The sequence below is a fragment of the Rhamphochromis longiceps genome, linkage group LG10, assembly GCF_057381845.1.
Source record: "Rhamphochromis longiceps isolate RC_006_pf linkage group LG10, R_longiceps_female_GT1.1, whole genome shotgun sequence".
Taxonomy (NCBI): domain Eukaryota; kingdom Metazoa; phylum Chordata; class Actinopteri; order Cichliformes; family Cichlidae; genus Rhamphochromis; species Rhamphochromis longiceps.
Window position 1 is genome coordinate 21,098,934 of NC_140566.1, and position 60,948 is coordinate 21,159,881.

General features: G+C 39.8%; 6 protein-coding genes and 2 non-coding genes across 8 annotated transcripts; 1 reads left to right on the forward strand and 7 right to left on the reverse strand.

Annotated features, from left to right (window-relative positions):
- Positions 1–7,926: 7,926 nt before the first annotated feature.
- On the forward strand, positions 7,927–15,720 carry abhd11 (abhydrolase domain containing 11). The gene is made up of 6 exons (XM_085420863.1): positions 7,927–8,168; positions 9,603–9,747; positions 10,106–10,279; positions 10,485–10,655; positions 12,089–12,270; positions 14,153–15,720. The coding sequence occupies exons 1-6, from the start codon at positions 7,960–7,962 to the stop codon at positions 14,286–14,288; spliced, it is 1,017 nt and encodes a 338-aa protein (XP_085276989.1). The 5' UTR covers positions 7,927–7,959; the 3' UTR covers positions 14,289–15,720.
- Positions 15,721–19,916: 4,196 nt separating this feature from the next.
- Positions 19,917–27,542, reverse strand: bicdl2l (bicaudal-D-related protein 2-like). The gene is made up of 7 exons (XM_085420865.1): positions 27,458–27,542; positions 26,778–27,313; positions 26,065–26,184; positions 25,814–25,972; positions 24,756–24,838; positions 24,502–24,622; positions 19,917–20,326 (listed from the first exon to the last, which is right to left on the reverse strand). Exons 2-7 carry the CDS (start codon positions 27,303–27,305, stop codon positions 19,973–19,975), a joined length of 1,365 nt encoding a protein of 454 aa, XP_085276991.1. The 5' UTR covers positions 27,306–27,313; positions 27,458–27,542; the 3' UTR covers positions 19,917–19,972.
- Positions 27,543–29,385: 1,843 nt separating this feature from the next.
- sumf2 (sulfatase modifying factor 2) lies at positions 29,386–35,751 on the reverse strand. The gene is made up of 9 exons (XM_085420873.1): positions 35,551–35,751; positions 35,315–35,462; positions 35,120–35,234; positions 34,817–34,861; positions 34,174–34,324; positions 33,857–33,912; positions 32,824–32,908; positions 32,494–32,635; positions 29,386–32,396 (listed from the first exon to the last, which is right to left on the reverse strand). The coding sequence occupies exons 1-9, from the start codon at positions 35,591–35,593 to the stop codon at positions 32,294–32,296; spliced, it is 888 nt and encodes a 295-aa protein (XP_085276999.1). The 5' UTR covers positions 35,594–35,751; the 3' UTR covers positions 29,386–32,293.
- A 957-nt stretch (positions 35,752–36,708) lies between these two features.
- cct6a (chaperonin containing TCP1, subunit 6A (zeta 1)) lies at positions 36,709–42,117 on the reverse strand. The gene is made up of 13 exons (XM_085420872.1): positions 41,902–42,117; positions 41,232–41,295; positions 40,479–40,613; positions 40,194–40,367; positions 39,872–39,975; positions 39,515–39,785; positions 39,039–39,121; positions 38,687–38,783; positions 38,428–38,575; positions 37,651–37,784; positions 37,406–37,508; positions 37,174–37,246; positions 36,709–37,098 (listed from the first exon to the last, which is right to left on the reverse strand). The coding sequence occupies exons 1-13, from the start codon at positions 42,036–42,038 to the stop codon at positions 37,026–37,028; spliced, it is 1,596 nt and encodes a 531-aa protein (XP_085276998.1). The 5' UTR covers positions 42,039–42,117; the 3' UTR covers positions 36,709–37,025.
- On the reverse strand, positions 37,889–38,023 carry LOC146660836 (small nucleolar RNA SNORA22). The gene has a single exon (XR_014913629.1). It is a non-coding gene; the product is annotated as a small nucleolar RNA SNORA22 (small nucleolar RNA).
- On the reverse strand, positions 39,205–39,340 carry LOC146660837 (small nucleolar RNA SNORA22). Its single transcript, XR_014913628.1, has one exon. It is a non-coding gene; the product is annotated as a small nucleolar RNA SNORA22 (small nucleolar RNA).
- Positions 42,118–46,193: 4,076 nt separating the features above from the next.
- Positions 46,194–57,594, reverse strand: LOC146660838 (protein NipSnap homolog 2-like). The gene is made up of 10 exons (XM_085420874.1): positions 57,364–57,594; positions 56,083–56,210; positions 55,919–55,964; positions 55,703–55,797; positions 53,897–53,967; positions 51,497–51,637; positions 51,324–51,355; positions 50,754–50,848; positions 49,830–49,913; positions 46,194–47,533 (listed from the first exon to the last, which is right to left on the reverse strand). The coding sequence occupies exons 1-10, from the start codon at positions 57,453–57,455 to the stop codon at positions 47,469–47,471; spliced, it is 849 nt and encodes a 282-aa protein (XP_085277000.1). The 5' UTR covers positions 57,456–57,594; the 3' UTR covers positions 46,194–47,468.
- Positions 57,595–58,517: 923 nt separating this feature from the next.
- Positions 58,518–60,540, reverse strand: mrps17 (mitochondrial ribosomal protein S17). Its single transcript, XM_085420875.1, has 3 exons — positions 60,447–60,540; positions 60,007–60,149; positions 58,518–59,048 (listed from the first exon to the last, which is right to left on the reverse strand). Exons 2-3 carry the CDS (start codon positions 60,127–60,129, stop codon positions 58,731–58,733), a joined length of 441 nt encoding a protein of 146 aa, XP_085277001.1. The 5' UTR covers positions 60,130–60,149; positions 60,447–60,540; the 3' UTR covers positions 58,518–58,730.
- Positions 60,541–60,948: the final 408 nt, after the last annotated feature.

Sequence of the window (60,948 nt, forward strand, 5' to 3'; positions counted from 1 at the left end):
GGATGCGGGGAGGAAGGGGAAGGGGAAGAGGGAGAAGAGGCAGATATAGGCGGATTCCTAATGAAATAAGGGCTACAATTGTGGACCATGTTGTCAATCACGGCCTCACCATGGAGGAGGCTAGTCGAAGGGTGCAACCCAATATTGGAAGAACTACTGTCAGTTCAATCATTCAAACATTCCGTAGGGAAAACAGGTATGCAAACAGTAATACACTGTACTGTACTGTGCCATCTCAGACACATCGCATGTTACTGTACTGTATTTGCAATTTCACAAAAAGTTCACTCTGCACCACATAGGATTGTAAGACAACCTCGCGGAGGCGGAAGAGGGCCCCTTTTTACCCCACAGCAAGAAGAAGCCATTTGTGCAATGGTCATTGCAAACAATGCAATAAAGCTGAGAGACATACAAAGCGCTGTCATAGAGAATTACACGGTATTTGGCAATATTGAATCTGTTTCAATTTCAACAATTGACAGAGTACTCAAGAAAAATGAAATCCACATGAGCAAATGGCCCTGCTAGCAGCCATGGATGCAGCATGTGACGACATCACAGCAGGGTCCTGCAGAGGATGGATTCGCCACTCCAGGAGATACTTTCCTCGCTGCATTGCGAGGGATAACATCTGTTGTGATGTAGATGAAAATATGTGGCCAGACAGACAGGAACGTCTGGATGTGCCAGAATGATTTACTGTACTGTTACATGTGCTGTTTATTGTTCACATTAGTGCACAGCTCTACCAAATGGGTGATTTTATGTTTACATGTATTCTACAGTGCACAAGTGACTGTAGCATATTTTTCTTTTGCACAATTCTGTAGGATTACAAACACTTCTACGCAATGGAAATGTGAAACGTACGTATTCAGTGTCTCAGTTACTCCCAAGACTCCCATAACATCTACAGTGACTTTACTGCACATTTCAGATGGCTGTACAGGTAGGCCATAGTGCTGTCATCAGCATTTTCAGGTGTCACCAATTGTTTTTGCAATGGGAAACACTGAAATTATAAACTGTCATAGTGGAAACATGACAATGCCATTTGACTATCTTGTTCATAAAGATGGTGTCAAGACTTTTCATTTTGATGGCACTGACAGTTTCATTGACATGGATACTTGCTTTTGAGGTATGGATAATCAATTCTGTGCATGTGACGTGCTTTTGCAGGCTATCCACTAGGTTTTGCAGTTTGCATTAATTGTTTTGGGAAATGCACTAACTGCTGTGCAAATGTTAATGGTGTTCTGAGAAACGCACCAAAGCGACTGAGAAAAACTGTAATTCTCCGATAAGCCAGGGCCAAGCCAGCTCCAATCAGCAAGAACCCTGTTATCATGGTTCCGAATAGTTCCGACAATATCTTCAGCGTCCTCGATCGACAGTCCCGCCAGGCACACGATCCTCCATTTCTGCCACCCATCCATCGTGTATCCGGCAGGGAAAGTACCTCCAGGACACTCAGGCTCACCCGAGCCCAGACGTCTCATTGAGAAGAGGGTGTCAATAGCATTCAGAGACCAGTTGATCAAATCCATAATTCTGTTTAGGTTTTAGAGAACAGACTGTGAGAGAGTGTTCCAGGGAAAGTAATACACACGAGACAAGACAAGGACACAAGAGGCTAAGCAGGGAAGATAAGGGGAAGGAGGAGAGGAGAAAAGTGTGACCGCCTTCACCGAGAGCCAAACGAGAAAATTTTTTTTAAAAACTCTCATGTATTGACCCATGTGCCTGTTTATCTTAGCCGCTATGCTGCCTGACAGGAGCTTCCACGTGGTGCTGAGGCAGGTTATTGGTCGGTAGTTGGAGGGGACCGGTCCCTTCTGCGGGTCCTTGAGGATCACAACTGTCCGGCCTTCGGTTAGCCATTCCGGGTGTCTCTGGTTCATTTGTGCTGCCAGGTGCTCGTGGATATATATATAGATATATCTATATATCTATAGATAGATAGATAGATAGATAGATAGATAGATAGATAGATAGATAGATAGATAGATAGATAGATAGATAGATAGATAGATAGATAGATAGATAGATAGATAGATAGATAGATAGATAGATAGATAGATAGATAGATAGATAGATATCACAAAGCATGTGTCCCCAAAGCAAATGATGGCTGAAGATCAGGTTTGGCTTCCATTCGGTTACTTTTTATTTAGCCAGCAGCTGTGTTGGATCTCTCTTTTGGTTTATTGGGAGACCTTTGTAACACTTGGGTGTGGCAGGGTGCAGAGAGGAACAGAAAGACAGAATAAAACACAGGCACCTGGCCTGTGATCTTTACACAGTAGGATATTGGCGCTAAGCCTGGTTTTAACTTTTATTTATTTAAAGTAGAACACTGTGATTAGCAGTGGCTGTTCACTCTGTGTAGCATGAAAGAATACACAAAATAAAGTGTCAGTGCAATCAGTGCAATTTCAGCGTTTCTTTGCATTTTAATTTCACATATTGTTTTTCTTTTGTTCAGCGTCAGTAAATGCTGGAGGGTCATTTTTGAGCATCACATCTTTGAATCACTAAGTCATGTTCCATAGTTTTTACACATTCTACATCTGAAATAAAAGGAACAAACGTACTTTAACAGTTAACAGTTATCAAGTTTTTACTCACAAGCCACACACATGTTCTTTATACTGGTCCATTAATCTTAAAGGATATGAGCTGGGTCAATGACTGGATTTTTCAGAAGAAAAAAGAAGAAGGAGAAAAGAGGAGAAAAAATATCTGCAACAATTCTGCTAATAAGTGGTAATCTTTTTTTTTTTTTGATAAAACAAGATAATAAATCAACATTCCAATTTCAGTATCAAAATCCAGGCTTAAAAAAGAAAACATCTGACTGTGATTAAAACCAGTTTACCTTATATTTTAAGCTCTTATGAATGAATGCTTATTCTTATTGACTGCTTTACACAGACTACAATCCCTTGTGCCAGAGAATTGTCGTTTTTTTTTTCCCCAAAGATGTTTCACTAATTATCTGATAACAATCAATGTAAGAATGTCATTTATTAGGCAAGTAGAAGCATCTCATCAGAATTAGTGCATGCTAATCATGTGAAATCTCTTTCATTTGCTCTATATTAGGGCTTAAAGTTCGGCAATATTTGTGGTCTGGATGTTTGCCCGCTTCATCTATCTACATAGCACAGAACCCCATGTTGGCGCTCAAAATTCAACAATGCAGAAGTGTTCTCAAACCACTCCTACCTCTGACACAACTTTGTAGGAACAGAGGTCTGCTGCGCTTCAATTTTGTTAGATCTAATCGCTAAATTGAATCTGACAGGTTGTCACTTTTTAGACCGTTTTAAATGCAATCTGTGGACTATAATTTTATTTCTATGTTAACTAGCACAAATTGGCAGGTGTTAGTGTCTGCGGAAAGCAGTCCACAGCTTCCACTTCTCATTCAGTCTTTTTTTCACTCAGAGATATCGTAGGGCGCTGTGCTGGCTGATGCCTTATGACCATCCTTGCATACACAAATGGTGACTTCAGGCATTAAAAAATCCCACATAGCCTATGATGCTAAATCCAGGCCTTTGCACTTTTTTCTATTCAAACTATTTATCTATTTATCCATCGATTTCCACACGTAAAGAAAGCTTTAAAAACAAGTGGATTGAAAGTTGTTGTTTTTCACATGTAGGTTTGTTTCTTTTTTAAGATAATACCTAAACCTATTTTATATACTCTAAAGGTTTAATGTATAAAAAAATGAGAAATAAGAAATAGAGAAGTATGACAGGGCAAAAAAAAAAAACAGAAGAGAGAGAAGATGGAGTCATTCAATATTGTGACAACAAATACAAAGAGGATGTGCCATTGTTTTTTCCGTCACCTAATATCACTGCTTACATAATTGAATGTCAGGTTCCCTTTACAGCAGAGACACATGAAACTGACAAGTAGTTAATTTCTTACAAACAGAACAATAATCACAAGGTCCAACTCAAACACACTCTAGGAAACACAGGCTCAGGTTATCGCTGATTTCTTTAACCTCTTATTAGATGGAATGTAAAGTTGCATGAAGCAGATAAAGTATAATCTGCATCTATAATTGTGTCCCAGAGATGAAGGCAAGATCTTGACCCAAGTCCCCACCCTTATCAAATGTTCTAGTTGAGCTTTTGCTGTCTATTGAATGTTTTGCTGCTCGAATGAGAGAGACTTTGATCCTAGATGTTGACAGCAATGAGTGATTGTGCGGATGTTATATATTACCATTCCTTTCCTCTCCAAAGCCATCAAGATAGTTCCCTTATCTGGATTTTAACGTTTATGACTTTGGGAGTTAATAAACCTTTTATATTTGTCATGCATCCTGTGAATCATTGTAGTAAAAGACTAAAATAGCAACTTATTTCATGTTTTTTTGTTAGTGTTGATTTTTTGTAACCTCTTGTCTTGTTTTCATACCCTTCCACCTTGTATCTTATCTATGTCAAGTTTACATGCATTTGTCTCTGCTTTTAGTCAATCGCTTCCTCTCTTATTTTTGTGCTCACTTGTCTTTTCATATTTCTTGTTTATAGTTTCTCCAGTTTCTCAATACAAACCTGTTCTCGATTCTTCGAAATAGCTCTTAGTATGTCCACCTATCCATTTTCTTACAGGCCAGATAGTTCACTGCCCTGCCCTCTTATGATCTCATCTTGTATGTGCTGTCGTCCACCTTGCCTCAGTTTTTGTAAACCTGCACTTTATGTTCTTTGTTTGCTCACGAGTCAGTTCGCCTTTTACTTTTTGGACTTTGAATTTCTTGGACTGCTTCAACAGCTTTTGAGTCAACTCCTATCTGTTTTGTGTCCTGCATTTGGGTTCCTGACAGGTTTGTTTGGCGTTAAGTGTAACATTAAGTTCCATAAAAGACATTATAGGTTGCTTCACATCAGCAATGTGTCACAGAATTTCTTAGCAGGTTTGTTTCCCTGCGCTAAAGCCCCATCCTGCAATTTTAAACATTTTAAAGGTTGCTCTGTGACCTAGACAGCACACCTCACTGATGCGTTTGATGAAATTCAGCTTATGGAAACCAGCTAAAAAGTCTGCCAGGAGCTAAATGTTCAACTATTTCTATTTTATTACCTTTTTGTCAATAAAACACTTGCCGAATGTAATATCACAATTTAAGCAGTAAGAGAACTATTGTTTCAACTAATAACTCTTTAGAATATTAGTTCTTTAGGTTTTCTGCTCCGGGATCGGAAAATAGAAAACACATTGTGCCATGTGGGAAGTGAAGTGACATGCTTGTCGAAGATTAAAATCATTCATTTGGTTATCAAAGTAGGGAAGTACTCTTACATTTACTTCCATCACAAGACTGAATGTTTCCATTTCATCGTTTCTGTGACAGCTGAAAAAGTAGAACAAAGAAATGTCACTAGTTATATAACCTTTATGTGTTTATGTGCAGGAACTATGAAGAAAGAAGTTGAGAATAAAGGAAAATGCTTTAACTATTCATTTAGTAATTATTACCCTAAGTTTTCTTGTTTTCAATTTTTTCTGTGTGAAAACACAGTGTCATGACAATAGTGAAAAGATGCACGTCTGCCACTTCCCTTTTCTTCTCTCCCTCAGGGTGCACCACATGCTCTCCCAGGGCCTCGCTCTCACACCATCACTACGGCGACAGCTGGCGGCATGCTTTATCCCACAAGACACAGCTCCCATAGCAATCAATGTTTATAGATGCGGCCAGGCTCTAAGAGCTCTTGTGGTTTGTTTTTGTGTTCCTGAACATGATGTAGACGCATAAAGACAAAACCTAACTTCACTAATGAAAAACTAAACCAGATTGAGAAAGAAGGACACGACAAAGACAATATGACACAAATCAAAGACTCAAACCAAAGATCCAATAACTTTCAGAACTAAAAAACCCACAAACTGCTTTTTTGGCTCTGGCGAAAACATCCTTACGATCCATTCCATTGACTATCACAACAATATAAAGTCACACATGATTTTGGAGCAGTCTGCTGAGAGACATGTCCAGAAACAAGAAAGTCACCTCTTTGATCTCTACAGATTTACTTGTCTTCAGTAAATGTTCCTCCTAAGACAATGTAACTCAACAATAAAGGATTTGCACTCACAGATTGGATTTTAAGCAATTCTTCAAGAAAATCATTAAGTTGGCGATAAGCCACTGTAGCCCAAAGTATGAACTCTGGCGTCACCTAGTGGCTTAACGACGCAATGTGTGTTTGCATTAGTGTTTTGCTTTTCTGTAATTTAATGTTTTTTCAATTTTATTTCTGGTCAACCTGTTGTGGTGAAGAGAGAGTTGAATGTAAAAGCGAAGCTCTCAATTTACCAGTCGATCTACGTCCTTACCCTCTCCTATGGTCATGAGCTGTGGAGAGTGACTGAAAGAACGAGACTGCGGATACAAGCGGCAGAAATGGGCTTCCTCCGAAGTGTGGCTTGCATCTCCCTTAGAGATAGGATAAGAAGCTTAGCCGTCCGGGAGGGGCTCAGAGTAGAGATGCTGCTCCTCTACATCGAAAGGAGCCAGGTGGTTCGGGCATCTGACAAGGATGCCCCCTGGCGCCTCGTGGGTGAGGTGTTCCGGGCATGTCCCACCAGTTGGAGGCCCCGGGGCAGACCCAGGACACACTAGAGGAGATGGCTGGGGAGAGGGAGGTCTGGGCTTTATTCCCTGGCTTTTAACTCTGTGAGTAACTGACATTTTTATTTTATTTTTTTATTTTTATTTTTATTTTTTTTTTTTTTATTGTTTTTTAACTTTATTGCTATGTCTATTACTGTGTGCATATTAGTATTGTACAGCACTTTGGTCTACCAGGTGTGTTTTTAAAGTGCTATATAAATAAATAAATGATGATGATGATGATGATGATGGGCTTCTCTGCTTAGGCTGCTGCCCCCGCGACCTGGCCCCAGACAGGCGGAAGAGGATGGATGGATGGATTTTCTGAAATATAATGTTTGTTCCAGAAACTTTCCAACGTTCTGTTTTACAAAAACAAATCTGGAAAAAAAAAAAAAAGTAAAGCCCATTATTCTTGTATTTAGATTATTTTATCGGATTCCACTGGACTTTCTGGACTTTGGTTTTGCACAACACTGGTCACTATATTCTTCATTTCCGGTTAATACTTGTACAGCTGCTGTTATTGTGTATATATTTATTTATATTTAGATTTCTTCATACATTCTTATATAGTTCTATATTGTGTATTGTGTATTTTGTTGTACAGTTATTTTATTTTCAACTTTAATTTATATATTTATCTTTATCTTATTCTTCCCAGTTAAATTTACCCTTCATTCTAATTTGTGTTGTACAGTTATTTCATTTTTAACCTTAATTTATATTCTATTCCTTCCTAGTTAAATTTACCCTTTTTAATTTTTCATATTTATTTCCTATCTTATTCATAGCCTTTCCTTTTTTGTTTTCTTTAGGTCACGAGCAGTCCAAGCATTTCACTACATATCGTACTGTGTATGACTGTGTACGTGACAAATAAAAATTGAATTTGAATTTGAATTTTTCCTGAACGTGAAAAAATATTTTAGGACACTTGATTATTTTCTGACTTCTCAGAAGTCAGAAGTTCAATGGGCTGAAATTTGTGTAAAAAAAGTGAAATCGGTTTATTTGCCTGATAAATAACAATATAATTTTTGATTTTCAGATGGTTTAGTAAATTTGTTAAGCATTGTATATACATACAGTCACCTGTAGGTATATATGTACCTACTTTTCGACCTGGGTCGAAACAAACCCCCCGAAAATACTGTACATGGTAGAATGTGAAAAGTAACTAAATAGCGCTTCTCATGCTGGTAGCCTGATAGTCTAATTTCAGGGGAAAGAACCGCCTCCTGCGTCATTACGCACAGCACAGCCAGGCCCTCTCCCTGTAGTTTCAACCTCCGGCCGCTCTGTGCATGCCCGCTCATCAGCTGTCACTGTGGCCGTGTGGAGACGCACATGCTGTTTTTCTACTACCTGGTAACGGAGCATATGCTGCCATGAGTGCTTTGTGTCGCCTGCTTCAGAGAGGACTGCTGAGCGGCCGGCCTCTGTGTCGTTTATTCCCCGGACAGCAGGATGTTAGCGGGGTGGCTCCCGCGGTCCGGTCAGCCAGCTCATCCAGGTATCCGTGCTAGCTTTCCCGGCTAACAGATGCCCTCTGCCTGTCACGTCTGTGACATGGTTCTGGGTAGATATGACAGCCCGGTGTTTCTGCTATAAAATAAAAACTGTTTAAAACCGTTATATAACCAAAGGAATCTCTGGCCATGTCATATAATTTTTGTCTTTAAACGTTACTTTCACAGTTTTACGTAAATGACATTCAGATGTTAGCTGCATGGATAACGGGCAGCTCAACTATCATCACAACCACAAACAGGATTTTAGATCTGAGCTTTTATTATTTTATATTTATATTGTCGGGATAAATAAAACAGTCTTTGCTGTGATCTAGTTCGATTATTATATGCTACATACCTTCTGAATTGCCAGCAGTTTAGCAGTCATGCTAAGCCTGATTAAAATAAATGCTAACGTTGTTGTAATAAGCCCTTAATCTTACCTTTGTTTTGTTACTTATTTACATACATACAAATGATTTTACCTTAATTACTTTAATATTATATGAATATTGAGAGGTACTAAGAGGTTTATTATTATTTAAGCAAGGTGTGCCCGGTAAACAGGCAGCTGCCTGCAGATATGGTAAATTTCCATTTCAGATATATTTTCAATATAAAAATAAATAAAAACACATTGAAAACCTCAGCTTAATTAGCTTTAACTGTGTGATATTTTCCTAGCAAGCATGACAAATATTTGCTGTTTCCAGCTCGTCAACTTAAAATGTTTAGTGCCTATCTTTGATTTATGTCTTTGTGAATGGATTATCTCTGGACGATGACTTCCTGTTTAACAAAATAAATGTATTAAAGCTGTCGCCTGGCACTGAGGGGCTTTAAAGTGTGTCGTTTTCATGTTTTATAGACTGAATAAATGAATAATCAAGCAAACAATCACAGGATGAGTCAGTGATGGAATAACTCACAAACACCTTGTCTCATTGTCCAATTAAAACCTGAATGTATTATTTTTCTCACAGTTTTCTGTCAGTGTTTTAATCTATTAACTCTTTGTACATGTTGTCATGTAATTAGTCATCTTCCCCTTGTTAACATTGTAATGACAACAATTTAAAGTCACGGTGAAATAAATAAGAACACGTTTAACATTGATATCCTATGTTTGCACGTAAGAGTAAATGTATTAAATTTATTTGTACATGTGTGTGGTTGCCTGTGTTGTACCAGTAGGTGACAGGAAAATAATTCCCATCAAAAAAATTATTTTAACAGGGCAGTTTGAATGGGATTTAATATTAGAGAAGAAAAATGCCCTGTAAGTGACTTTAAGCATTTCTACTCCCTAAAAGTTGAATAAGAGTTTTATTTGTTGGATTTATTGCAGTTCCTGTCTAAGTAGTAACACAAATCTTAGCACAGCTGGAAGCATAGAGGTTCATTCTAATAAACATGAATGTTTTTTTCTTTCCCAGCCTCCTCAGTCCTGTCAACTTGACCTACGACGTCTTCGATGGGAAGGGAGAGAGCACTCCCCTGGTGTTTCTGCACGGCCTCTTTGGCAGTAAATCTAACTTCCACTCAATAGCGAAGTCCTTGGTGCAGCGCACAGGCAGAAAGGTAATGCAGTGATGAAGACAACAGACCTGTCAGTTTTTACATCAAAAACATTCCCACTTATGTGTTCACTTTAAGCACCCTGTTAATAGTCTTCATACAAAAGCAGGTGTGGGAACGTACAGTTGACAGTGTGTTGTGTGTAATTTGATACAGCTTCCCAGCAGTCTGTGCTGTTGCGAAATTGCCCTGACAGATAATCTCTCATGTGTTTCCTTGATGAAACTCGTGTTCACAACACATTCTTTGTTCGTGCTGGGCCCAAGACAGACACAGCTGACATAAGAGCCAATTCTGCGTGTACGCTCTCTCGCCTCCTCTTCTCCAGTCCAAGTGTCCTAACTGTCCTTTGTCCAGTTAGGTGCTGACAGTAGATGCCCGTAACCACGGCAACAGCCCTCACAACCCCGTGCTGACCTACGAGGCGATGGCGAATGATTTGAACCACCTCCTCGCCCAGCTCCATATCGACAAGTGCATCCTGATCGGCCACAGCATGGGTGGGAAAACAGCCATGACGACCGCTCTGACGCAGGTCAGCGGTCACAAAATGTCACATGAATTTATCATGATAGTGCAATTCCCTCGCTGGATGTCACCTGACCTTTTTCACTGTACATTCCTATGAACTTAATAATCCTCCTGTCCTAGCAATTTCCATTTTCCTACTGGTTTTCCCACAGTGGCATTTTTTACTTCCATTGTCCTGCTTGTTTACCTCAGTCTGTCTGTCTCTGTAGCCTGCTTTAGTGGAGAGGCTGGTGGTCGTTGACATCAGTCCTGCTCAAAGCAGCACACGGACCAACTTCCGGTATTACATCCAAGCAATGCAGGAGATGAAGATCTCCACAGACATCCCTCGTTCCACTGCAAGGCGGATGGCTGAGGATCAACTGCGCAGTTTAGTGAAGGTCAGGATAATCCATTACACTTCTATAATTTAATTTCTTATATTGTTGTTATTAAATGGTATTGCATTTCTATTATTATGTTAGTATTCAGAGATGTTTTTTTTTCTAAGTTTGTGTTATTATTTTATTTCATTTACTAAATGTATTGTTTGTTTTTCCCACCTAGACTAGTTGTAGGTAATTATCTTCATTGTGAGTGCTTTTTGATATGATACCAGTCAGTATTTTAAATAAATAAACCAATAAAACCAACCTTTTCCCCAAAAACGATTGTTAGTTTGTCAGAAGTGTCATTTATCTGTTTTGTTAAGGGTTTTTGTATAGATATTAAATCTGTAATAGCTGATCTGTTGGACCACTTGAGGTCAGCATTGTTCCATAACAAAGCCACTTACCATTTTAGAGTCTTGGAGAGACACAATAATGGCATTGATTATGATGACATAAGACCAGTATACTGTGTTCTAGTCACAGAGGCAGGCCTAAGTCTTTGTTTGTGTTAATGTTGAGCAAGAAGGCTCCAGAAGGTTTTTAAGAGCTTTTCTTCTTAAGAAAAGTTCCCTGTCACATCTGAGAAGGATGTTAGTGAGGAATGTGAGTAAAGTAAAAGAGGAAAGCTGTTTTCCATAAAACTATAAACTAATAATTTACATCTGTAAAATGTTAATATATTTCAATAAATCTATGTAGATTCACTACATACCAGCCCCTTCGCAAAAAAAAGGTGTTTATGCAGTTAACAGTTAGGGGTGGGGGAAAAAATCGATACTGTGTAGTATCGTGATATTTTGTTTGCTAATAATGTATCGATACAGGGACAGCAGAAATCGATATTTTGTTACAAAAAACGTTTTTGTGCTCTGACTTCAGAGCATGTTGATCCTTTTTCTGAGCAAGAATCCTGACATTCCTTCACTGTCCAAATGTGTTTAACTTTTTTTTTTGGCAGCAATAAACATGACAGTTTACTTATTTTAATTTAAGACATGTTTTATTTTAATTAAGGTTAAAACTTTTTTATTTAATGTAAAATTATATTTTGTTTTAATTTACTTTCAAATTCTTCAGTTGCCGAATGGGCTGCATAGTTTTCATAAATTGCATAGTTCAGAATAGCTATAATTGTACCAGATGGTTACATTCAGTTAAGTTGGACTAGTATGTAATACAAACCGTTCCGTTTGTCAACAATAAAACTGACTGAAATGAGAGAAAGACTGAGTGCGAGACTTTATCAATATTCATTTTATCGAATGTCAAAGTTTACCTTTATGTACAGAATCTGAATATCCCAGATATTTTTAAAAAAAACGCAATAATATCGTATCGTGCATTAAGTATTGTGATAATATCGTATCGTGGGATGTATGGTGATTCCCACCTCTATTAACAGTTAAGCTCGTTATTCAATAACCTGCTGTTTCCTTCCGCAGGAACATTCAGTGCGTCAGTTCCTTCTCACTAACCTGGTGGAGCAGAACGGACACTACGCCTGGAGAGTCAACTTGGAGGCCATCTCAGCGCACCTTGATGACATCATGAGTTTCCCCAACTTTGACACCGGCTATGATGGACCTACTCTGTTTTTGGGTGGAGCTAGCTCTGCTTATATCAGGTATAAAACACAGATTGTGAACTTTTTTGAACAGGTAAAATATTTCCTGAAAAAGGTTCATATTATAACATTTAAAACTAAAGTATTTAGATTTTATATATTTATGAAAATAGGAAAATATTTAACAAAAAAAATGCAAGTGGACACGAAATCATTCTGGGATGCTGGGACTGACCATTTAGTCAGTTTCTCTGATTACAAAAATGTAAACAATCCAATTAAAAATGATAGAGGTTACCTTGAGCTTATCGTAAATACCTAAACTTTAACAGTTTTGCACTGTGTGTAAAGGTAATGCGACATCTATTATATGCTGGATTAATCGCTCAATGATCACAACAAGAGTCCACAGACTGAATAACAGAATGTTTTTTTCTTTTCTCCTGCTCTGTTGAGTGTTTCTGTTTATTATATCTCCTTTAGTCTTAAGCTGTACATGAGGCATAAGAGACGTTGAACTTTCTGCAACAGCAAAGACGTTTGCAGAAATACAACTTCCAGAGAGAAGAGAGCTTTTATCATTTTTTATTGTTTTTTTTTATCCAGTTTAACTATTAATTCTAATGTTGTAAATGCAGTTTTTAATGTACAGGTGACCATTAAATTTTAATTTAAATAATTAAACTAATTCAGATATTACTTCAAAGTAAGTGCCTGAGAGTGACTGCAGAGTGATGAGACTTAGTATTAAAAGGACTTTGGCTATACTAGCTAACATACATAATCTGTAACAGGTAAGTGAACTTGAAAGCCACTGGCTGTGAGCACATGTGTGGCTCAAGAAAATACTAATGAACTCAGGTTTAAACAACTGGAATGCAAAATGTTGTCGTAATTATTCAGACAGAAGAAGGCACAGTAATGGATATAAGAGAAATAAAATAACACATGATTATCCCTGAGAGGGTTTGCTTCAGGAAAGGCATCCAGGATGAAAAAAAAATCGAAATGTGGATCCATCTGCTGTGTGAAGCGAGCAGCAGAAAGACTTTAGCTTAGAAGTAAGCACGTCACACCAAAAAATATTCAAATATATTAAGACTGTCCTTTTATATACAGAGGAGAATGGCTTTGAGCTGATAGTAAGGCAACAGTAACTCAAACAACCAGTTTTTACAACTAAGTTGTGCAGAAGAACATCTCGTATTGTTTAACATATCAAACTTTATAGCGGATAGGCTGTAATTCACACAGGCTCACCAAAATTGGGCAACAGATGATTTGAAAAAACGTTGCCTGGTCTGACATTCGGATGGTAGCTCCAGAATTTGGCGTAACAACATGAAAGCATGGATCCATTCTGCCTGGTTGCCGGTGGTGTAATGGTGTGGGGGATTATTTCTTGTACATGTCACAGCCCACCAGAGTATTGTTGCTGTCCACGGTCATCCTTTTATAAGCACAATGTATCCATGTTCTGATGGCTGCTTCCAGCAGGATAATGCATCATGTCACAAAGCTCAGATTATCTGACACAGGTTTCTTGAACATGACAGTGAGTTCACTGTACTATACTTAAAGTTTCAAGCACTTGTTGAGTTTATGCCATGATGAATTATAATATTTCTAAAACCAAAGAGACGTCTGCCCTCTACGAGCAGGACTTAGAAATCCATTGTGACTGATATAAATTCTTATATATATTTATATATGTATTATATATGTAAATATACATGAAATAAAAAGACTGTATAGTGTAAAATAAACATAACATTTAACAATATATAACCCCAAAACACGAACCCAAATACCAGTGATTAACAGGTTTCATTTATATTCCTTTAGCACTTTTTCAGTTGCATATTCATGACTTTTACCACCGCCTGTCTTCCTTATAACACCCTCCTCTTCCTCCTCCTCCTCGTGTTCACTCCTGATCCAGCTCCGACGATTACCCAGAAATCCAGAGGCTGTTCCCCAACGCAGATATCCAGTACATCCCAGATGCCAGCCACTGGATTCACGCAGACAAACCCTTAGATTTCATCAGCTCCATCATCTCCTTCCTTCAATCCTAGCTGCCTCCAGCGTACGGGTCTGAACTTTTTTTATGCTCGACACCGTGAGCATCCGCTCGTCAAAAACTGAGGGTGCCGAATCAGCAGCTTCAGCAGGAGCAAGTGTAACTATTAACGATGCTTGTATTTGCCAACACTGGACCAAACTCACCCTTATACAACAGTCAGATCATACCTTTTAACAATATAGCACTTAGTGTAATGTACTGTAGGTGAACTTTTATTTTGTTTAGCCTCTCTGCCAGACAGGTAGTGTTATTAGATTGGCTGGTTTCTAGATGTGTGTTTGTTTTTTGGTTGATTTTTAGATAATAGAAACAAAAGAATCTCCAGTTTAACATAATGGGGCAGTTTTTGGAGGCGGTATACTAATCCAAAGAAATTCTCATTTGCACAGTGCTTCGTTTGTTTCCAGTGGCTTTAGGCCGAGGACAATCTGGGACCGCTGAAGTGTAGAAAGTCATGACAGCACTGCAATGAAACAAATACTGTAAATCTTAGAAGTGATGAATCTGTTAAGCAAAAAAGGTATCAGGAAGTTCGAGCTTGGCGCAGAGGACGTGGTACAGGATTTATGTGGTCAGTTGGTTTGTCATAGGAATTTATTTTACTGTTGATAATAGTGATATATTCAGCTTTTGGTGCAGAACGCGTCTCTTCGTTTGTGTATCTGCTGTGTGTCGGACACGAGGATTTACAGGTCAGTTGCATTTTGCAAAACTCAAGGTCACGGAGAGCGATGGTTGTGTTTTTTAGGCCAACTCATGCATCTATGAAAGGTGAGCAGAAACCACACATACAGTATTATCGCACTGTTTCCTGAGTGTCTCAGGTTATAACTGGATATACTACTTATTACACACTTATGCTATTGTTTTGTCTGTCTGGGGATAAGCATCGGTAACGTCGTCGTGTCTTTGTATGTGGTCAGTCCAAATAGTGTTTTGATGAAATAATGTTTTACCAGTCTGTATCTCATTTATCTCTACAAATAAGGCGCGTATGGGTATCTCACAAATATATGCTGCAACGAGGTACAACTGTACCTTGTTATGTGATCGTAATAGTAGTGAAACTGCCATTGTGTGAATAAGCAGGGTGTTGTTAATTTGTATACGTGCCTCTTTTATCCAGAGCTCCTTTTACATTTCTGTAAAACTTTATTAAGAAAAAACAACTTTTATTCTTCAATAATAATCTAGTAGAGTTTAGATTGGCAGCTGGGTTGCCAGTTCTGTGTGAATTTTCTCACAAGGAAAAGTTCAAGCACTTAGATGTTTACCAGAGTCAATGTTTTTTGTTCTTTTATTGTCATCACGAACGTCTAAAAAGGTTTAAATGGTCAGAATTAAGTTGAGTGAAACTCTTCTTAAGTTGGTTTTTTTTTGTGAAGCTCCAGCTAGTAGAGACTCACCCTTTCTTCCTCTTTTAACCCACAAGACAGATTTTGTCTTGTTGCACAATATTAATAGTTGGTTAGCACTTCCACTTAAATGCAGATCTTGCTAAAGCTTCTGGACTGTTGCAGTGGGATGAGTGGATGACAAAGCAGAGCTCTCCATCAGCAACAGTATAAAAAAATATTGTCAAATTATTCAGTAACATTACGAGTTGTTTGAAGACTGTAACCATCTGTTCAGGATTGTATAGTTTCACTTTGAGCATGCCTTCTCTCTCTCGTCGTCAGGTGTGACTTTACTGTGCTATATACATCCCTGTTTGTTGAATATGTTACCATTATGATGGCATTCATTCTAGATAATGACATATATGTATATAAATTTTAAATGTGTGGAAGATGCATATATATGTGGAATATATATTGTTGAAAATATATTATACAATAAAATGACCAGGAAAAAAAACAGTTGGTCATTTTTCTTTCTTTTTCATATTGCAAAAAGCAAACATGCTGACAGTGAACAGAAGACTGTAAATGATGGATGTCGCTCAAAGGTTTGTGTCGAGCCTCAAAGCTGAGCCAGTTCACTGTTGCTGTCTTGGCGTTTTCCAACTTGAAAATAACTTCACTGAGAAATCAAGGGGCAGTACATGTTCATACAGCGCTGTGAAACAGTATTTGTCCCCTTCCCAATTCTTGTCACACTTACCATATTTTCCATACCATAAGGCGCGAGTAATCCGGGTCCAAAACTCCATCTGCTTCAGGTCCCAAAGTTAAACGAACACTGCAGTATCACTGAGAGTTAAAAACTGTCTAAATTCCTTCATTTTTAATATTTTTAATAAACATTTTTAATAAAATGTTTAATAATGTTGCTGCTTTACTAGACGTAAGAATTAAGTTTAACATCCAGGCATCCATGAAAATAGAATTTATTAAATTTAACAGAGGTAGAAGTTAGCGGGCAGTTAGCTCACTAATTTCCACCTAAACATGACAGCATATCCTGAGTGAGAGATTTCTGAAAAAATTAAAAAGTACAGCTCTGCTATCACTTCCACCATAAATAAAGACAGAACACGTCAGCAGTGACGTTTGTAGGGTTACTGAAGTTGGGCTAGCTGGTATAGAATGATGTGCTACGTGAACGCTAGTGACACAGCTATGTTAGCATAATATTAGCACAGTAAAGCTGAAGGATGAACGCTAAGTTTTTTTCGCTCGATAAAGGTTAACATGAGGGTTCCTGATGGTTAGGGACAAATGCAATCGCATGGCAGGATGCTGTAAACGGACTAAACTTTAGTCAGGAGGACAACTGAGATAATCCATCCACAATATGAGTCATTAATATACTGCAACAACATGGGAATAGAGCAGCTGCGAGAGAATTCAACATTAATGAATCAATGGTACGGAAGTGGAGGAAGCAAGAAAAATGAGTAAAGTTTGACTTATCTGACTGTTTTGCTTAATGTGCCTTATGTATGAAAACAGACCCGTTCATCGACAGTGCGCCTTATAATGTGGTGCACTGTATGGTCTGAAAAATAGGGTACGTGTTACAGATCATTAAACAAATTTTAATTTTAGAAAAGATCATCTAAGTAGATGCAAAATGCAGTTTTTTAAAAGATGATTTCACTGACTAAGGAAAACGGTTAAACCTAACTACCAAACCTTCCTGGTCCTGTGTAAGAAAGTAATTGCCGCCAAAACCTACTAACTGATAGGTTCACCCTTGGCACCAAGAAATGCAATCAAGTGTTTGCTGTAACCGCTTGATTGCATTTCTTTTGTTTTGGCCTAATCTTATTTGCAGAATTGTTTTCATTCAGCCAAATCGGAAGGTTTTCGATTATGGAAGTTTAAGGTGATGCCAAAACATCTCAATCTGATTCACATCCAGACTTGAATCAATTCAAAACTTTCATTTTGCAGGTTTTTGGGGTTTTTTTGAGCCATTCAATGGTGGACTTGCTGATGTGTTTTGCATCGTTGTACTGCTGCATAACCAAATTGAGCTTCAGGGCACGTCCTGATGTTCGGACATTCTCATTTAGGACTTTCTGGTAGAGAGCAGAATTCATTTTTCCATCAATTACAGCAAATTGTTGTGGTCCTAACGCAGCAATACCACACTATCACCATCACGTCTGATTGTTGGTGTGGTTTTATGTCATATGTAACAGAACTCAGACCTTCCATAAAGTTCAGCTTTTGTCTCATCAGTCCACTGAATATTTTCCAAAAACGTTAAGATGCTTCTTGGAAAATGTGAGATAAGCCTTTGCGTTCTTTTTGGTCATGGATGTACTTTTTGCCCATACTCTTTCTTAATGCTGACTTATCTTGATGCATTCTCAATCATCCAGGTAAGTAAAACCCCAAAAAGTTGATTCTGTTCATCTACGTCCAGATGAACAGAATCAACTTTTTGGGGGTTAATGCTGACTTGTGAGTGCTGACCTCAACTGAGGCATGTGAGTCCTGCAGTTCTTTACATGTTCTGGATTGTTTTGTGACCTTTAAGTGATTTCTTGACTCACCAGGTCTGACAGTAAACAGACCCGGGTGTGGCTAGTAAACCTGAACTCAGCTTTCCAAAAAATGTGGTTAAGCACAGTTAATTCATAACTTAACAAGGAAGGCAATTACTTAAACCTACATCACAGATCATGTAGGTTTTTCCTTAAAGGTACGGTGTGTAAAATCTGACCATTAAATGTCAGTAGCTTGCACAGTTTTGTTTTCTTACCTCTCCCAGTTGAAGCACAAAATCCTGACTCCAGTGGCCGTTGTAGAACAAACAACTCTTGAGTGTTGTTTGTCTGTAGCGAGTGTAGGCTGTCAGTATGCTGTTTACCTCGGTTTGTCCACATCTACTTACTCTGTAAGAGGCTGTAAAAGTTTATAAAAGGAGTCTGGTATGAGTCAGAGAAGCTCACTGTCCGATGACAATGATAAAAAGGTAAAATGTTAAGGAAATGCTACGTGGTAATCGCTGCTTATTTTTTTAACACTCACGTGTTAGAGCCCTGACTTCAGCTCAGGAGCTGAGGCTTGCGGTAAGGAGGAGGAAGAGGATAACATTTTATTAAGATGTTTTTATTTCTTTGGTGAAAGGTTCCTCTTCTCAGAAATATAAAGATAAAGAATAGATATTAAGTTTTATATCTTGAAGGTGAAGGCATGAATTAAAATTTGCATCCGCAAATGGCTACAAGTTCTTGTTTCCTCTGCTTTTGGCATACTGCATATATGACACATATATTAGGCGGGATGTGCATTGGGATACTGGATTCAACATGGCAGCTTCCACAAACAGGCGCCTGTTTCTGTGAATTTCTAATGAATTAATTCTAAGTTTAGGAGACCAGAATTTCAAATCAGCATCATGTTGCCATGGTAAGACTTAAAAGTAGTGACAGAGCACCCCATCCCCCACCACCCCTGCCAAAGAAATATCAGGAAATGTTAAAGGTAGCTGAGATTAAATGGCTCCTCAGATTTTTACAGTCACAGCCTTTTTATTCAAAATCTAGAGGAGTGGACCTTTGCTGTTCAAAACACTAATTCACTTTTCAGGCCTTGAAGCAAAACCCACATATAAAGTTTATTATTTAAAGGGACTTAAAATAAACTGAAGCTGGACACCAAGAGTGCTTTTTATACAGCATAAGAACTGAATAGGATTTTAATTAATTTACAACAACAGCATTTGTAAAACTGAATAAGATTAACAGTATTTAATAATTAAATGTCTTCATATTATGTTTCATACATAAATTGCACTAGATTCAAGATCCAAAATATGTTTCCCAAGAATATTGAAACATCTCCTCCAGGTATGTTGAGATATTTAAAAAAAAATACATGATGGTTCTTGCACAGAAAAAGTTCAGTGACTTTATAAAAACTCCTTAAACAGAATTTGCAATATGCAATATTATTGTTCTTTGCAGAAGTGTAACAGAGATGTCCCTTTATTCACTCCAGACCCAGTTCTCTGGAGCGTTTTCGCATCACACTTGTTTCAGCTGTTTATGGCTGCCTTCCTGACAAGCTGTCACATCATCCTGTCCAAACAACTAAGACTTTAAGTAAGAGCAGAGAAGGAGATCAATGTGAAAACAGTCTTTTAGTTTCAAACGGCGCAGTGAGGCTTAAAGGGCAACGAAAAGCAGCGTGTTTTTCATTGTGGAGGAATTCTAAAGAGCTACACGTCAAAGTTTTGCAGCAGAACGAGTGTTTGAAGTCATTCGAAGTCATCACTACTTCAGTCGAGCGATACGACCTGAAAGCCATCGTCTTCTTCCCTTCCTCTCGCTAAATCCTGGTCTCCTTGACGACTGCTCTTGCCCATCCTGAGCTTGTCCCTCCAGTTGCTACTTCTGCCATTGGTAGGGGGCGTTTTGGGAGCCAGAGCAGCAGATGCTGCAGACTTGGAGGTGGGGCTTTGGTTTGAGCTGTTTGCGGGGGTGGCGGCTCCAGCCACAGGGAAGGTGGTCGGCCGCTGCATGGGTGTTCTGTTCGTCCTCCTCAGGATGCCCATGCGAGAGGGCTTCTTCTGGTTCTGCTCTGCCTGCTGCTGACTCTTCACCTGCTGTTGGAGGATCAGCTGAAAGTCCTCCTGAGGTAAGTCAAGGAAAAAACAATGTCAGCACATCGTTACAGCACATCCATCCCTTTTCTTCTGCGTACCCATATAAGGATCATGGAGAGACTGGCCTATCCCAGCTGTTATAACAGTGGCAGGCAAAGTAGACACTTGACAAGTCGCCAGTGTGACACAGTGCTAACACATAGAGGCAGTTCACTCTGACATTCACAGCTGTGGTCATATTAGAATCATTCAAGCACATCTACAGACTGGTCTCTAAGCAAAGGTAGGAAACAAGTGAGAAAATATGCTGATTGACCAGTTTTATAACATTAGAGTGTGACATCTGTGTCACACATGCCTTTTCTGCAGCTGCTTTCAGAGCGATGCATGTATACTGACTGAATAAGAGGCTGTACAGAAATGCATTAAGGGAAGGCCATAGAGACAGATTCAGGGCTTTTCATGTTTTTATATCACAATTACCCCACTAATAAGTGCTCACACATAATGCATGCATACTGTGAATCTGTCTAATAAAGCAAAAAACATAACTACATTAAATTTGGCCTTTATCCACCCCTGGATCACCCCCAGAGTTGCTGTTATTGCTTTTTAGATTCCTCCAAGGAAGTCCGGTTCTGAGCAACCATCAGCTTTAGTGATGGTTGCTCTTTGACCTTACCTTATCCGTAATGACTATTAGACCAATCTGAATATTGTATTAGCGTTGAGTCCAAAGATGACCAAACCAAAGGCGGCATATCTGGTCAGGAACTCAATAACACTTGAATTTGTCCCACAGGTGCAAACTATCTTGGAGTTTAATGGAAATTGATCTCACTGAGGGGGTTCAGGCCTATGCAGAACAGCAGTGGGGACAGAGCATCTCCTTGGTAGATCCCGCACTTGATGGTGACTTGTGCTATGGGCTTGGCCTCTAGTGTTGTACGCCACATCCCCATTGAGTTCCTGATGAAGGCTCTTAGGGTCCCATTGATCTTGTACAATTCTAGGCATTCCAGTATCCAGCTGTGGGGCATTGAGTCATAGGCCTTCTTGTAATCAATCCAGGCAGTGCACAGGTTGGTCAGTCTGGTCTTGCAGTCTCGGCTGATTGTTCTGTCTACCAGTAGCTGGTGTTTTGCGCCTCTGGTATTCTTGCCAATTCCTTTCTGTGTCCCGCTCATGTATTGACCCATGTGCCTGTTCATCTTAGCCGATATGATGCCTGACAGGAGCTTCCATGTAGTACTGAGGCAGGTTATTGGTCGGTAGTTGGAGGGGACCGGTCCCTTCTTGGGGTCCTTGGGGATCAGGACCGTCCGGCCTTCAGTTAGCCATTCCGGGTGTATCTCGTTAACTAGCAGCTGGTTCATTTGTGCTGCCAGACGCTCGTGGAGTGCAGTCAGCTTCTTCAGCCAGTAGGCGTGAACCATGTCGGGCCCTGGTGCTGTCCAACTCTTCATACTGGAGACCCTTTCTTGGATATCTGCCACTGTGATGGTTACTGGACCCTGTTCAGGGAGGTCGCTGTGGTCTGCCCTCATATGCTCTTCCAGTATTGCTCCGTCTCCAGCCTTGGTGGTGCTGTTCTCTTATTGTTCCCTTGCCACTGAGAGTACACCTTTGCTGGTTCTGTGGAGAACAGCTGGTTTATTCTCCTGCCTTCTGTCTCTCTGGTGTACCTCCTCAAGCGGCTGGCCAAGGCTGTGAGTCTTTGCTTGGCAGTTTCCAAGGCCTCAGGTATGGACAGCTTGCTGTATTTCTTAGGCACCTTATTTGTCGCACCTTTCTGCAACTCCGTTAGTTGGCTAACCTCCCTCCGTGCTACTTTGATCTTGCCCTCTAGCCTCCTTCTCCATGGAGGGTACTGCCCCTTGTGGCTGTTCAACTTGTAGCCAAGCATCTCACTGATCACTGCTGCCGTATTGTAGATCAGCTTGTTAGTGTCGGTAATCGTGGTTGTAGGTATTGCCCGTAGTGCTGCATTAACATCATCTAGCAGACCTTCTGAGGGAACTTCACGTAATCTTGGTAACCGGCTACGGGGGATCCAGGTTTCAAGCTTGGCCATGATCCTATTTTTCAGGTCAGTTCCTCTCGCACTCAACGATCCTTCTCCTATCGCACTTGGGGCTATGTACCCAATCTCGGGTGGGGGTGATGATATCGCCCCCCTGACCTGGCGTCCTGACTCCTCCTTGCCGTAGCATTTGTGTTGTACCTCGTCAATCTCTAGCTGTGAGAGCAGTCCCTTCTTTCGAATGTTGGGTATCGAAGAATCCATAGGTCCCTCATCCTATTCATGTAGCCCCTTCCGCCGGGGTTACTTGCGTAATAGCATTCCAACAACGCCCTGTTTTCGTCTCTTGCCCACCGATGCCTTCTTGTTCCAGTAGCCCACTTGTCGTCAGGGTGCCCTGGTTCCTCAACACCTGACGTGGACCTGTCTGCGGTAGGCTCGCATAGCATAGGGGGTCTAGCCTTAGGACCCTTACTGGATACAGACGCCCCAGGCCTTGCCACTACAAGTCTACGCTTTACAATATTTCCTCTTTCCCACACTGTAAAACTCAATGCTGACATCATCGCTCTAGTCCAATCATTTATCTTTCTCCGAGCTGCTCGTGTCACTCTATCATTCAAACTTTATTTCATTTTTTTAAAAACACAGATACCACTATACTTATGAGGGGTCATCAAAGTCTAATCACCAAACATCATGTTGAGTTCTTCCCAATAATCTCTCCTTAAACAGCGAATGTGCAAAATTTGTGTGTAAAAATATTTTTTGGACACTTCTCTTACAGCATTTTTTTTATTTTTGTCATAAACTTAAATTTTCCAATTGTTTTTCCCACAGGGATGAAACAGATCTGACCAATCAGACCATTGGATTTGGCTACGAGTGCACCTCAAAACGCGCACCAATAAGGAATATAGATTATATAGACTATTTTACCTCAGACACACAGCTAGACAGCTCCAAGTAAATGAGCTCCCTGAAATTATTTGATCCCAACTCTGCCAACAAAGCTCAAACTGCCACACTGACATCCTGAAATATGTACGAAAGCAGCCGCGATCCACTTTCAGCACCACAGCGCTTCCTTTTCTTGTTTAGAAACATCAAGACCAGCTCCACATTTCCTGATGTTGACCTCTGTTTTTTCAAAGTGCATCTTTTGAGGACGAATTTTTCACAAAATCGCAACGTGTTCGGTGTGTGTGTTGTTGTTTTTAACAGCTTGTTCAGTGCATAAAGGCTTTAAGGGATGACAGTATTTTTATACCAGCGTTGATTCCACGTTCATCTTTATCTTGTAAAAAGGTTGTAACATTAAAAACATTTACTGTATGGTCCTTAGGATTAACCCAAAATAAACAGTGGAGTCCCACTGTGTGACTTAGCAGACTGCATAAAGATATACAGATAAAAGGATCACTAAAACTACACAAATAAAAGCCAACAATTAAGAAATTCTAGGAAAATGGCGCTAACGAAGGTCTAAACACAAAGAAATCTAAGATATAATGAATGGGTAGGCTTTTGATATTTTACAGAAAGCCAGAAACACACTTAAATGAGATTCACATCCTATCCTGAGATGCATCGGAGTGAGATGAACACTGACAGTGACAGTAAGGTTTTGATGTTTTGTTTCAATTACTCACAGATGTGTGATGCATTAAAACCACATTTTTTCTTCTAAACTATGCAAACATAAGTCTTCCATCTTTCATGCAGTTTACGTGAAATGACTTGAGGTTTCAGGTACACCTGAAACAGATGCTGCTGCTCTCAACCTTAAAGAGCATACCGTGTCATTTCAGTTTAACGCTGTAGCAGTCAGGTGCTCGGAAGATGAAGATGTGGGCCATAAGCCAAAGTGCCAGAACAGCCGCTGGCATTAACGCCTGCACGTGATGGCGTGCTGAATTCAATACAAGAGAGTTTTAATTGCAGTCTGGTGTGTGTTTTTATTGGCTGAACACGAAACCAGGTTGTGAAAGTATGTGTGCGTGCGTGTGTCCTACTTTCCCCCACTCCTTTGAGTGTCTTATGTTTACACCTTCCCACCAGCTCTCTTTTCCTCAGTAAAGCCCAGTGTGCTCAGATTATAGATCTCGGTTGAGTGTTTGCCCAGAGAAGCACACCCTTGTGTTGTCTCTGTTAAACATTAAACTCATCTCAGGTTTACCTTCCAGGCCTCGAGCTCCAGCGACAGTTCCAGACGTTTCTGTGCAGCTTCCAGCAGGTGGTTGTTCAGCGTCATCATCTCCGTCTTACTCCGCAGCAGCTCGGCCTCCATCGCCTTTTTCCTGCACAGAAGAACAGAAAGAATGACACACTCCACAAAAATAGATGCAGTACAGTCAGCTTCCCTCTTTTTTCCCCCCTCTTACATTTCGATTATTTTGCTCTTTAGAGGAGTGTGACTGTGTATGTGCTCACTTTTCTATGGCCTCATCTCTGTCCCGCAGCGCCTGCTGGAGAATTGCACTGTCTTCTGCCACCTTTCCTCCAGGTTTGGACTCCTGGATGGACAAACAGGCAAACATGGCAGCGTTATCTTTCTTTCCATTACCTAACATTTTCCACATTTAATCTCACTAACTTTAGTCTCTCTTATCAGCTGAAATCTGGCCTCTACCTTAGTTCCACACCTTGAAAGTTTCTGTAAACATCTCACAAAGCAAACTCCAGAAAGACTTGCTGATGGTGTTACTTGTAAACTTGTTCGACTGCATACCTGAGCTTAGCACATGGGTGGAGGAATTAATGATGTTTTTTTCTGAGGCAAACAATGACGATGTTTCATCAGGAGGAGACAGAGATGCCCTCAGCGTGAGCGTTAGTATCTGTGTACAAGCCTCGGGGCTAATGCTTAGAGGATTTTTGTGGTGTTAGCCAGAGTCAAAGAAAAATTACTCGTGTTAGGATGTTTGTTTTATTTACTGTGGCCCATTTTCTTAAGTATAATACACAATTTTGCCTTTACTCTATAATTTCCTGTTTACTGACTCCCCAAAAGGCCCATTGTTAGCCAAAAACCAACAAAAGCACTACAAAAATGTATTAATGCTTCTTTTGAAGTCACGTTAATACCAGGAGTGCCCAGTGGTCTAAAGACTATATAATCACTAATGTTTAAGGTTATACAATGGAGCAAATAAATATTTGATATCTTGCTGAATTTTTTAGTTTGCTCACGTACAAAGAAATGAGCAATCACTAATTTTTATAGTAATTTCATTTTAATGGTGAAAGACAGAGAAGCATCCCAAAAAACACACATTACATAAACGTTATAAATTGATTTGACTAACGAATTCAGCGAGGGATCAACTAATAATTTTGCTCACTGAAACTAAAATTTCCATTTCAATCATTTGTCACCTTTGACCTTCTGCTAGCATAAAAACACTCGTCTGAGTAACGTGTCCACTGAAACCAGCTCAAACAAAGACGTCAGAGAAATAGAAGTGCTGACGAGCTTTATTTACTCTGACCTGTTTGGTGTGGCTGATTGCCAGTTTGCGGGCCACGTTCTGCAGCTGGCCCAGAGCGGCGTCCAGGCGGTTTTCCCCATCGGACGGCTCGATCTGGCTGGACTCTGGCTCTGTCAGCGGGTGCAGCAGCCTCAGAATAGACAAAACTTCCTCTGTGACCTGGAATAAAAATCAACGGAAAAGAAATTTTTTTTTAAACCTCCAGAGCTCTGCGGATGTATACCATAGTACTGTGTTGTGGTAAACTGTACCCGATCTTTGTGTTGACTCCAGCCCTCTCCTTCTCTGTTTTCCTGCAGTTTGTCCACCTGGGCCTTCAGCTTGATACTTCGTCTGCGGGACAGCTCCACTTCTCGCCGTACTTCTTTAAGCTACAAACACCATAATTTAATATCCCATCAGAAAATGTTTAGTTTCTCTTGCTGTGAAAGTAAATCAAAGCCTGCACTCAAAAGCTCCTACTTCATGACATTTTTTACACAATCTGAACAGAAACTGCTAATCTACAATCTCGAGTGAAACAACAGATAAAAAATCCAGTCATACTAGTTGAGAGGTCATCCAACACTAAACTGTTTGATGACGTTCACGTCTTCACACATGAATGCAATCCTGGAAGTGTGCGTACACACAGATATCAGAGATATAGGACTAATAAGTGCTGTTAACATGTGTCCAAAATCATTCATTGTCACTGGAAACTGAGGTTTACTGCACTCTGACAGCAGAGCATCAAACGTGTTTTTATTCTACTTCATTATGTTTGCATGGCAGGACTCTGTGCGCTTTGTGTGTTTGTACCCTTTGATACACTGCTAAGCAACAGTTCAATCAGCCTCCTCCCTGTTTTACAGGTTTCATGTTTGACAATCCTCTTCAAACAGATCTCAGTTCAAGCGCTGGTGCTTTAAAATATTTGTGGTTTTTCCACACGTGAATATTAAAAAGACTATCTTGGCGTTACCGTGTCTGAGTAGTGTCCCAGTGTTCTGCGTCTGCTGAGCGGCTTGCCACTGTTTAGCAGGTCTGGTAGGGTCCTGTCTAGGTAGTTCCTCTGGAAAGAGTTTGTGTTTTCATTGGATCCTGACCCTTCAGAGTCCCTTGCTTCCTCTGAGGCCACCTCACCCACGCTGTCTTTCTCGTCAGACTGTGAGGTGCTTTCGTCGTCACCCAGCTCATCTTCGCTGATATCGTTCAAATTCAATTCGTTAATGAGGCATGTGTTTTTACCAGCCAGCAGACTGGCAGTGTTTCCTTTAGAGTAATCTTTCTCTGTCTCGTCTACAGACTCTTCTGGATCGTCTGTCTTTGTTGTGGCATTTGGTTCAGGTTCTCTTGGCAAAACCATTGCTCGGTAATAAGTATATTTGTTCCTGAGCGAGCCCAGCTGTCTGTCCTCCAACCTGTTCAGAGAGGAGTAGAGTTGCTCGCTGGTGGTGACTCGAGGTCTCAGCTTCTCATTGAGGACTGAAAAAGGCTGACTGAAATCCATGGCCGGCTCTGTGGAAGTCACAGGCAGAAGTGGGCTCAGTTAAACCATCTGCAGACAGCGCCAGGTAAAAACAAACTCAGGAAAGCAAGAGGAAGTCCATAAAACAAGGTGGAGTGAGGATGACAAATAGAATGTCATTAAACTTGTTTTACCTGAACTGTGTGCGTCTTCACTGGGGCATGATATGACACGATGTGATGTCAGCGGAGGCTGTGGCTTCAAGTGGCCCGTCTGAGCTTTCTTCCTCCTTTTTCTGCCGCTACAAAAACATGACGTGCAAACATACCACAGCAGCAGGGAGACAAATGGGAGGAGGGCTTCTGATACAATCTAGTTATTCAAACCTGACGCATGAAACTTTATTTAAACTCTTCCTTTATCAAGAAAGTCACACATACATAGAACATAGCTACTAGGAGTAGGCCAGTAAACAGAGGTGAAAATAAATTACACAACAGCATCAGCGGAAGTGAATGTTTGCTTGTGAAAAATCACACTTCTGATAAGTCCCTGATTTATTTTTGGTACTGAAAGACTTTGGGGAAAACACCAGTTAGAGTCATTCCTGATATCTGAGGTAAAACGGATTCTGTGACAAACCTCCCACATGCCTGTGCAAAGATGAATCAGTAAGTGACTGAAGGAAAAAAATGATCATCATCAGTTATGTGCATTTAAAAAAAGCTGTTTCCATTACAGTTCACATGGTTATGCGATTCACCAAGATGCAGCAAGGAAGTGGTTCTTGATTGTGTTTTTCCCACTAAGCCAAGGCTGTTTTGAGCAAGAAGTAGGTCGCCTCTAAATTAAATATTCAGCTAGATAGGCCCACTTTTTTTTTTTTAAACAAATTCTCTTAAATATGGAATCAGACATCTCTATTTCACTGTTTTGAGGTGCTTCTGCTTTTTTACCCGTCAGTGCCACAATTAATCTTGTAATTTGCCTTAATTACCTTTTTTCTTTTTTTGCAGTATACAACTACTTTATTGTGGCTAATCAAAGTCAGTAGAATGACAGACTGAGGCACATACCTATCTGAACAAATGTTGTTTAACTTTATTTATGCCTCAGAGTTTTAATCAGATATATCTGACACAGAAAGTTTTCACAGGACTGCATTCAGTCACGCTAGAAACTAAATACACCCTATTATCTACAATCCTGTAGAACGATGTGGAGGAATTTTGGCTCACTTTTTTACTAATGTTGTTTCAGTTCATTGAGGTTTGTGGGCATTTCATTATGCACAGCATTTCAATCATGTGCTTCAACATTTCCTCCTTTCTTTTTCAGTCATTCTGGTGTAGATTTGTTGCTGTGTTTGGGATCAATGTCCTGTTGCATGACCATACAACCTAGCTTGAGCTGTTGGATGGACGGCTTCACATTTGAATCTTTGGTATATAGAGGACTAGGCCTGTGGCTGCAAAACAAGCCCAAACCATCACCCCTCCTCCACTGTGCTTGACAGCTTTTACTAGATGTTTCTGCTAATGTGCTGCGTTTGTCCATTACGTCACATATCTCCAGTTTCACCTTGTCTGTTAAAAGGACATTTTTCCTTTTGTTCATATGCAACAATGCAAACCTAAGCTGTGTTCCCATCTTCTATTTGGTTGGAAACCCTTCCAAACAGGCCATGTATGCTCAGTATTTTTCTTATTGTACTGTCTTGGACTTAACATTTAACATGCTAACTGAGGCCTGTAGAGTCTGAGATGAGCGCACTTTGCTTTTGCGTATCATCTCGGAGTATTGCATTGTCTGACCTTGTGGTCAATTTGCTAGGAAATCTACTCCTAAGAAGATTGTAGCATTAAGCTAACACACACCTACTTAGTTAATCGAGTAAATTTGATAAGCAGCACCTGGCTGCTGCTTATCCACTTGCTTCCTGTAGAAGCTGTAAGGCCATCTGCATATAGTCCCGTCTATGAGCCTGTTGCAGCTAGCTATTGGTTATCTTAGCTTAGCATTTTTGATCTCCAGATCAAAAGCACCTCAGCACATTTAAAGCTTTCTAATTAACTCTTTATGTGGCTTAATTCTCACAAACAGAAACAAAAAGAGTAAAGAATTAAGAACAGCTTATTATTATTCAATAATAATAATAATAATAAATTTTAATTATGAAGTTGCCTTTCAAGACACAAGATAAAATGAACAAACAGTGGGTTCACAGTGAAAATGCACATTTGAGCAGATGGGTTTTGAGTTGAGATTTAAACTGGGGGTAAAGAGTTCCACAGCCTGGGAGCAGAGCAGCTAAAAGCTCTGCTTCCCATGGTGCTGAGGCGGAAAGAGGGCACAGCGAGCTGGATAGGAGAAGAAGATTGAAGTGAGTGGGCAGAAGAGATAGTGCTTAACAGGTCAGACAGGTAAGGAGGTGCAAGGTTATGAATGGCCTTGAAGGTGAGCAGAAGAAGTTTGAATATTATCCGGAATTTTACTGGGAGCCTGTGAAGTTCCTGAAGAAAAGGGGTGATGTGCTGGTAGGAGGGGGTTCTGGTGATAACGCGAGCAGCAGAGTCCTGAAACAGTTGAAGCTTATGGAGGGTTTATGGGGGAGACCATGCAAATGAGAATTGCAGTAGTCAATACGGGATGTAACGAGACTGTGGACAAGAATGGACGGAAACTGGGTGGAATGAGAAGGACGTAATCTGTTTATGTTGGGCAGATGGAAATAGGCAGAACGGGTGAGATTATAGATGTGAGATTTATAGGAAAGTGAACTGTCTAGGATGACACCAAGGCTCTTAACCCGAGGAGAAGGGAAAACTGTGGCGTTATCAATAGTGAGTGAGAAATGGTTCAACTTCAAAAGGTTGGATTTGGTGCCAATAAGGAGGATCTCAGTTTTATCCTCATTGAGCTTTAGAAAATTAGAGCTATTTACTAAGTTTTGAATGCTTTCTGCTGTTTGTAACTGATGTAACAAGTTTTGTCACCACGTTTATTAATGAAGTCCTCCTGAGCCCTGATACATATGTCAGATTTAGATTTTTCAATTCTATTTTTTTAATATTATGTATTTAATGTATATGAAATAATCCCATGACTTTGCGTTCTGATATCAAAGCAAAAATATTCAATAAAACTTCACCATGCTCCAGAAATATTTGTGCACAATTGCTTCACATTATAACGCATTCCAAGAAGCTGCATCGTCAGACAATACCTGTGGAGGTGGTCTGTGACAATGTGAGGCTATTCATATGCATTCATTTGCAGGGCGGTCCCTGTTGTATTTCCAGTGAAACAATTTTAAAATGTCAGCAGTGTTGCGCGTTTAATTTTTGTCTTGTGTAATTATGTTCCAATCAGAAAGAAAGTCAGTAAGCAAAGAAACACATTTAACTCTGTTCTGTATTTTGGAGTTATTCTCACTGTTTTGGTAAGGTTCAATAAAGGGGGTGGAGCCTTGTGGAGCACAAATACCAGACTGTACAGCACCTTTTGTTTTTCCTCAACTGAATGAATCAAGGACCTCCCAGGTCTTTGGTATTAATACAGACATTTAGCCTGTTCTTAACCAGGAAGATTAAAAAAAAAAAAAAAACTTTCTGCAAAGTCATTCAGAATTTGGTAACAAGACATCCTAACATCTGCCTCTAACTTTGCTCTCCTCCTCAAGAAATGCAGCTTAAAACAACCTCTGCACAAGCTGTTTGATAACAGTTTGTCCATTTTATATCATTAGATTATTAGAATAACCAGGACTCAAACTGATTCTTTGGTCAGGGCTAAGACACTTCATCACAAAGTCAGAGGTCATGGCTTTATACTGTTACTGTATTTAACCAAAGTGGAGTTTTTCAAAACATTTCTGGTCTGTTTAGCAGAATGAGCCCAATCAGTCAGACCCTCACTATGGGAAAGTAAACAGAAAGCCAAGGACAGGATTAGAGAAGCCTAGACTGAACAAACGGACCAATTTACTACCCAGTCACATAGAAATGCTCAACAAAAGACACATCCCACCACATGGAAGGAAGACTACCAATGCTGGCAAAGAGTGCCCCACTTGTTCATTTCACTGGATATGTTCAGAGGCATGTAACCAAGTCTCTTTAGTTAAGCCTGCACTACGCAGCAGAAACAGCTCCGGGATGGGCAGCCATGTGCTGTGACCAGTGAGGAGAAAGAGAAAAGAGGGTCACAGAGGGAGCACAAACAGCAGTGCTCCGTGGGGATTATATAGTACAATGAGGTCTTTTGAGAATAAATGTGGAATAAATTCAGGAATTCACAGGGATCCACTGAAGAGAAGCTAACGGGGGAGAAACATGATCTCGCAGTACTCACACTGCAAGGTTGCAAAACGAGGAATTTCAACAGTCCAGCCTAGAAAGAAGGAAGTAGTTTTGAGAGAGCTGAAGAATTTTAGATTGATGTTGGAAGTGTCCAGAATTGACAAGATTAGAAATGATCATCAGAGCTCAGGTTGAGTGTCTTGGTTTGAGAGGCAAGGATAACAAGCTTGGACATTTACAGAAGAGGAATAGTGGATATATTGGACAAAGAATGTTGAAGATGGAGGTGCCAGGCAGGAAGAAAAGAGGAAGACCAGACGGGAGATTCATAGATTTAGAGAGATGTGAGGGATAGGGTGAGATGGAGGCAGATTTATCTCCTGTGGCGACCTCTAAAGGCGAAGTAGCAAATGCATGGTGTAATCATTTAGCATCTGGCATGATGTTACTGTTACAGGTAAACAGAAAGTTCTTGGAAAATAGCAATAAATTATTTTTTTCATCATTTTAAAAAGTATTTTTTATTAAATGTTTCATAATGGTAGATTTCCTTTATTCTTTATGAAATTCTCCACAGGAGAAATATAGTTAGCTTCACGTTTAATGTGAATTTCTTCCTCATTTTTATTTAGTCCTTTGCTTCCATCTTGTTGTAAACTTTAAAGTCATCACATTTATTATTAAAGGCTGTTCACTGCTGGCTCAAATCCACACTGCTGTCCTCTGAGGCTATAGTTCTGCTTTTTCTTTTTTCTTCCTGCCCTTCTGTCCATCACTGGCAGCACATCTGAATCCAAGGTTGTCAGAAGCAGAGTCGGGAGTGTTGCCCATCCTGCAGGATGCACAGTTGTAAGCCTTACTCAAGATTAAATCGGTGGGTCTGAACATACGTTATCTTTTGTTTTTGTTTTTTTACCTCAGAAACTCACCTGGTTGTGATTCGAGCCTTGTGATTAGCTGAACCGTCCACTGTGTCGATCCAGGAGGCACCGCGCAGCACGTACATCGGCCTCGCTGCTGAAAAGCGTGTGGATGTCCACTCCCATGTATTTCCCATCATGTCATACAGTCCTGGAGGAAGATTTGTCATTATGTGTTAATGTTCACAACATAAAATGTGAGAAGAAAAATCAAATGTTTCCAAAAGCTCAAAACACAAATGTAAAGTCTTAATGCACAGTTAATATTCCTCTTAAACATCTTAGCTACCAATCAGCTCTTTCATCATGCTGATAACATGTGTGTTAAAACAAGATTACCATAGCTATTCTGGGGAGGGTATGCTGTAACAGGAGAGATGCCGTGGTATCCATCCTCTGCAGTGTCTCCATCTGGGAAAGATCCCTAAAATACACGAAAGCTAGAATTACCACAATACCACACTTTAAATCCATGTTTGTCCAGACTCACAATACAGTAAGTGAAGAATTACATGAGTCTTAGTCACAGATGGGCAGTAAAGCGTAATCCGATTACTTTTTTCAAGTAAAGAGTAAAGTAATTAGATTACTGCTACTTACCCGTAAGCAGGCTACATTACTGCGTTACTAAACCATTATTTTGTTTGTGAGAGTGTCTTATGACAATGACGTACGAGCGTGCGACGTCCGTGGCAGCAACAGACGTGTGTCAATCAACAACAGATGACATGGACTGCGGCTGAGTACTGAGTACGACCATGTGGCGTCCACAGTACTCTTTGCGTGGGAAGAAAACGTCTTTCTACTGCAAAAACTTTAACTTTAAATCTGAGCAAGCACCTGGCAAGCTGCCACAGGAATGTTGAATTCACAGAGAAGCCCCCGGATCCTATACAGCTTTATAACGTATTTGTAACGTATTCAAGTTGTGTATCATGTTTTTTAAAGTAACTTAAGTAATAAAGTAACCAACTACTTTTGAAAAGAAGTAATCAGTAAAGTTAACGGGATTACTTTCTTGGAGAAGTAATCAGTAATTAGTAACTAATTACTATTTTCAAGAAGCTTGACCAACACTGGTCTTGTCTTAGCAACAAAAATTAATCTCCCCAACTCTGGATCCATACAAATTCAAAATATAGTCGCATGTTTTGTTCCTCAGTAACAAAACATGCGAGTGTAAAACATTGTTTTACATAAACACAGAGGGTTTTTTCTGTATTCAGATATACAATATACATTTACTTAATAACAAAGACAAAAACATAATGTCAGTGGCTAAAGAAGCATTAGTGAAAACCTAATCAGAGCCTCCCATGAGAACAATACTAATGACCTAATGATGACCTAACCATGACTGCAACATGCTGACCTGCCACAGGTTGGTTCTGTTGGCCTGGAACTTGTTTCCCCATGGGTAGGTCCGACCTGCAGCATAACAGCCAGGAAAGAGATTAGATGAACAATAAAATTATATTTCAGTTTTGTGAAAAAGTCCATTATTCAAACTAGTTTCCTGATTTTTCACAAAGACTTGACTGAATCTGAAACACAAAAGCAGTTTTGGGTTCCTCTGTCGAGACAATAACAAAGGAGCTGCTGAGCAGAAACATCACTGTGTGTGACTTAAATGTTGTCAGCTGGAAGTGAAAGTCAAAAACTCGACTATAATAGCAGTAAACATTATACCTTGCAGCCCCCCACGTGCAGCCCACTCCCACTCCTCCTCCGTGGGCAGTCTCTTGCTTTTCCAGCTGCAGAAGGCCTGGGCGTCATTCCAGCTCACCTGAACCACTGGAAAGTCCAGACGATCTCGAATCCCCGAACCAGGCCCTGAAGGCTGAACAGTAGAGGGTCAACGTGCGTGGCAAAAAAGTAGGCATGGCAGGAAGGCAACAATAATTCTACCAACCACTCGTTACAACAAATGTGTAAAGAAAAACACCTCTGAATACTGAAACTGAGACTACAATTTGGTCGGGCTCAACAAAGCAAAAGTTAGACAACAGAAGACTGGAAAAATGCGGTTTGGTTTGATAAGTGTCGATTTACGATAAAGCACATTTGGGATGTGGACGCAACAGAAGAGTTGCATTGTGGATGTGCAGCTGATGATCTGCAGCGGCTGTGTGATGCTGTCCTGTCAACATGGACCGAAGTATCTAGGAATGTTTCCAGCACCTTCTTGTATCTGTGCCACAAAGAATTCAGCAGTGCTTAAGGAATAGGGGTCTGACTCAGTACTCGCATGGTTTACCTAATAAAATGTTATAAGTGAGTGTAAACAAAAACTGTCAAAAACATAGGAACAAACTCACAATGTGCAACTCACCTGTCTCCAAAACACACGCTCTATAGGCAGCCACCACGGAGCAGACTGATGGAAAAGATGAGGAAATAGGTCAGAAGCTGTTTACAACAGTAAGAAGCTCTACATTATATATTTTATTTATTGTGGAGAATCTCTTTAAATGCTGAGATGCCTACAAATTGTTTCATTAATTATTATGAACAACACTAACGTTAGACATATAAAAACAGCAAATCTTCATATCTGAGATGTATGCTTAAAATTGTGAAATAAGTAATCTAGCTGGTAATCTGATCTATTAATCAGAGAAAAATAACTCGGCACCTCAATTCTCTGAGTGACTTTGCTCTTCAGCTCTTCTGACACGAAGTCCTGAAACACGAAACTCCAGCCAAACGTCTCGGCTTCAGTTTTGTACTTCTGGGCTCTCACAAAGTCTCTGTGGCAAATAAATGAACAAGTCACCGACTTCAGTGCATTAGTTCTGCCTTAATTCATTTCAATGTAGATCTTATTTACCTGAAATCGGCGTTTGTGACGGGGTGTCTGTCTATTTCAAAAGGCTGAAGCTCGACCTCCTTGGTGGGAGACTCTCCGTCTCTCCCATCGGGTGCACTGGTTCCCATTGACATCTTTCCTCCCGGGATGTTCACCATTTCCTCCGCGGCTGCCAGGAACAAACATGCCTCGATGGGTATTTATTTAAGTGTTAATGTTTTTGTTAAATTCAGAAATGAAAGAAAGAGTCCTCTTACCGGCCCCTGTCAGTAAAAACACAGCAAACATCCAGAATACCATCGTCTTTGCTAAAACTGGTTTGAAACCACGTCTAAACAAAAATATACACGTTAAACGTTTAACCACGTTCAAATGGAGAACTTCTCAAAGTTCAATTTCATTTTTTAGTCGTTTCTATCGGACAGATTTCACCGTTGCACCTCAAAATTGGTTCCGTCCGTTTTTTCAAATTCACGCGATACTTCCTCTTTCTCAAAGCTTTGTAGTTTAATAATATTGAGAATAATATTAATATTGTTAATAATAATAATAATAATAACAGGAAGAGTATTACATTGGAAAATATTTCGAGTAAGACGTAAACACCGATGCTCTGCGCTGGTGTAATATAAATCGTACTCAACCCTATCTGACTGATTCAGCTTCTCAATTACAGTTACAGGTTATGTTTTACTCCCATGCAGCACATCTGTGTAACCCTTTCTCAATTCTCAAGTACATCTGCTCTCTGGTGTTAATAGGCTATTTCAGCCCAACACCCCAAGTACACATTACACCACTTTTAATGCGCTGCACTGTCCACTTGACTTCTGTTATACTGAACCACTAACATATCTGATATTTGCTATTTTTTAATGTGAATTTGAGAACTGCTGCTTTATTAAGCATATTTACTTTTTAATTAAAATGTCTTAATTATATAGACTTTTTTTAATGTTACAAGAACTCAGGGATCTCCCAATGTTTGTGAGCAATGACGTTTTACTCATTGGGGTCTTTTGCTGGGATGCATTTATTGTGAAGCCTTCATTTTGATGTCAAAAGGCAGGTGAATACAGAAAGTTCAGAAGTGTTTGCGTTTTGATTTGGTGTGTCGTGAAAACTCTTTAGAAACTAGAGCTTATTTACAACAGTAGAAAAGTGCAAGAGGAAGCACACAAAGGACACATGCAGAGGATCAGTGTGACAGGAAGGATGCTAAGGGGAGAGATAAGAGGAGATGGAGACTGATGACCTGCTTAATTTCTTATGCTCCGGTCCAACACTGGTTGTGCATTACAGATCACATTTTTCCTGATGAGCTTCCAAAGCATTCATGGACTCAGAGCAGAAAAAACACAGATGTTAACTTTTATATGTTTGACTGATTAATTCTTCAACGACAAAGAACCACATTTTTACGGAGCCAGGAAAACCTTTAATGGGTAGAAACAAAACTGAGGCAGAGGTCAGTGCTTTTAACAAAATCTCATAAATAAACCAATCATTTTAGAGGGAGGCGATGACAAATCCATGGAAAACAAAAAGAACCTCATGACTAGCATGACAATGATGTCTGACAGGCGCTGCGATGGATGCCGTGGATGTTTACAGCGGGCTGTCCATCAGACTGGGGGTGCTTCAGAGTGCCTACAGCGGGAACACGTTGACTGAACCTTTAGGTAAACAACTATCCCTGTGAGTATAACAGCTGCAGCTTCTTTAGGTGACTTTAACCTTTGAGAGAAGACATTCCAGCTCGCATGATCTCATCCACCAACAAGATGTTGCTTGCGATCACCGTGCTGTGAACAGAGACCCGTGTTAGTGACCCATGTGGGCGATACATCGGGGTAATTTAAAACATTCCTTCGTCTCACCATGAGTGAAGAAGCTGTTTCTTGACACTGTAATTATCCCATACGCCTGCTTCTCCTGCCACCATTGGTTCTCCTGCAAAGCAAAAGGTTAGAATAAAAAAAAGGTTTAAATTCTGCCAAATTGTTACTGTTTAATAACTTCACATAGCTAAATACAACAATTATAGAGTTTTACTCTAAACTTTAAAATGCAATCACTTCAGGATTGACTGATCGCTGCTGTGGTTCTCACCTGTGCTGAGGTCTACTCCAACTAGCTGGCCAGACTCTTTGTACTCTGTCTGCAGCTTCAGCAGGGTCTCCTGTGGGTCGTAGCCAGAGTTCTGGGCCAGAACCTAAGAACAGAAAGATGGCATTTTAAAAACATCAGTAAATTTTGATACAGGATGGACTATAAGAAGGTGACAAATAATGGTGCAGCAAGAAACAAACCAGGTTTCGGTTAATAAAAATGACAGAAAATGAATTATTCTTTACCTTAGGGATGACTAGGAGAGCATCTGCAAATGCCTGGACTCCCAGCTGGGCTCTGCCTTTCACATTGGGCTTGTGTTTTACCAGAGCGTCTGCCACAGCAACTTCAAAGGCACCTGCACCGGAGACTACACTACCTGAAGACAGAAAAATAAAGATATTTAGGAAAGCAAACAAATGTGTCATATAAATTAACCCACTCGGGGAGGGAACAGCTCTAATATTTAAAACAATTAGTGGAGTTTGTTCTGATCAGCTGAATACATGTAGGAGAGACTAAACTCTCCTAATGCAGAGGATAAGATCAGAGTCATTGTAGCACAGACACTGAGACCAGGGAGAGCCACACTAGCATCCCTGGGTGTTCGCTGTGCAAATGAGACCTGTTCTGTTTTCCTTAAGGACAAATTAACCACCTTCAATTTCAGCTTGTTATCAACATAAAGAGAAAATGGATATTTTGATCTACAGTTTGTCCACACAATATTTGGAAAAAGCCTTAAAGGACTTCAGAGTGTTGTTTCATGAATGAATTTCTGCTTAAAGAATTCTAAAAACACTGATTTGTCTGCACACAGACATTAAAAAAAAAGTGTTAATCTGTTTAAAAAGGTAGCATTTTATAAGCCATACTAATGGTCAAGCAGAGCATCCAGTAGGATTAATTCAGATAGAACAAAACTGCAGAAATTCATCATCAACAAAAGTTTATGTTAATAATTTTTTAGTAAAAGGATTTTAAAAAGTAAAATAAGCATAGAGGAAATGTTCAGCTCTTACCATCTTCAATAGCGTTCTTTACTGCCCGCAGACCGTCCCTTACGGCATCTTTGATCTGTGTGAGGGTGTGTTTGTTGGGTCCCTTCACCAGCAGGGTAACTGAGCGAGGGTTTCCACACTTCTCGATGAACGTGTACTTCTCCTCTCCCTGCAAGCAAGGTTGCAGCATTAATATCATTTTAATTTTAAAAAGTTTAAATTTCACAGTTTTGTGGACTGAAAGGTAAAAAATAGACCCCCCCCCAAAAAAAAGTCTCACCAGTGTGTGTTCATAAACCAGGCCAGCATGTCCCAAGCATTCAGGTGTGAGGTCATCAACTGAGTTCATGGCGATGCCACCGCAAGCGAGGGTGAGCCTGTCACAGGAACGACACACTGAGTGTAATTCAGCTTCTTAATATATGACTGACTGACACCGGCTGGTAGTGTAAAGCACCTGTACGGGTGTGTCTGTGCCAATTTCAAAACATAAAGCATGAGCTCATCTCAGCATGTTAAATCAAACAATTCAAAAATCTTCTATGAACTTTTATCTAAGTAATGTAATGTTTTGCTCATCTCAACTATAAAACACCACCAACATTTATAACACTGAAAAATATTTTTCTCACCTCTCCATGTTCCTCCTCTTTGCCCTCCGCAACCCAACAATGCCCTCTTTGGCTAGGGCGTCCAGGGAGAATGGGTCAATACCCTAAACACACACACACAAAATAAGAAGACATGCTTGAGACTGCAGTTTACACTAAATAGTTCGGTAAATCTAAGCGATGTAAAGATTATCCTGATCCGCTGAATACATGTAGGGGAGGAAGAGACTCTCCTAATGCAGAGGTACAGATCAGAGTTACTGTAGCACAGACACAAAAACCAGGGGGAGCCATGATAGCATCCTTGGGTGTTCGCTGTGCATGCAGCCAGATTGGCTGGGCCAGTCTCAAAAGGCTTAGTGTTCATATGAAAACACAAAGTCAAATTACGAGCCTGTATCTTTAGTAGTACAAGCCAGACTGAACTGAGTTTGACAATTCTTTTTTTTTAAACTTTAGCCTTTGAACTATGTTAACATCCGCATTTTCTAGCATACCTTCTGGTTAATGACGACAAAGCCCTTGTCCCCATTGGGACACACTTTGTTTTTCAAGGCGATAATCTTCTGCACGCGGTCCTCGATGAACTTCCTTTCTGCAGCCACGAGCTTCTCCCTCTCATCAGCGCTCTTGTAGAAGAAGCCAGAGTTGACCTCGGTCTTCTCGTACTCCAAAGAGACGTTGCACGTCAGTATGTAAGCATCCTCCACCCTCTTCCTCATGTCTGGGTGCCGGGCGCCGTGGTCCAACACCAGACCTCTGATCAGCCTAAGAAATAACAGATCAGCATTTAGAATTCACAGTTAAGCACAGTCTTGTCTTATTCCCCTCTCCACCTCTGTATTTACACTTACTGTGTATCACAGTCGGTCTTGTGCTTCATCTCCATGATTTCCACCATATACAAGTCAGTGGGTTCATTGGGTTTAGCGATGGCGAGCACAGCATCTACTACAGCCTGCAAACAGACAAGGTGATCACAAGCTAAATGAGCGACAGCTAAGATTAGAGAATAGAGAAGTGCACTCACAACAAGCTACAGACTGCCATAAAGGTTCAAGAATAAGTAAGCCCTTAGGTCTGTGGCAACTTTGAAATGTCAAAGTAAACTAACTAATTGGCTATAAGGTAAAAACATCTAACATCTGCTTTGTGCTCGATTCCCTCATGTCTCACCTCAGTGAGCAGGTCTGCCAGCTCTGCGTGGACCTTGGTTCTGAGGGAGGTGCGTGCGACGTTAATGAGGGTCTCTCTATCCATTTCCCGAGTCACCTTTACTTCCTCAAGAACAGCCAAAGATTTCTCTTTTGCTGCCTCAAAGCCCTCGGCAATGATTCTTGGATGAAGACCCTGCAACAAACCATTAAAATGGAGTTGTGGTTAAAAAAAAGATACCTCAACAATTCATTCACTAGAGAGACTGACATGCCAAATACAAACACACTGTGAACTATCTTGTACCTCTGAAATGTAAAGGTCAGCCTGCTTCAGCAGTTCACCAATGATGAGGACGTTGGAGGTGGTACCATCTCCTGTGATGTCATCCTGTGCAGTGGCAACCTTGGCAATCAGCGATGCTGTAGGGTGCTGAATTTGCTGAAAGGGAAACAGGTTGGGAAAAATTTTATGAAAATCCTCATTCATGGGTAATTCATGGCAGCAGTGCTAAACCTACTGATCCATTATTAATTATTATGAATCCTCAGTTGCATTACAAGGTACTAAGTTTGCTTTGAAGTGCTAAAAAAGGTATTTCCAGTTGCTCCCTTGTTTCCCAAAGGGACAGACAGATCTACAAGTTGAATAGGCACAGATTTTACACCGGATACCCTCCCATTAATCTGTACTTGGGATGGCATTAGGAGGATAGCAGGTTGTGTGGCCCGGTCAGCTGGTAAAGACTTCTGCGTTCAATATATTTTTTAGAATTTAGGTACGTTGTAATGGTTAACGAATTATTGTCAAATTATTAATGTGCACTGTGACAAATGTGGAAAAAGTGCCATCAAGTTCAAACCCTAAAGCACATCTATCCAGATATTTAAAGCTCAGTCAGATAACATGCTGCTGTTAAACTCATTGTTTGTGAGAACAAAGGCTTAAGAGACATATACAAACATTTAGGGTGTGGTCACTCTGTGAAATAGGCAATACAGTACTAATATGACATCACTGACAGAAGATCCTCATTTTACAGCTCATCGTGTCCCTTACCATCTCGTGTAGCAGGACGTTGCCATCTTTGGTCAACTTTATGTCTCCTGCACCAGACACCAGCCTGCAGATCCACAGAGACAGAAGAGGGTTAATATTTGTTAACCTACCTACTAGCGGCTTATATTATGATAATGCAAACTTTCACCCTATTATTGTTTGCCTGCTGAAGAACTCGCAGATTATGGCTGTTAGCTTTTATTTATCCATTTCCTCACATCATCTACAAATCCCCAAACAAATCTCTACCTGTAACTGAGTTATTCAGTCGCTCATCAGTATCTTTAGTTAGCGTTAAGGCTAAACTTGTGGACACGTTATACTTAGTACTACGACTTTAACGTAAACTGGCATGATCTGCTAACCGACTGAAGCTAGCATGCTAACGTTAGCTTTATGGCTGTCAGAGCGGATCATGACGATGACTGGGCAGGGCAACGAGTGCCGGGAAAATCCGCTAACCGTTTAGCGATGGCAGGCCTCAATTTATTTTAAGTGTGTTTTGGACAGGTACTCTGTAATAAAGAGTGGATGGTTTCTACTTTTCAGGCACAAAGACTTTGGTGGCGACATACCGCTATCGGCTGCAATGCTAAACCGGTGAATTGCTGCTAACGTTAGCGAGTTAGCATATCACGCGTGCTGCACAAAGAGCTCCGGCGGCACTCACATTTTCATGGTCCCCTTCGGTCCCAGGTTGCTTCTCAGCACATCCTGCAGCCCCCGGGCGGCACTAATGTTAACAGCCAGGGCGGCCTGGGCTCTGGCCACCTCTGCTTTGGGGTTTAGAGCTTTTACGGCAGCCATAGCGCAGCACAACCAGCGAAGTACAAGTAAAAAGTATCGCCGGTAGGGAGTCCACGCTACTCGGGTTCGGAAGCTCTCGAAAGGGGAGTCGCTTTCCAGAAGGCTCCAACACGTGTTCTCGTGCTGCATTTAGGGGACACGCCGACGCTGGGACATTCCGCATTTACAGCTATTACAACTGGTCCACACCATGATTTATATCAGTGCAGAAAAGTCATTACATTTTTCGAACCCATGGGAATATCGTGTCAGGTTGACTCGGCTTCTCCAAAAGAAACGTTAGAACACCTTCAAGGCAACAAAGTCAGATCATTTGTTTTCCGACTGGCAATATCGGTAAGCAAATCACAGTGAAACTGTGAACAATGTCCTGAAAAGTTATAACTTTTTGCAAATCACAGTGAAACTGTGAACAATGTCCTGAAAAGTTATAACTTTTTGCGTGAAACATATTTAAAATATATATTTAAAATTTCCGACAGAATCCATCCTCTCCTTACTTTGCAGCATTAGTGCCGAGCATTAACCTTTAAGATTTCCATCACACCATGAAGGCAGCACAAGTCACACCCTAGATATGGAACGCCAGGACTGCCATAATGAATTAATTAAATACACCATTAAATAATTAATTAAATGTGGCAATAATTAATTAAAATTGGAATTAATTAATTAAATAAATAGTTATGACACATGTAATTAATTAATTATTGACACATTTAATTAATTATTTATGTATTTCACATTTTAATTAATTATTGACACATTTAATTAATTAATTATTGACACATTTAATTAATTATTTATGTATTTCACATTTTAATTAATTATTGACACATTTCATTAATTATTGACACATTTAATTAATTATTTAATGATATATTTATTTATTTCATTTTGGCAGTCCTGACGCCTGGCTCTCATCATGAAATAATTTTATCTGTCAGCCTCACCCATCAAACTCAGGGGGCGGGGTTAACGCTGATCGAGTCAAAACCATTGCTTTGGCCTGGTGGCCATTGTTTCTAGCACACAACAACCGGCATGTGGAAGCTAACAGAACTGAGCTTTGAAAAACCCTGTTTGTGTGTTACCAAATACCGTTTTAATATTTTTTTAGCCGAGAATGTAGTGGTTTAATCTTCATGTGTCTGGTCGGTTTGTCAAGATACAGCCTCTTTGCAAAAGTGTTTCGATGATTTCGGAGATGTCTGCCCAGTCTCACGGCAAAGCGTGGGATAGACCCGCTCGCCTCGCAAGCAATCCCACCGACAAAGCGCAGGCCCCGGTACACAGCTGTAGTAACCCCCGCTGACTTCTTTTACTGATGTTATATTTATCGATGTTTTATTTCCTGATGTTCTTATGTGTCCTACGTGTTTCAGTCGCCAATTCTGAATTATAACTAACATTAAAAACATGTTTAAGGAGGAGAGAGAGCAAATAAATCTGTTTAACATCTGATCTTTGGGTTTTTGTTCAGTAATCAGCGTGACCTGTGTATAAACACATAAAAGAGATAACGTTGGTGTTTCCGTCATGTAGTAACTGCTGGCTTTAACTGTACAAAGGTTGTTCGACACTATGAAACACATACAGACTTCATGATGTTCGGCTAATATTTTTATTGTGAATATTAATCATGCTGACCTCGCTCTGTACACCACGCAGCGAGGTCAGCATATCCACGATATCCTCAGCTCCATGAGTTAACACAAAGTTTCCCAGCTGACTATCTAACTGCCAACTATTCCAGAGACGTGAAAATATACAGCATAAAGAAAAGTGTAAGAGACTCAGCAGCAGATTAGAATAACAGTTATACATTTAATAAATCACCAAATGAATCCAAGAAACGAGCAAACCTGTTCCGACAATTTGAATTTGTATTCCCTCAGCTGCAGACTCGCTGCTGTTTAAATGTTTGAAAAGGAAGATTAGATATAAAAAACGTCAAACATAGACTCAGTCTGCCTTCACATTTGATGAGGCCAGCACGTATAGTGGCCTCAGCAGGCTATTACTGAAATACACGTGCTATATCATAAACTATGATATAAACAGGGAGGTCCTATTAACATGTTTAGTTTTAAAGGACACCTTCCTGCCTTTAGTCTCATTCATGAGCAGTATTAGTTTTCTTCTAACATCCAGAAGTCTGCACAATGTGTTTCATAGTTTGTAACAAGCCTTTGACAGGTAAACATAACATGACCGAAAAAGCAAAAAAAAAAGAAAAAAAAAGAGAGAGAGTGTTGACATAAGAAGAGAAAATTCTCTCAATTATGGAGACAGACAAATGGTTCATTTATGTTTGATGTGTGTTTATTCCTCCCTAAATATCGTCGGTGAAGTTCGCCATGCATGTCAGATTTTCCTGCGCATTTTTATACCTCTGCCAACAGAGAGAGAAAAAAAATCACATTCTAACAGACAGCTGGTGCTTAGAATACAGTTGAATAACTATTAAAAAACAGATGATATTTAGATGATAGTTCAGTCTAACACATGTGCCAGTGAACCATTAAACGTCTGTGAAACTATGCAGTTATGAAACGTAACTTTAACCTCAGCCAAACCGATTTGCTCAGTTGTAAATAAAACAGCGAAGTAAACGTGACCCGACAGACAGAACCTGAGTGAATGAAGTCCAGCGTTTAACCACTGAGAGCTAAAACTCAGCTGAGGTTTGAAAGCTGTGTGCCGGTGATTGGACATCAGCCGCTGATAAAGCTGTTCGCCTATAAAGTGCTCTGTAAGGAAACGAGCTCCAGCAGCTCTGCGCTCGGGGAAAATACTATATTTACTTATCTTGTGCAGAAAAATGCGCTGACATTGCGTTATATCGAGCACCGGCTGCCCAGTTAAACTGTGACTATCACCAGGTAACTAGGCGTGTTTCTTGAATTAGCAGCAGGTGTTAAACAGCTGACAGATGAGGAGGAGGATGCATGCAGGTAAACTGAGGGTCTGTTGAGCTGATCGCTGGTTTCGTGAGAAAAATGTCAGCTCGTTCTTTATGTTACAGAAGCACAGAGACACAAGACCAGGCGGAAAGAGACGATCGTTCGGTGAAAATGAGAATCTGCGAATGCAACATGTGGAACACGGAGAGTGGAATATGTAAACAAACCGGTTAACGTAACCCCCTCGGTGCACTCTGCATGCTAACTGTTAGCAGAGCTAGTGAAATCTCTGAAAACATCTGTGCACTTTTGCAAACATGTTCTATGTTGACAACCTGACCAGACATACGTCGCGACATTCGCGGCTAAAACACTGTTAAAAGTGTAGCTGGTGACAGAAAAACGGGGTATTTTAAAACTACACCACCACCATTGCTGCTTGTGATTTGATCTGCATTCTGGGATAACTGGCTGCCCCAAGTCTACACAAGCAATCGATTTTCTAGGATCGACCTGTTTTGACTTACTTTGCACGGCAACCAATCAAATGTTAGAGAAGCTGCATGGGCAGCGTTAACCCCGCCCCCTGAGTTTGATGGGTGAGGCTGACAGATAAAATTATTTCATGACGAGAGCCAGGCGTCAGGACTGCCAAAATGAAATAAATAAATATATCATTAAATAATTAATTAAATGTGTCAATAATTAATTAAATGTGTCAATAATTAATTAATTACATGTGTCAATAATTAATTAAAATGTGAAATACATAAATAATTAATTAAATGTGTCAATAATTAATTACATGTGTCATAACTATTTATTTAATTAATTAATTCCAATTTTAATTAATTATTGCCACATTTAATTAATTATTTAATGGTGTATTTAATTAATTCATTATGGCAGTCCTGGCGTTCCATACCTAGACACCAATGTCTGGAAATACAACACACACACACAGACCACAAAATTCAGTTTGTGGTCTGAATTTTGCCTCACTTTTACCACTGGAACACCTCACAGAGCCGACATAAAATCAAATTTCGATATTTAGTTATTTTAAACGATTACTATTATTATTAAGCCTTACCATTTAATATAGTAGCATCACACTTTCTTCAGCATGCAAAATTAATATGCATATTTGATTTTTTTTTTTTAATGCTGAAGAAAACAGAAAATTGTGGTCTGACAGTCAAAAATCAACTCACGTTCTATCATTTCAAACCTATGACAAAGAGCGCTCTTAATTTTTATCAGAAGTTTAATTAAATATGTACAACTAATCTTATTAAAGCACTGCATTTTACAATTTATCACACAAGATACTACTCCTCTCCTGTTCACAGGGTTATCAACACCCGCTAGGTAATAGAAGACCCTGCACATTCAGATTCAGGAAGGTCTGTAACTATGGTTTGGCCAATAATCCCACTATGTATATCTACAATCTGCCCATTTAAAAAGAAAGAAAGAAACGAAAGAAAACATTGATCTTAGTCAGAGCATACAATCACCCAGACATCATCTACTTGATATAGGGAAAGGCCAAACTTGTCAGTAAGCGTACAGCAGGCTATGCTGTAAATACAGATTAGTTCCGCTGGATTCAAAAACATGTCTTCTGTGTGGAAGAGCCACGTGTGTCATATGTTACAATTTGAACAATCAGGAGTTGTGGTCAGTTTAAAAAAAAAAAAAAAAAACAGGGCAAATAATTCAAATTCAGTATTCATGATTCTGGTAAGACAAAAAAAACAAACAAAACAAAAACAATGAGCTGGCAACTTGTGTGTATGCAGTATTGTTGACAGGAATTGGTTCATCCAGTCAAATGATTCTGAAAGGAGTAAACACCAAGTTGGCTGTATCAAAGCTGTGTAACAAAAGAGGAGTGGACACACGATGAACTTTGAGTGAGACTGTGGCTCTGAAACAGACCAAAACCTGTAACGCTCAGCTTTAGTGCTCATTTTATAACACTGAACTTTAAACTGCAGGTTTATCTCTGTGAAACTGACCACTCAGTATGTATTTTAAGCCATGTAATTTTGACAGTGAGCTACTGTGAGCTCTTATTTTCTGCTGTAAGACACTGGTAATCATTATTTTGTTTCAGGACTCAGAAATCATATTAAATTTTCTTGTACATTAAAAAGGCCCTGTGACCAGCACACAAACAACAAAGAAAGGAAAAGAAAATGAAGACAGACAAGACATTTCAAACACCCTTTAAATGACAGAAGGTGAAGAGGAGTGCGCCCCCAAATCATAAGCACACCACATTAATAGGTCAGTAACATAGTAGCTGCTGTAACAGGTACAGTTTTGGTGACAATCATTTTGACCTCATCATCCAAACAGAAAAAGGGGAGAAAAGAAACCAAATGAAAGGAAACAAGATTGTGTTGATGTTGAGCAGATTTCCCTGGCAGTGCACACTTTGACGGTTGGTTACACTCTCGACAGATCAGTGTAATAGTTGCAGTGGCGGCTGAGAATTCTCCTCAGGTGTTAGTAGTTACTTCAAGGGTGAATTCTTCATGGGAATCATTATTCTAGACTCCATGTGCTGAATAAGAGGGACTGTGAGGTAAAGAACAAACAACAGTCTTAACAACAGATTTCCAACAGGGAACACAACTTTATCTCATTTAAATTTGCTAATGTTTCATGAATTTATAGCTAGAGTTCTCAGTTTAGTTTCAATGTTAACATCCCAATAAAAGCTCATTTTATTAAAGCCTGAGTTGTTGTACGTTGTCCTTACACCAACACTGCTGAGTGTCTTTGTAATCCCATTGAACATAATGATTCCCTATTGCTAAATCAATCCTTCATAGATTCAGGCATCAGAGAGACGCTGAAGTAGAATTTATTGTGCCACGTTTGTTTCCATTTGTGTAGGTATGAACAAGTGAAGAATTATGAGTATGTAATCTACAGACATGCTTGTGTGCAGTTCTCCAAAGAAAAGGAAGGAATGAAGCCCAAAGGTGATGAAAATCAGGCTTGAACAGTCTTCTCTGCAGCACGAGCTAAAAGCTAAAAGCATGGACTAAAGCACAAACAAGAATAACTCAGAGCACCTGGTGTTGGCCAGAGGGGCCGATGGCGCGATATGGCAGCCTCGCTTCTCTCAGTCTGCCCCAGGGCAGCTGTGGCTACAACTGTAGCTTGCCTCCACCAGTGTGTGAATGCGAGAGTGAATGAATAGTGGTATTGTAAAGCGCTTTGGGTGCCTTGAAAAGCGCTATATAAATCCAATCCATTATTATTATTATTCCACATATTTTAAGCTACTTTTATTTGTTTTTAAATGTTTGTCCAATGCTGCCCCTCTGTACCTCTCTGAGCTTCTTCATCCATACATACCTTCCTGGCAGACCAGCTCCTGCTGAGTGTGCCTAGGACTAATGGTAAGCTCAGAGGGGATCAGGCGTTTGCTGTGGCAGCACCAAAATTGTGGAATGAGTTGCCTTTACATGTTAGACAGGCACCTTCCTTATCCGTTTTTAAATCACGTCTTAAAACATTTATTTACCTTGGCTTTCAGCACAGAAGGACTTGTTGATGTCTCTTAATATGTTTTCTTATTAATTATATTATTTTTAATTTTAAGAAATTTTAGATGTAATTTAAACTGTTTTCTCTTTATTTTATATTTGTAGCACTTTGGCCAACATTGTTGGATGTAAAGTGTGTTATAAATAAAGATGCTATATTTGTAACACAGCTCACTGGTGAAAGTCTGCAAAGCTCTATGTACAACCAACACACTTTAGAGCAGAAGTGGGCAATTAATTTTCCCAAGAACTTTTACAGCCATGACAAGTTTTAGTGGCTAAAATGTCCAGTGAATGAACAAAAGTAACTCACTGACACTATTGTTCCCGCCTCCTCAAGTAGACTTTGGCTGTAGCTGAATAGTCAGTTTTTCATTGGGAAGCTTCCTAACAGGGAGACTTCATTGCCGGCTAAGAGGTTACATTTTCTAAACACTAAAGAAAGATTATACGATGCTTCTACACCTCATGCAGCTTACGAAATTCACTGGCATTAATGAGGTTTAACATAATTCAGTTTGCAGTTTCGCCAGCATTTAGGGATAACATTAATTCACATAAAACATTAGTAGATGCCACACTGATCATCTCTTCAGCAGGAAGAGATGATGTGAGCAGAAAGCAGCTAAATGAAAAACTCATTTACCACAAAGTTGTCTTTGTTTATATGATCTGCAGCAACCACAGCAATGACACAACAGGATGAAGTATCAAAGATGTGCATTTTGCAATTCACCTTTAGATTATAGCAGTTTCAACGCTGCGAAGCCAAGTCAACAGCATCTACTGACACACTGCAAGCACTTTAGTGCAATCTGAGTCTCTTTTCCTGTGTCCTGTGTTCTACTTCACTGTTTTCCTTGCTCTCATGATGCTTTTTCTCCCAGTAAAGCGATTATAAAAAAGACACTTTGTAAAAGGTCAATTTCTTTTCTGTAGGTTTGCACCTATTGTATCTTTTTAAAACACGGCATTTAGTTCTCAAAATTCATTATTACCAAGGTGTGTAAAAAAGTCAATACTTCCAGTATTTGAAGCCCTGAGAAGAGAATATGTTGACAGTATTAGTAATTAGTCTTCATTGTTTTAATCTATTCTTGATCGACAATTTATAATAAGTTGTTGGCAGCTTGGGTTCATCCGAGCTTAAATGTTTGAAATTAATATTTTCATTTAACGTTAACATGACACAAATATGGATAATAGATATAAAATAGGTTAATTTTAATGTCTTATGCCCACAACAGAACAACAAGACTCAGCACTTACAGTAACTAAAACTTGCTTAAGTATAAAAGTATCAGACTGAAACCAACCTGTGTAATAAACAACCTCGTCCCAGCCGTCACGCTGCCAGGCTGCGTTTCTGGTATTTTCTCTGGACTGCAGGTCCTTGTAAGCTGAAAAGAAACACGTTCAAACTCACTGAGTAAAAGCTGTAGCTTTTTAAACCAAAGACGAATCATAACGTCAAACAGTCGTGCTCAGGAAAATTTAAATACTTGACAGCTTTTGCATTAAGTTCACTTCCAGAACCTAAAGGTGCACACCGTCACGTGGAAAGAAAGAAGAGCAACACCAAGTAAACTGTTTAATGCTACAAGCAAAATGGGAGCTTCTTTCAGCAGTACACATTTGATGCCGGATGCACCCTCCAAGGGATTCGTCCCCTCTCCTGGTCCTGGACTTTTTTACATCAGCAGTCCCCAACCTTTGTTGCGCAACGGACCGGTGTAATGTCAGACAATATTTTCGCAGACTGGCCTTTAAGGTGTCGCGGATAAATACAAAATAATTAAAATAATACGACCAAGACAAAAACTGTGGTAATTTGTAAATATAATAATAAACCCGAATTCACTGTGTAATTGTGTAACTTTATTAGCAGCGTCCTCCTGAAATGTACCAACAACATTAAGAGTAACATCCTCCTCTCTGCCCCTTAATGCTCTCTGGTCACTATGGTAACGCGTAAATATTTATTTCAAAATAAGACACACAACTATAACACGGGAAAAGACCCGGGGAAACCGAGTTAGCGACAAAAACCCTGAAAACCATAAATTTCACACCCGAGCCTAAACTCTGGTGGACCGGTACTGGTCTGTGGCCCGGTGTGGGGACCGCTGTTTTACATCTAAAAGGCATGTACCAAAAACATGTACATACATTTGCATTTGTAGGTGACCTGGACAATATTTGCAGCATTTTTCTTGAATGATCCTGGAAACTCATCTTACCCCATAAGTGGTGAACTGTGTACAGACTTCCAATCTGTGAGAAAAAGCCTCCCACCGCCTCTTGGTTCTGCTGGCGAATCTCAATAGCCCGAGCCCTGCACAGCACCAAAGACATTACACAAAACAGCTTCTAAATAGAGTGGCAGTAATTAAAACACCACAACATCCACCAGTACTCCCCTCATTTCAAGTCAGTACATCAAATTTCAGTTTTAAACCATCAGCCTTGTTATAATCATCCCTGCATATTTGGTTTTATAAAATTAACAAAAATCAATTTCAATTCAACAGATGAATATATTGACATATATTAAATGAAGCCCAGGCAGTTAATGGATTATTATATGCGGTCATGCTCAGGAGTCATGCATACATTTTGTAGTCAGAAAGTACTGCAGACTCATTTTCACCTGCAACAAAATGTGAAACCAACAAACTAGCAGTGAGGAACTTTTTAGATTGTAGCTACAAGACTAGTACAAAGGGAACTAAAGCTCGCAAAGTTATCCCCCATAAATGATCAAATTTGGTGGCTCAGATATTACATGAAAAAGGAAAGTTGTGCCTTACCAGTAATTTCCCCATTCAATCATTGTGCCTGGCTGAGAAAAAGAAGGTAAAGATCATGTTCACTACATGTACCGCAAAATACAAAACAAAAACGCTCCCCCCAAAAACCCAGACTTACAGAGGGAGGACGACTAATTCTGTGGTTCATAAAAAAAAAAAAAAAAAAGAGTTACCCTGAGTTGATACGATCGGAGCTCATAGATGTTGGGTCCTGGACGAGGGACGGGTTCGTTCCAGAAACTGAACTCCAGCAGCAGCTGGTTCCTACGAGACAGCAGCATCTTCCCCCTCTCATTCCTGTACTCCATAAACTTCTACAGCAAAGACAAATGAAAGAAGCACAGCGCTCAGAAAATCTGACTCAGCTAAAATAACTGCCAAATATATTTGTATTCATGTTGTTCGACTGTGAAGTCTGATCAGAATCTAGACAATGAAAGTCAGCTAGTGTGCATTCAGAGAATTTAAGTGAAAGAAAATATCTTTTTACCTGGACTCATAAAAATATATATACACATATATAAATCACCTTTTCTGAGAAGGTATAATAGAGGAGTAGTGATATGCGGAGAATATATATGGCATTTATGGTTATAAATATAGTGTATACACTTCTAATTTGCCATGTGCTACTTAATGTATGCAGAGATAGATGAGTAAATTATCTGGGCAGATTAACAGTAGTATGTATTTACTGATTAAAGTTTGTGGAATTGTGCAAATTAAAATCATGAGGTTTGCCAAAGGACAGTTGATAAAGCAATAAAGGGAGCGTCACAGATGTGCAGGACCAGTGCACAAAGCCTATGCACGGTTTTGTAGCCTCTTGTTTACATGTGGTAGCTGTATTCTGTCACCAGGGGCCCGTTCTTCGTACCTCACTAAGTAAGTTAGCTGGATTTGATTGTTGACGATTTCGCCTGATCTTGGATCGTTCGGTTCCCCGAAGCTCATCCGGGACTTGCTGTCATAGCAACAGAGCCATAAGCGTAAACCTGCTCGGGAGCAGGTTTACTTTATGTAAACAGGATTAGATCGCGGCCACGCAGGTATGTCCGCTTCATTTATACGAAAGCAACAGCGATATTCCACCACTGTTTCACCATAAATAAATAACATCAATGTAACTAAAGATAATGCAGCACTTGATCCTTTTATTGATGTCACACAGATACATACAGGTCATTTCCTGAAAAAGGGAAATGTACTATTAACATTCTATTACATGTATGTGATTATTACAGATGTAATTCATATTTCACAGTAATAATTGTAAATTACTTCGTGTAATCAAGATGAGAGACCACGGCTATAAAAGCGAAGGTGGATTTGGGAAGCCTGTCGCAGCCATGTCCTGTCCGTATACGCGAGCAACCCATTGCGGAAGGTGCAAGATTGATAAGGGGAGTCCTCAGAATTCAGCGTATATTGCGGGATAGACAGGATCCTTTAGCTCAGCGCGACAGTGTGCTCATTGAGAGATATCGATATTCCTGTGAGGGTATTATTTACTTAACCAACTTGTTGACGAAGGGGTGCAGGACCACCACCTGTCTTTTTTTGCTCTGCCCTTTTCTTGGTTGCTGTTATGAACAAACAAACAGATTATTTCAGGGTCTCTTTCCAAGAGACTAAAAGCAATATAAGTGATAAATATTACCATTCTGTAGAATATTCTTATATTTCACTTTTACTTGTTCCCATGTTCTAGTGGGTCCTGTTGTGAATGTGAGAGTGACTGAATAGTGGTATTGTCATGCGCTTTGGGTGCCTTGAAAAGCGCTATATAAATCCACTCCATTATTATTGTTATTATTAAATTACTTACGAGTTTAATTTGTCAGCAACTTTCTGCCAGCCCTCTCTCCTTGCTTTTGCAGCCTTTGCAGTGTTCCCTTGCGTTCTGATTAAACTCTGAAACTCCTGAAATCCCTCACTCAAGAGTTCTTGCTCTGCTGCCGAAAAATACCGAGCGCGCTCCTTCGACATTTTCGCCGACCAATCAGAGGGTTGCCGATCAATGTTTCTGCTATCGATGCGTAGCCCCTTTTACGACACCCAGTGATCTCACATTACTTCATCCAGCTGTACTAATCGTCAACAGCAGGTGTGTTCGGAGAACCGGATTAGCGAGCTCAGAGTTAGCGCGATGATTTGGTCTTGGATGTAGTAAGCGACGTACGAAGAACGGGCCCCAGGTGGCAGAGCCACAAATATGTGAAACAGGTTGATTTTCTTTGTAATTATCTGACCAATCAGTTCATGCTCTTCAATGTGGGAGGAACACATTATTACAAGCCACTTACTTTATTTTATCTGCAGGGCTTTCCAAAAACTAAGAAAAAAAAACACATTTCTGAAGATTAAACCCGCAGCATGAATCATCTGTTCATTAACACTTTCCTTCTTCAAAGCATTACTGTGTAAATAACCTTTAAAGATTACTGGAAACATTAAAGATAAAGATGGAAGGAAAATGTCACGTGGGTCTAGCTAGATGGGTGCACTGCTGGAAACATTGGCCTACAGATAACCAACGGCCAGTAGGCTTAACTAATCAGAGCACCCGTTACCTTATTCTGCCTGAGTTTGTTCATGACTTCGGTGAGAGCCGGGTATCCTCCCCGATATCTCCACAGGTGAACTAGAATAGAAGGAGCAGAAGAGCCAAAGATAACGTAGCTCTTAAATAGATCTTGTCTTTTTTGGGGGAGTAAGAGTTTTGTTTTTCACAATAGCATCTGTGGTTAGACCTCCCTATGAACCACCCGTGATTGTGGAGCATGACGGGATTCAGTCTATACAGCATGAATTTCCAGTCAGTTTCTGTGTATGCATGTGAAAGGACATCATGTCATCTTACCACTACAATTATATCTCAGAAAAAAGAAAAACTCTTAATTTCATGAAGTGAAAAAATGAACATGGCTCTAACATACACTCCCCAGCCACTTCATTAGATACACATTGCTATTATCAGGTTGGACCATTTTCTGTCTTCAGAACTGCTTTAATTCATCAAGGTGCTGGGAACAGTCCTCACGGATTTTGGTTCATGTTGAAGTGACAGCATCACATAGTTGCTGCAGACTTGTCAGCTGCACATTTATGATGAGAAACTCTCTTTCCACCGCATCCCAAAAGTGCTCTACTGGATTGAAATCTGGTGACCAGTCTTTGTAAACCTTAGAGATGGGTGTGTGGGAAAATCCCAGTAGATCAATATTTTGTGTGTTGTGTGTGGCACCAACAGGTATGCCATATTCAAAGTCACTTAATACACCTTTCTTCCCCTTTCAGATCATCAGTTTGAACTTTAGCAGGATTTCTTGACCATGTTTGCATGCCTAAATGCACCGAGCTGTTGACATATGATTAGCTGATTAAATATTTGAGTTAATGAACAACTGAATAGGTGTACCTAATAGAGTGGCCATTGAGTGTATTTAATACATATAGTATCTCGGAAAATATTAAAAGAAACAATTCTAATGTTTATTTCCACATTAAACTAAATGCCTTTAATCTGTTAGTTCAAGATTTAGCATCAAACTGCAAATCAGAATACAAAACACAACCATGACAATAAGACGGAGCCAAAAAGGGACAGCGACAAGCTAAAAACATAGCACCATATACTGTCTAAGTGTTCACATGCTGAAAGTGTACTGATGCAACCTTTTAGAAAACCTTTCCTGACACTGCCAACATTACAGCTCTGTAACACCAGAGAGGGCCCACAGCTGTGGAACGACAAATGTCACCACTTGGACAAAATGGAGAGCAGCCAGGAAAAAGTTCAGTTCAGTCTCAGCTATAATTAACTGAAATAGAAAAGCTGAGAGAGGAGAAAAAGCACAGTGCCTTTAAGTAATGTCTGTTTTTACACCAAGATAACGACATAGTTTGAAAAATTCTGCCACATCTCAATGTAACTCATCTGCAGCGGGAAACAGAAAGCAGCAAGATTATCCCGCTGTACAACTTGATTTAGCTTAAACACGTACAGATTCTCATTAATCAATAGGACTCACAATCAAGAGGTCAAGTAGTTTGCATCTTGTAGAGCTAAAAGCAACAATATTTATTATAAAATGAGTCTGAGCATCGCATGAAATACGCTGGATTAAAAAAAAAATCCAGGTCTCAAGTCTGTATCCATAAACTGCTTATTTAAATAAATAATATTCATGATGAACATTGTTCTCATTTTTAACTCGTAGTAATATGTTGTCTGCGAGGTTTCAATCTCATGTTTCCTCTTCTAAAAGAGAAGGTTGAGCTTTGACGAATAACCAGATTGAATGGGCTCAAATAATTCACCTCGCTGACATTCAAAAGAAAGTCCGTTGTAACTCAGGTAGGGTGGATGTTCTTACCTGCCTGATCCTGCTCCCCATACCATGTGTTCCAGGTGCCCACAAGCTCACAGGGGTATTCAGGGTCAGTGTGAATGGAAGGCAAGACATCCTCACTGAAGACACAGACAAAAAGAAAAGAAAAAGTGTGAAAATGCAAAATATCTGACATACTGGTTCCAAAAAAAGTGTTCTAATGTGACATTTGAATTAAGATAACACAACAAAGACTCATACCAAAGTTCATTGTAAGCATCGAGGCACTCAGGTTTGACATTGTGAACTGCAACAAAAGAAGAAAAAAAACAAAGCATGAGTAGACAACATGATCAAACAGATTTCATGGGTTTATTAACTGTTGTGGTAATCATTAACTGTGTCCCACTGCCAGCAATACATACACTGTATTTTATACAGGTTGTTGTCTTCTTTTTTGGCAAGCAGGTGAGAGTGAGCATCTTTTCTGGGGATGACTTTTCTAACAAAAAGGGATTTGAACCAGCTTTCATCACCAACATTTGAGAGGCTCCTGTGATGGGATTAAAACATTTTTTTTTTTAAAGTTGGATACAATCAACATTTCTTTGGCTACACAATGCAGCATTTAAGTACCAACAACAACAAAGCTCCCCTAATAATCCAACCCTGTTTCCTTCTATTCTGTGTTGTATTTCTCTGTGAACATCTGACATATATATTTTAGTGTTAAACCTCTAGCTGCTGCTTTATCAGTCCAAGTCTCAAAAATACAGATGTGGACGGGCTATATTCAATAATACCTTTACTATTGTTGTTATGAAACTTTCAAAAGTGTCCTGGCTTCCTAATGTGAATAAGGTCAGTTTTACTGCAAGAGCCCGAGGTGTAAACTAGTAAATGTCGGCTGAAGAAAAGGTGCAAATCTTTTTTTAGCCCAGCCAACCTATGCATTTCAGAGGTCAGCAGCTCAGAAGGCTGAGGGGTCTACACAGAGCACAAAACCCTGAGATTAGTCTGCACTGACTTTAATCAGCCTTCCTGCATTTTCTGTTAATGTACTCGATCTACAAGTGCCAACAGTCACCACGTGTAGCGGCTGAGCTTGTTTATCAGGAAACAGTCCACCGGTTTTCCTCATAATGCACCAAAAAAAGGACACATTTTAGTGTCAGTCTGTAGTCAGGTTTATACAAATATCTGCCTTTCAAAGGGAAATAACAGCTTATTTTAGGCCGCTCAGCTGCTGCAGCGAAGAAACTGAATCGTCCAGTGACCAAAACAAGCACAGCTGTGCAGCAATTCAATGCATTTTGACCTTGAAGTTGAATTCAGTTTAAGACTCAGAGTAACTCGGCGGTAAGTTTTTAATAATTTCTTCAACCCAAGTCTATAAAATCACGCATGACATTATAAATCAGACACTGGCGATTGTTAGGACAAGTTGACTCGCTGTTTATTTTAAAAATCGTGGGGGTAACAATCAATGTTAGCAGAAAGTTAGCAGATTTACAGCTACATGGCTAATGCTAGCTACGTTGCACAGAGATGTAAACGTAGCGAACGTCCTTACGTTCCCTTTAGCATTAGCTTAACCGCCTAGCAGAGCCCGCACGTTGTCATTGGGCTACACGAGCAGAAGTTTAATGACTTTTAAGCAATATTTATGCACCTGCACAGATAAACTGTGTATAGAAGAGTCTAACCTGAGGGCGACGTTCACCGGGCTGCTCGCATGAAGCCCGCTTCTCGTCTGTTTAAGGCCTCTACCCACTGTTTGAAGGACTCTGATCGCCATCTTTCCTCGAAAGCCGTGTGGAGGTTGCTGGAGGCTACAGCCGCAGTCCGTTCCCGCAGGAGCTGACGTTACTCACGGGAGCGTGACCCCGAGTTAGAACCGACAGTACCGGAATCACTTGTGGAGCTGATTTAAAGCACAGATATTAACACAGCTCAATACAAAATACGCAGAGTTCGCTGTTGTTGGATTTATGTGAAGTTTTCATAGTTTTGGGGGCTTTGATCGATCCGCCTGCTGAGCTTGCATTTATAACCTGCATATTCCCATTACTTAAAAGTGAACAGTTTGTCCCTAACAATTTCATTCACTGCACCTTTGTGCAACAATAAACTGTAAGGACAGCTCCCTCAGTAATTAGACCAGACTCACTGACTGCATATTCATTATAGCAGTCCCACTTACAGAGCCACTACTGACTGGAATCACCCCACCATGTCCAGATCATCACTTTACACACCCCTGCATACAAATGTTGTTGTTTTCAGATTATAAAGTGCATATTATTTATAAATGCAATTTGCACTATTCTCTTAAACAATCTCAATTTTACTTTTTATTCTTCTTTAGCCTCAGTTTTATTTTTACTGGGGTTTTTTTAATCACCATGGTATACATAAAAGTTGTGCACTATCTCAGTTTAAGGTCTTAACTATGCACCTATTGTACTTTGACCATTATTTATTGTAAACTATACTATTATTTCTTCTTTATCCCGCTGATGTAACATAATTTTCCTTGTTGGGTCAATAAACGTCATTACAACTTCACTTAAAGCTCCAAAGTACCTTATATTAAATGCAAAATGAAGCAGCCAAAGCTTCATGCATGTTCTATGATAATAACATGTCTAATGTACGTTTTTTGTATTCACACACCTGATATCTACTTTCTTAGTTTTAAGTGAATACCATAATGGCATTTATTTTATCCTCCCTCCTCTCCTTTTCTCTTGGATGGGTCCTCATGGATGGGCCGATTAGATGATCCAGCCCAGGCCTTCACCTTTTGATTATAATATATTCCTAACCTGGATAACAGACACGAGTATCTTCCATGACATTGTTTTTTGCGCAGTTGTTTTATTTTGCAAATTCCTCTGAAAGGTGTCCACTACCTGAGCAGGTAACAAGGAAGTAATATTTAGTCTCTTCACCCATACATGTACAGCAAAGATTCTTAGTTTATAAACATAAATCCACATTAACACTTGAAACACAAGCATTGTAGAGTGACAAATAAGCTGATATTACTGCATGAAATCACAGTTTTCTGTCATGAAGTGGGAGTTTGTGCCGGTGGGGAATCGGCTCCACTGGGGGCAGCAGAGATGTTGAGCTCCTGCAGTTTCTCTGACAGCGTTTTCTCCTCTTGAAGTGGAAGGTCTGTTAGAGGCTCCACAAATTCAGTTCCTGCAACCCTCTTTCCTGTTAGGGGGTCAACCACCCGGCCAACTTTATACACGATCTCTGACAGTTCATGCTTCACGTGTTTGCTTCTGGGCTCAGGCAGAGCCTTGAGGAGGACGATATCTCCCACAGTGCACTGTTGCAATGCATCATGGGCAAAGTACGTCTTCCTTTTGTTGTAGTACTACAGGAGAAGAAGAGACAATATCACAGTTATTCAAATATAAATTCATAAATGCTTGAACGTTTATGCCCAGAATTTCTAGTTCGAACCAAGTGGCAGAAAGCTAAGACTTTTGTGGCCTGAGGCCCTCGTCTCTGCTTTTTGCAGATGATTTGGTCTTTTTGGCTTATCAGGTAGTCACCTTCAGCAGAAATGTGCAGAAAAGTCACTGAAACATGGGACAGTGGACCTCCCATCCATATAAAGGCATAAAAATAACATAATAATAACGCCCAATATAAACAAATAACCACCACCACGTGTGCCTCTTGCCTCTACAGAATAAATTGCAAGGCTCACAGTTTTCTTACTGACAATAAATAAAAACAGAAGTCCTTGTTTCTACCTCGGACATAATTGTGTTTAATGTCATGAAAACTTCAAGCTCTCTTGAAACCTTTGCTAAATCATCAATCAGGAAAGTCAGTTGATGCCTTTATTTTATTGTATTTGGATTACTTTAATTCATTGTTTATTTGTCTAAGCAAAGAGTCGTGGAGTAATGCCAGTGATCTACTCATTTCCTCTGATAGTATGCAATGAGTCTGACTTGCATAATGTCACCAGAACATGTATGTGAAGCCTTTTTAGGACATCCACGAGCCTTCGCTATATATGAAAATAACATCAACAGCACCGGCTCACTCCCACACACATCTGGTGTGCAAAACTGTCCGTTTACACACCTGCATCAGGGTATATTCTCTCCCTAAAGGTATCTGAGTCTTTTCTCTACAGGACCTTTAGCTGTGGACACAATCTTTAAAAAGGCCATTCAAATATTTTTGTTTTTACTCTTCTCTCCAACAACCTGTAATAGTTTCCTTCTGTATTTCATTTACTCTGTAGCTTTACCGGCCTATTTTAAAGCACTTGTACTCTTATTTTATAAAAGGTGCTTAATCCCCTAAAGGCTCACCTTGAGCAGGTAAGGGTCCAGCACCAGCCTGGTAACTCTCACTTTGGCCGTTTTGTGCATCTTGGTCCCGATGACTCTGCCGATGATCCATTTGGCATGGACTGATGCGTGCTGGACTGACATCCTGCAAAGCTTTACTCAACCTGCAGAAACAAAATATTATCAACCCTGACATCATTATATACGGATGAGACTCAACTGAAATGTAATCAATCTAAAGACACGTTCAGTTACAGTTTTACCGGATAAAACCTCTGAGCCGACAACTGTACTAACAATGTGAGTCAACGTAAAACAGCCGCTAAACGGTTAGCCTTGTTATGTTAGCATTAACTTAAACATACATTCATTTTTTAAAGAAAAGGTCATAAAAATAAACTGATGTAATTCGGCAAGAATACAAAATACCATTGAAAGTAGAAAATACAAAACTAACTCACTATAACCACGGGAAAATATCATCAGAAGGTCATACAAGCTCCTCCATGCTGTTCAGTTCTGCTCGTTTCGTGACGTAAACTACGGCTAGTAACGAGGGACATCGACAACAAGCGTATGCTTGCGTGTATGGAAGCTTGTTTCTGACACTTGAAAACGAATATTCTTTGCCACCAATAAGTAAAACCTCGATTTATCGACTCAAACGTCTGACCAAATATCTTGAAATGAAAAAAAAAAAAAACTAACGTAAAATGTTATTAAGGTCAAGACAGAAACTAAACACAAACAAATGTTATTTTCAGCTACGGAAACAAGCTTCCGTATTTACGTCCTACACAATTAGTCACAATTTTCCGTTTTAATTTCATATTACTTTATTTATGTGTAATTATTTTTATTATACGTCATCTAGGATTGAATGTGTGTACTTTCATATATTTTTGCAATTTTTAATGAATAAAATCGATTTTAAATTTATACTACTTACTTGAAGTGTTTTTT

Coding starts and splice junctions, on each gene's coding strand:
- abhd11 (XM_085420863.1), top strand. CDS start 7,960: ATGCCCGCTCATCAGCTGTCACTGTGGCCGTGTGGAGACGCACATGCT. Junction 8,169..9,602: donor CGGTCAGCCAGCTCATCCAG/GTATCCGTGCTA, acceptor TTTCTTTCCCAG/CCTCCTCAGTCCTGTCAACT. Junction 12,271..14,152: donor GCTAGCTCTGCTTATATCAG/GTATAAAACACA, acceptor CTCCTGATCCAG/CTCCGACGATTACCCAGAAA.
- bicdl2l (XM_085420865.1), bottom strand. CDS start 27,305: ATGGATTTCAGTCAGCCTTTTTCAGTCCTCAATGAGAAGCTGAGACCT. Junction 26,185..26,777: donor TGGGACACTACTCAGACACG/GTAACGCCAAGA, acceptor TGGTGTTTGTAG/CTTAAAGAAGTACGGCGAGA. Junction 24,623..24,755: donor AGAGATGAGGCCATAGAAAA/GTGAGCACATAC, acceptor TCTTCTGTGCAG/GAAAAAGGCGATGGAGGCCG.
- sumf2 (XM_085420873.1), bottom strand. CDS start 35,593: ATGGTATTCTGGATGTTTGCTGTGTTTTTACTGACAGGGGCCG. Junction 35,235..35,314: donor GTCACAAACGCCGATTTCAG/GTAAATAAGATC, acceptor TATTTGCCACAG/AGACTTTGTGAGAGCCCAGA. Junction 32,909..33,856: donor ACAGAACCAACCTGTGGCAG/GTCAGCATGTTG, acceptor CGTGTATTTTAG/GGATCTTTCCCAGATGGAGA.
- cct6a (XM_085420872.1), bottom strand. CDS start 42,038: ATGGCTGCCGTAAAAGCTCTAAACCCCAAAGCAGAGGTGGCCAGAGCC. Junction 41,296..41,901: donor CCGAAGGGGACCATGAAAAT/GTGAGTGCCGCC, acceptor GTGGATCTGCAG/GCTGGTGTCTGGTGCAGGAG. Junction 37,509..37,650: donor CTCTCCTAGTCATCCCTAAG/GTAAAGAATAAT, acceptor TTCTGTTCTTAG/GTTCTGGCCCAGAACTCTGG.
- LOC146660838 (XM_085420874.1), bottom strand. CDS start 57,455: ATGGCGATCAGAGTCCTTCAAACAGTGGGTAGAGGCCTTAAACAGACG. Junction 55,965..56,082: donor CAACCTGTATAAAATACAGT/GTATGTATTGCT, acceptor CTTTTGTTGCAG/TTCACAATGTCAAACCTGAG. Junction 51,638..53,896: donor ACAAACTCAGGCAGAATAAG/GTAACGGGTGCT, acceptor TCTTTGCTGTAG/AAGTTTATGGAGTACAGGAA.
- mrps17 (XM_085420875.1), bottom strand. CDS start 60,129: ATGTCAGTCCAGCACGCATCAGTCCATGCCAAATGGATCATCGGCAGA. Junction 59,049..60,006: donor TGGACCCTTACCTGCTCAAG/GTGAGCCTTTAG, acceptor CTTCTCCTGTAG/TACTACAACAAAAGGAAGAC.